Source organism: Amblyomma americanum, chromosome 2 (assembly GCF_052857255.1).
Source record: "Amblyomma americanum isolate KBUSLIRL-KWMA chromosome 2, ASM5285725v1, whole genome shotgun sequence".
NCBI classification, from domain to species: Eukaryota; Metazoa; Arthropoda; class Arachnida; order Ixodida; family Ixodidae; genus Amblyomma; species Amblyomma americanum.
Window position 1 is genome coordinate 85,843,581 of NC_135498.1, and position 72,089 is coordinate 85,915,669.

Sequence of the window (72,089 nt, forward strand, 5' to 3'; positions counted from 1 at the left end):
CTTCACGTCCAACGAGCTAAAAAAGAAAGGCAGGGCTGCAGCACTTTTTTGAGAGTGGTGGCGGGACGCTATGCGCCCCAATCTCGCCGCTACAGAATGAGTGAAGAGCAGCCAATGTGACTTCACTTGACACTGGCACATTTTTTGGGTGTTTCGATGCAAGTGCCGTGCGCCCTGCACGGTGCGCGTTAAGACACGCGGACACCAGGATCCCTGCTTCGTAGAGATTGTAGGCACTGAATCAAACGAGTGAATCACATGGAACTTATCACATGCTTTACCAGCCCGCGCGAGAAATGGGGCTTTCATTGGAGTCACTCCATGCACTATTGTAGTGCGCTGGCAACAGAGATAACAGGGCCGCTATGCGGCCGCGCTGCTGCTGTACCCGTGCATTTTTATAAAGGACTACAGGTAAGTTCTATTCTTTTACAAAGAATTCAAACGAATGAGCCATAACACTTTTATTAAGACATGTATTTCGCATGAAGTGTAACATACAAAGGGCATCACATTCTGAGGACATTACGTCTCTCCAGAGTAATACTGAGAGAAACGAAATAAAGTTGGGCTCGAAAACTGGCTTCACAGCAAAAAGCCCAGCAGAGGGTACATTGATAAGCGCGTCTGCATTATTCATAATGACTGCTGTGTTCAAAAAGTTCAATAGGTTTCCGTTTTATCATATACACTATTTTAAATACAAGTTCGGTGGTAGTCCGCGTTCATTGTTGATTGATCAATATAACATAGAACAGTGTGCGTACCGCCGCGGTGGCGCAGAGGTTATGGCGCACGGCGGCTGACCCGAAAGACGCGGATTCGATTCCCACCGCGGTGGTCAAATTTCAGTGCAGGCGAATTAATAGAGGACCGTGTTCTGTGCGATGTCAGTGCATATTAAAAAATCTGAGGTGGTCGAAATTTTTGGGGCCCTTCACTACAGCGTTGCTCATAGCCAGGGTCGCTTTGTGATGTTAAACCCCCCTAAACCAAACACAACAGCGTACCCATATTACTTGGCATTGTTATATTCAAATGCGGCGTTACCCACCCCACCTGTAGTACATTTCAGAGAAAACAAACAGTAGTACTTGTAAATAGATAAAAACAAAGCCAGCTACGGTCAGGCGCCGATATTCGAGCGTACAATGCGCGGATGTGCTGCTTCACTTTCAGTCTTCCAGGAAGGCTAGTTCCCATTCGGGAATTGGAGCCAGCATAACTGCAATGTAGGCTTCGTCAGATATGCAGCCGACGTCCACGGAGTCTCTATTTTCTCCCGGACGGAGCTCCGCTATGTCTTGACTTGACCCGCCATCGTTGTTCAGGTTCCTTCGCCGAGGATCGGAAGCATCGGCACAGTCCCCACACCAGAGGGTACGGCCTCCTCGTTGTCGCTGTGGCTCCGCTTTCCCTTGAAAGACTCGGGGGCCCGGATTGCAGCTGTCAAGGTAAATGGACGAGCAGTAAATACCAGAGAGCTCTTTGCTGCGCAACTGAACTACAGAAGTGTCTGATTGGTTAGAACAATGAAAAAATTAGACGTGGCCTACATCCTGCTGCTTTTTATTGGCGTCTCTCGTTCGCCTCGTTGTAACAAGAGATGGAGCATGAATGGAAATCTAGGGTGTGTAGCAGGCGACGCCAAAGTATACCACGTGCTTTCTGAAGTGAAATTACATCGCACAAATATGTGGCGTTTGACACGCCCCTTTGCGAATACAGTAACCCAAGAAGAGCGCCAAATGCGACAAGCTGTGATTAAGTTGCGTACGAGGATACTGGCAACAACTGCATGCGCAAGCGGCTTGGGCGAAACAGGGCTTTATCAACGTTGGGGCATGAAGAGCACAAACTACAGGCACGGCGACACAAGATCAGGAGAGAGAATTTGGGACCAGTCTGAACACATGATAATTCCGGTTATTCCACGCAACCGCTATCACATAAACAACACGGTTGCTTATGTGACGGTAGCACATTCCAAAATGAGCACATTTAGAAGGGGCAGGAATTGGTAAAAGAGCGTTCAAAAATCGTTTTGCTGAAAAAAGCTCGATTAAAATACCAATAGAGGGTGAGGGGCGCTGGATTGTCAGCGACAAAGCTGAATGATCTTCAACCCCCCCCCCCCCCGTCACAAAAAAAAAGATACAGCGCACGCGGAAGGAATGCCTGTATCCATGCTTTCATAATAAAGCTTAGCTGCGAGACAGAGCTCGTAATGTCTAACCTTCTACTTTGTCAATACGCACTTGTTTTCGTTTTCAAGATGTACTACGTCCGACTAGCTCAAAACACCATTCGTCTGCAAGGTCCGTTTACCCAGAAGAGCATATTTGTGTTAGCATTGTATATGCAATATTTTTTATGAATAAATCAGCGCTCTGTTTATGACTGCGTAGCCCTGGCCTTATGATTGTAATGCGGGGCATGCAATTTTAAGAGGGCTCACCAGCTACGAGGCAACTCAGATTTGAACTTTTTCTCTCGATAGATGGCAGCACTTAAGTACCACAAAAAGGAGGGAACTTCTATTTCCCCTCTAGGTCTGTAATTCCTACCGCGACAGTTCATTGACCCCGCCACGAAAGTATTAGTCCTTCGGCGAACAAAAAGTAGGGCTTAGAACTTTCTGTTTATATCCTGTCAAAGCTGGGAGACGGAAGCACAAAAGAATAACCGGTCTCAAGGGGTGGTTGTCATAGAATGGACTTCTTTCCAGTAACCCATAACACAGCTGCCAGAAGGAAAAGTACGTTTTCCGGATGGGTCCCCCCTAAACTCCCTAGCATATTTTCTGCAAAAACATATTTACAATGGTAGGGTGGGGTATACAGCCTGTAGTTAGAAGCGGTGCTGGTTTCGCCTAGCCAGAACAGATAAGTGTGAGTCATCTTCTGACACACCTTGGGAACATTTCCCCTTCGGCTCTCCGGCCAGCTATTCCGTATTCCGCGTATTCCTCCACTGCCACTCGCGATAAAAGCCAGGTGACCGTGTATGAGTGTGGACGCCGATTGGACGACGTGACCTCAGTGAAAATCTTTTAACGCTCTCATTTTTTGTGCTTTCCAGTGTTTAATTTGCATTGATTTTGTTGTTGTTGACCGTACGTTTTGTTTAAGCATCCGGCCGACGCTTCTTTGACAGAAGTAATGCCGCGAAACTGTTTTACTACTTGTTTGTTCGAGTTCAAAACCGCTGGCGCGCGGGAATATCACTGTTATGCGAGATGCGATCAGCGTTATCTGGAAGGATTGGAGCCAGGCGCAACTATTTCGACATTATTCTGGGTGGTTGCAGCTGTTTTTACCGCCTTATCTTGAAGGGTCCTCTTCGATGACCAACCAACACGTTTGTTGCTATCGGCGTCGCCAAATTCTTCAGTTTATTTATGGGTGATAGTAACTTCAGTAACTAAATTACAGCTGAAATACTTCATTTTATGTATCCTTCACTGCTTATAATTTCCCCACGGAACAAATCAGACTTCGGTAAAAGGATTAGATGTGTGGTTTGCAAAAGCACTGAGACCGTCCTGTTGCTATTACTAAAGCGGCTGTTTGGGCTTGTTGGTCAGTGAACATGGCCATCCGGTCGCCGCATTCTTGACCGAGTCCACATCCAACACACCATCACCTTTGAGGAACGGGTACGGGCGCCAGAACCCCGGAGACGCGCCCTCAGGGTCCAACCCCTTCCCCGCAACATGTCACACTCTGACCACAATGGCCGTCGCCAGGCGCGTGCGGAAGCACTGGAGCGACATTATGGTCGACAACAACACGCGTACTACGTGAACATTGCCGGTCCACACCGTGGGGGGTGGTTCACCGCAGCAGTGGTCCACGACAACACCACAGTGGCAGTACTCACTTTCCGCGCCTACAGCGCAACACACGCGGAGGAAATCGCGATTGCGCTCGCACTCTCTCTCCCACAAGTGGAACACATCATTACCGACTCGAAGGGGGCCTGTCGGAACTATGAGCTGGGTTGGACACCTCCTCTCGCCTGGCGCATCCTACAAAATTGCTGTCGGTCCAGCGACCCTCCAAACTGTAACCTCATCTGGCTCCCGGCCACCAGGGACTCCAGGGCAATGAGTTAGCCGATATGGCGGCCCGCGCGCTCTCTGCCCGGGCACTCACACTTGCTCAGGAAGCCTACTACGAGCCTACCCAATATCTAATTGCATTCAAAGACATCACTACATATTATAAGGACAGTCATCGTCGCTTTCCGGAACCCTGTAAGGGTCTCCGGAGATCAGCCGAACGGCTTCTTCTCAAAATTTTTACAAATACAATGCTGTGCCCGGCAGTATTGAAACACTTCAATTCAGAATTTGATGGTGGCTGCAGGCTGTGCGGAGCGACGTTCTCGGACGTTTTCAATATGGTCTGGGCCTGCCCTTCCAATTCCAACCCACTATTCCCAATCCTTCATCTCCCACCCTTCTAGGGAGACCTGGGAGGCGGCGCTGCTCAACTGCCATGACCTGCAGCCCCAACGGACCTTGGTCGCCAGGGCGCGAGCATCGCTATACGCCATTGGGGCTCTGGAAAAGTGCCTCCACCTAGATTTGTGAGGACCAGGGAAATAGGGCCTTGGCCCAAACACCTCCTTGTAAATAATAAATGTTTACCACCACCACCACCACCCGCGTTTTCACTTATTTCCTGTATTGTAATTTTTTTTCGGTATTTAATTCTGCCGTGCTAATTCCTTATCCTGAGTGTTTGAGGTCAACTCAGCCAGTCATACCAAGCCACCTGCTGCTGTTGGAGACACAGCCTTTCAAGCCCGCACGCGCTATCTTTACGTGCTACAAACCCACAGATTCTGTTCTTCGGAACCGGCCTTTTCCTTTTCACAATTTTGCAAGTCAATCGGTTATCAACTTATCAACCATACGGTTATCAACGGTTATCAGCCATAACGCCTGGACAAGATACTAACACTATTCCTACTTCACACCTTCCTACCCTTCCCAGGGCTTTCTTCCTCGGAACGATGACCCTATCGAAACCCCACCAATCATGAACGCTTTGCTCAGACGAAGACAAGTCCTCTGTAGAATCGTTGGCGAGCACCCTGAGGCTGTCCTCGCATGTTAACTTTGTGACTTACTCTGGACTGTATTTTGGTTAAAGGGCGCTTCATGGCTCTTGTTTGGGGTATATTTTCATACCTCACAAGTAGGGTTGTTTGTTCTGGATGAGTGTTTTCCCCGATACACTTAATGCGCGGCGCAGTTTTAACTCGAGTACTTATGAAGCCAATATTGGTAAAAAAGAAGTTCATGTCCGTAAATAGTCCTGCCGCATATCGTAAATTTGTCGCAGCTCTGACCGCCCTTACGTGGGTTGAGCCGCGTCGCACTTGGTGTAACCGAGAGAGACCATAAATATATCATTAAATAATAAATCGCCGCGACTGGGATTCGGACCCGCGGCACCGCGAACATGTCAACATCGCTGGTCACTGCTCAAGAGCAGTAGACTATCCCATTTTTTTCAACATTGTTTTTATTACAATGATGCGTTGTTTTATGTACATGAGCTATCTACAAATTCATTCATTCATTCATTCATTCATTCATTCATTCATTCATTCATTCATTCATTCATTCATTCATTCATTTATTGTACCCTTAAAGGCCCTTTTCGGGCATTACATAAGGGGGGAGGGGAACAGTTGAAATACAAAGTAAAGAGAATAACAATGTTAATAGGGTAAAATACAACACAATGCAAAAAGGGTCTGGAATACACTGTGAAATGTTAAAATGCAGTTCTAATCAATACATGGTGGCGGATAGGCTAAATAGGGAATAGTAACAAGAAAAAATAAATGGTAAAAATCAAAGCATGAGGTTGTTTTTTTCATTTGATGTAATGTTCGATTAGTGCGTCTCTAAATTTTCTAGCGTCACGTTTATTTACGAAGTGATCTGGTAACTAGTTCCAATTTCCTATTGCTGTAGGTAGAAATGATTTATTGAAGGCTATTTTAGAACCATGTAAACGCTGAACACTCAGGGAATTGAAGAGGCGACGCGATGTTCGGATGGGAGGTAGGAGTAATGAGTCACGGAGGTAAGGAAAGTTGTAATACAATTTATGAAGAAGGCAAAGTCGTGAGATTTTTCGACGGTTCTCAAGTGGTAGCAGATTGAGTGTTGATTTAGTCCTGGTGATGCTGTAGTATCTGTCATAATTTGAGGTTATGTAACGTGCTGCGCGGTTCTGAATAGCTTCTAGGGTGTTAATTAAGTACGCCTGATGAGGGTTCTATATAGAAGATGCATATTCAAGTTTACTACGAATGAAGGTTTCATATGCCAAATTACGGACAGAAGGAGGAGCCAAGTATAACGATCGTCTGATGAAGCCGAGTGATTTGGATGAATTTGCCGCTAATTTCAAGATGTGTTCGGACCAGGTTAAATTGCTGGAAATGATGACTCCGAGGTATCGGTAGGATTGCACGTTTGTTAATGTGTTTGAAAGCAATGAATAAGCGTAAGTGAGGCTAAAATGTTTGCGAGATACTTGCATGTATTGGCATTTTGAAATGTTTAGCGACATAAGCCACTCAGAGCACCATCGTTCAATTACGTTCAAGTCGTTCAGGAGTAATAATTGGTCCCTGTTAGTAGCAATACGGCGATAAAGAATGCAATCATCTGCAAAGAGGCGAATTGTGGAAGAAATACCAGAGGGAAGATCATTAATGAAGGTGAGGAAAAGAAGAGGGCCAAGGACCGAACCTTGTGGTACACCAGACAGCACTTTAGTAGGACCTGAACAATGGTTGTCTATTATCGTGTGCTGAGAACGATCTATTAGAAAACAGTGTATCCATGCAACAATTAGAGGGTCAATGGACAGACCGGAAAGTTTAGACATGAGACGATGGTGGGGTACGCGATCGAAAGCCTTAGAAAAATCTAAAAAAAATGATGTCAGTTTGGAATGAAGAGTCCAGATTTAAGTGAAGATCAGTAGTCAATTCAAAAAGCTAAGTTTCGCAGGAGAGACCGGAGCGGAAACCATGCGGTTTAGTGAAAAAGAAAGAGTTATGATCGAGATGCGATGCGACTTGTGTGTATATTATGTGTTCGAGAAGTTTACAGGCAATGCATGTCAAGGAAATGGGGCGATAATTGGATGGGTCTGATCGGTTACCAGCCTTAAACACCGGCACAACTTTACTTATTTTCCAATCTTTAAGTAGTTCACCCGTTGATATAGACTGTTCAAAGATTACTTTCAGGAATTGACTGGAAATGTCCTTGGTACTTTTAAGTAATTTCGCGGGTATTTCATCAGGCCCAGGTGCGCTCGATGTTTTAAGATTGTCAATTAATTTTGTAATACCATCTGTTGTAATGCAAACTGGGCGCATCTGAGAAAATTTTGAGTCTGGAAATGTTGGTATGTTCAAGGGAGGTTCGTGGGTGAAAACTGACGAAAAATATGAATTCATGACGTCTGAACGGTGTTCAGTGAGAACAGATGATCCATCTTGGTTGACCAAGGTGATGCTTTGGGAACGACTGGTGCTTGGTGTCAGTAAGGTCCAAAACTTCTTCGGGTTTGTGTGAATAATATTCATCAGGTCCTGGTGGAAGAACTTTTTTTTAGTGCTCCGTAACAAACCTATATAATGGTGAAGACATGCAAAGTATTTTTTCCATTTTGAAGGAAAATTCGAATTTTTTGCCTCACGATAAAGGCGTTTTTTTCTTTGTTATAGTCTTCTTAGCGCGCTAGTGTACCACGGTCTTCGAGCATCACCACGTATACGAATGAGGTGAACGTACGTGTCAACGAGTGATAATAGTTTGTTTTTATAAAGTAGCCAGTTATCATCCACTGTTCGACTACATGGCGATAATCGGAAGTGCGAAAAGAACTGGCTCAGCTCGATGTTGATCTTAGCGAAATCGGCTTTCTTGTAACTGCGGATGTATTTTATGGAAGGTTCACTGACGGGAATTGAAATCGAGAGATCGAAAAGCAACATTTTATGATCACTCAGGAAATCAACCCATGACAATGACTGGATGAGTTCGGGATCTGAGGCAAAGATAAATTCAAGAATATTTTTTCCATGGGTTGCTGTTTTAACTGTTTGGGTAAGGTTAAATGAGAGAGTCATATCAAGAAATTCGTTCGACTGTTGAGAAGGTGCATGCAGATGATTCCATTCAATGTCTGGGAAATTGAAATCTCCACAAACCACGTGTTCAGCGTTTGGAAAGAGGGAATGCAAGTTCAAAAGCACACTGTTAAGCTCGTCAATAAAAGAGCGATCACAATCAGGCGCGCGGTAGCAAGCAGTAATAATGACTGTAATTGACGGTAGGGATATTCGGACACACATTATTTCGTGACTGCAATTAAGTTTGACAGGAAATGAGGGTATACTAGATTTTATAAAAACAAGCACTCCACCTCCCCTGCGACCCTCCCTGTCAAGCCTATGAATGGTGAACACTTTGTCATCATGAAGTAGCTCGCGGTTTTCGATGTCGGAACTTAGCCATGATTCAGTAAAAATGGCAATGTCGGCGTTGTTATCATGCAAGAGGGATTCTATGCCTTCTCTTTTTGATAAATAACTGCGGAAGTTTGCGAGCATAACTGCCATGGTCTTAAAAGCAGGTTTTCTATTCCGACCTTTTGAATAAGGAGGACGAGGGGAAAGCGCAGGCGTAGCTGCTGGCGATAACCGCTATGTCTTGGTCTCTAATCAGACTTGGGAATCAGACTCGGCATCGTAGAAAAACTGCTTTTCGTTCTTGACAAGTTTATCGAAGCGGATCTTGTACTTTCCACCATGCTCCTGAGCAAAATTGTATAGCTTTTGACGGGCTAATCGGACACGTGCTGAGTAGTCTTCTCGAATTGAGTAGGCTGAATTTTTTAGCTTTGGGCTAGCGGACAAAATATTTGTCTTATCTTTAAAGTTAGCAAATGCGGCAATGATGGGGTGGTTCTTTCCGGGTTTGAAACGGGCAAGTCTGTGAGCGCGTTCAATCGCATTCTCACTGATAGTTATGTCTAGTTCCTTTGAGCAGACAGAGATTACATGCGACTCAGACCGTGTCCATGCTTCGTCACTGGCATCGGGAATTCCAAAGAACAGCAGGTTTGATCGGCGAGGACGGTTTTCCGCGTCATCGCATTTGTCGTTCAACCGTTTAACTTGCGCTGTCAGTTTTTGCACACAATCTGAGTCTACATTGCTTGACCTCTGATTTTCTGCTTTTTCCAATGCGTCTACCCGCAAAGAAAGGCTGCTCACAATGTTCTCGATGTTTGTCTGTGCTGAGCGGATAAGTGTAAGTTCTGAGAGTACGGAATTTTGTGCGACTTCGAATCGGGCTATTGCCTCAGCAATTGTTTCAAGTGAGACACCTGCGCCATTTTCGTCGGGTCCGGGATTGAGTTCCACATCACCAGACACGACAGGCCGTAAGTATACAGAACACGCATTGAGCGAGGACCAACATACATAACATAATAGACGACGGCAAAAATCACTCGTGTCTGGGGGGCACGACACCGCGAGAAAGAACGGATCACTAGTGCGTACGCACGCAGCGTGCGGAAAGTAACTGACCTGCATTGCAAAGGGCATGGTCATGACCGTATCCTCTGCGGCGTCATGCCCCAACTGATTCCAAGGTGTCGGTGGCTTTTCTAGTAGTCGAGTAACGCCTCCCGCGCAGATAGCGGGGTTAGGTTGCCAGACAGGTGGTTGGTAGAGTGCTGCAAATGGCGGGCGGGAAGTCGCCTCAGCTGCAGGATAATTCTCTGCCCGTAGGTTCCAAGCAGATCCGTTGCTGTGGTCAGCCGGGAAATCGCTGTCGCTGGCGTTGAAGACGAGCGTTACGCTCCACAGGATAGCCTGCATTGCAAAGGGCATGTTCATGACCGTATCCTCTGCGGCGTCATGCCCCCATAAATATTAAGAGAACAGTGGCAAATCAACACGCATAAGCAAGGAACCAAGTGTACAGAGTCAATTCGAAGCACGAAGCTCAGAAAACATAATACGACACACCTAAGCAGCAAAGATGTAAAAAAAAGGCAACGAACAACACAGCACGAAGAGTGAGTGCCGCTCCGGTTCACACTTGTTCTGGGCACACATTCCTTTTAGGTAGCCGAAGACGCGACTTTTAAAAGGCAAAACACTCTTGCGCTGGGAACTGCAGATCGTCGTGTTCTTCAAATAATTCTGATATCGTTCTAATATTCACATTCTCTAGCGCTGGCACAGCACATCACCATCTTCTTTAACTAATAAATCGAACCCTTCTCGAGACATGCCGACGACCCTGCAAAACAAGAAACTGGGCCTACATAGCGTGAGACACAGACAAAGGTGCTTTCGATTTCTGCATTAGAGAGAGTCGAATTCGCACTTCAATTTTTTTCTGCCCAATACGTGGCACTGAAGTGTGCTGGAAAAAAAGTTGAGAAGAAAGCCTACGTGTGACAAACGGTTGTTTTAAAACCTAACCAGTACGTGGAATGCATAAAGAGCGACATTTGGAACAGAGAAAAATGTCGAGCTTGTTAACAAGGCTGCACAACAGGTATATACTGCTACTGAAACCCGCAAAATTTTATTCTTCTACGCGCCACCATTTTTCGCTTCTTTTTTTCTAATATTGTCGCCTAGTGGTGACGGCAGTCGAAACAGTGAGAAAGGCAGTCAAAAGTTCATCTGAAAGAAAATTGTTTATTGGGCTGACCTGCGCCCACAACGGACTGAATCACTCGGCGGCTGCGAAAACAACAAGCGTGCTCGGCAGTCGTCAACAGAATGCCCGCCCATCTCGGCCGTGCTCAATTTAAAGCTGATAGCGAACTCAGGAGCTAAAGCGTGCAAAGTTACTAGAACATTCTGGAACAAGGTAGAATGGGTTCCAACTGGATGCGGCCAATCGAGATAAATGTGTTCCCGCCTTGCATACACAAACAAAGTGATAAAGCGGCGTGGCGGCAGCCTTTGAAGATTCGTGGAAATATCTAAGTTATTTGCTTCTAAACCGAATGTATTGCATCGTGCAGTCACGGCACGCAACGACAGAGCTGCCGCTGTGGATGCACAATGCGCTCGGCTGAGTCGATGTGGCATTCGTCATCGCCGGATGTTCTGTAGTGCGCATACACGAAAAGACGAGAATATTTATAAGAGCTACTAAAAGCGTCATTAGGTGGCAGCGAAACTAAAAGGCTGTAGTCCATTTGGTTCTGTTGCGAGATAAATTAGCCTTTCGTTTCTGAATGAATAAGAGGTAAGATAGAATACTCTTTTTGTTTCAATAATGGGTTAAAAGCAGACAAAACATGGGTCATTTTCTCCGAATACTATTTTGTCATGTATATTGCAATCTGAAATGAATGCCCTTTTGATGCACACACAGTTTGACTGATTCACCTGAAAACTGACATCTTTCTTGCCTTCTTTATTCTTATGCACGGTTTACCAGCATGCGAACAATTTTTCACCCCACCGTGTTTTGGATCTGTTTTTAGGTTGTATTGCAAAACGTCCGAGAGTGAAAATCGCCATTTAGAAATGGCACAGACGAACCGGGCGTCAAAAGCGGGAATGTCTGCAGTGTCCGATTGCAGTAGCTGTACAGATGGTCAAATTGCGTCATGGCAAACGTCAGCTCCCAAACGCCGCTTCGAGCGGGCGGGATTCGCTTCGTCTTCGTTGCACGGGAATGAGCGCGACGGCTTCACATAATTTCGCGGCGCAATATTTGCCGCCTTGCCTACTTTGCTACGGAAGTTTCTTTGGGTGATGCCGTTTAGGGGAGAACTTTACGACGAAGGCTTTAGATAAGCGGGAGTAGGAAGAAACCTCTTGATATAAGGAGGAGGTGGTGAACTATCTTAGTCTAAGGAGCTGTTTTAGGCACATCGGCCAATATGCACCGTGAGTGTGAATAGTCTGCGAAGAAAAATTAATGGTTATTTCTGTTTCTCGCCGGATACAAACCGATAGGCAGCAGCTTATCTGGCCACATCTTTTTCATCAACACAACTCTATGATCAAGATGTAATAACCTGCGTAGGTAACATTACTGGCCAATACACGTTTGGAGGAGATATTGCACTGCGTACATAGGACGAGGACAAGATGCAAAGGAGGCAATACAACATCATGTACAAAGAGTGATAAAACGTTTATTCAAGGTAGGTAAACTGCAGGCTCTAAAAGGAAAGAGGCAGTACGCACCGCAACCTTTGTCGGTCGCACAAGAACAAGCAATGCATACCACACTGCTCTCTCGAGAAAAAAGTACACAAGGGCAAACTAATTTAGACCATAAGGACGTAACATAGCTGGCAGCCAAAATGATCAACACGAAAACCACATATCAAACAAATAAGGGCTTCATGTAAGGAAAAGTAACAGAGATCCGTACATCGAAGAATGTAAATTAGCTGACAGCGTAGAAAGGTGTAACGTTTAGGGAATCAAACGCGCTGTGACAACGTGGATGACGGAGGGAAAAAATTACCAGCAAGAGTTAAGGCAAAGGTGAGAATATACAACAGTACTACGCAGATGACAGAACAGAAAACCACAATTAACCAGATTGAAAGTGAAGAACAGGGAGCTGAACTTGATATAACATGAAAGTTGGAAGCACGATCATAGGAAGGGAAACAAGAAACATTGAGAGCTTGGGAAAACATAAAACAGATTGTGAAAGATTTGAAGAATTTAGGTACAAAGAAAAAGCTGAGTACATGTAAAATGATCGTAACGTGTTATTTTTTAGCGGACTTAAAAGAAAGTCCCTTACGTTGTCGGATGGATTAGCATTGCAACGCAAATATCTAATTTCAGCTTTCAGTTGTCCTATAACATGGTGCCAGAGTCGGGAATTGGAGCGAGCAGCGGTGCAACAGAGACTTGGTCCAAGATCCAGCCCAAGTCGAAAGGTTCGGCCATTCCGCCCAGATGAAGGCGCTCCTCCGGGCTTGGATTAATCTCTCCAGCTTTCATAAGCGTAGGTGGGCGAGGACTGGCGTCGGCATCGCAGGTGCAGAGTCCCGAGGGGCCGGCCTCTTCTTTGTCCTCGTGACTGGGATTTGGCTTACGAAGCTTGGAAGCTCGGGGATCATCTATGAAGAGAAATGGGCAAAGGTTGAGAACAAAAGAACAACTCTCCGCATCAAATCAACTAAGAAACACTATATTTGCGTATAACGAAGTAAAAATGAGGCGAGGCCTATATCCTGAACCTGATTTCGGTGTCTGTCATTCTACTGATATCTACAACTTTTGCACGACGGTAATACAGGATGTTTACCAAGCAATGCCAATGAATAACGCGCTGTTGTTAAAGTGACACCAGAATGCGCATATTAGCTTGTAACCAAGGCCGCAGTGTGAGAACGGTAATCGATGAAGTGCGCCAAAAACAAGCGGAACAGGTTGCTTGGCGCATGGGAATCATGACAGCACTTGCTAGCGATTCCCATTTGTGCCAACAAGGCGCTATTAACCATTCGGAGCTAGAGCGAATCCAAAACGCAAACTCGACGACAGGACACTGGAATCACAGATAAGTGGCTACCTAACACCATGGTAATTGTGCTGACGGCAGGTTATCGATCTCGCAGAACAGAAATCCCGTCTAATGAACAAACGTCGATTAACATAAGGACAGACCAGTACTCCTTGGATGTCAGCGACAAGGTCCTATCAGCGAGAAGAGCTTAGTTTAAATTATTGTTTTCGCAATAAAATGTTGCTTCAATTTGCACTTAAGTGGTCATTGCGTTGTCGAAGTCCTACAACAGAAAATGGCCACCTAATAGGTCGCGGTATAAAACTGACAGCAGTGCTAAGCTGGCAGACGCGCAGTGTTCAACCGGTGGCAAGCCTTTCGGGTATAGACACAGGAGTGAAGAATTCTTCACTTAGAACTGAAGTGCACCAGTTACAGACGTTGCCACGCAAGAATATGAGAACTGGTATATTTTCACATATGAATTTCGATGAACCCAAGCTGATTGCTACGGCAAAAAAGAAACGACGAGCGGCATTTGCGACTAAAGTTGTTTTAAACTTAACGTAATTAGTGAGCGCAATGAACAAGATGGCGAGAACGATCAAAAACCGTATACCGAACCCTGTTCGATGAAAAGAACAGGTCAGCGACTCCGCCATGTCAGCGAGAATGTTGTGTTGACTATAAACTCTTAATCTGAATTAGCATTTTGTCTGAAACAAAATTTTCGATAATTTGCACTCGATATAATAGTGCTACTTTTTTCCCCTGCAACCGAAAACCCCGCTACGCAATGTAGCACTGCCAGAGTCGGACAGCAGCATTAAAACTTGAACATGCACAGAGAGCATAGCAACAGCTGAGCTTTACTGCAAGCCATGTATCCACACTGAGAACTGAACTCAAAATATTGATTGCCCGAAAAAGAAATCGCGACCAGCAAATCCGTATCCTAAGTGCTATTGCTGGAATAATACGAAAATACTAGTGCCACCAGGCACAAGTTTTGTGACCCATGAACTCAACCTCTTAATAAGCATCAACACAGAGCTACTTTACACATAGGTCTCTGAACACACCGTGACCGAATTTTAATAAATGTTAGAAATAAGATATTGGGGCCCTTGGGCTACGGTGTTATGCCTGCCATCAAGAGCTTAGAAGTCTATTACTTACCTTTAAATTCCTCTCGCAGTCCACTGGTAATCTTGCGGTTCTTGTTGGATCTGATGCGTTTTCTGGATTTCTTGTGAGTGCCTTTGCGACCGGCCTTTTCTTTGCCATCTCCTTCCTCTTCTGAATCGCTAGCGTTGACCAACGACCACTCTTGAAGGAGGCGCGACAGCATCAGGCGTTTCCAGATGCCGAGGTCTTTGGTGCTCATGTCAATCTCGAATATTTTCTCCCTGGCTTCGTTCAAAATACGTTTCACATTCATCTCCATGATGAAAGGCAGAGAAATGCTCTGTGAAATATCGCAACGAATACAACCTTTAGCAATTGCTACCTAGCTTCCTCGGCTTCAAAACCTGAACTGACACAAGTCTTGGGGATTTTCACCTGTATGGGAAAGGGTCGCTTTGATAAGAGTGGCTATTTCCGTTGAAAACCAACAGGCTCAACTTCACGGCTTCTCAAGAGTAAATTGCTGTAACGTCAATAGGCTTTGCCTTCAGTGCACAAAGGAGAACATGGGTTCCATGGCAGATCAGGGTGATAAGATGACAATTGCGTGCAGTTTCCCAGTGACCACTGGAAACAGATACCAGAGGTATTGAGGACAGCTAACTCTTCCTATGTTCCAGGAAGTGTAGGAATGGTGACCTCATTTTTAAGAGGTCATCCTTTATCCCAACAGTCTTTGTGTGCTCTTTTACAAAGAAAACGGCTTGCCCATGTTTTAAACCAGGGAAGTGGACGCCATTTCCTCTGCCTTCGAAGGTGCGATAAGAAATTCTCTTAGAAGCGAGTGGCACAGTCATTCTGGAGCTTCAGAGGCATTCGCACAGCTGTCATAATGGTGTCCGAGCGGCAACGGGGAAATCTAGATGGAGACAGGTTTTTTCATGTTTGCTGGCAGGAGTTCCGGAATTTTATTTTTGTCAGATTGGCAGAATATTGTAATCTTAGTCAAGCGTTCGACAGAATCCTGTCTGGCGGGGGAGGGGAGGGGAGCATAGTAGTTGAATAAAATGTACACTGGCCAAGAATTGTTTTAAAATATCGCCTTTCTGGACCCCTACGGGTCCCTTGTTCACAATGAAGATGGGCGGAATTGGCCGCTTTTTAATGCGCACTTGACCGCGCAGTGAATGGGGGTAGCTATTCGGGAGAATACCCTTCGTCCTGTTAATAACGTTATTCGTAGTCTATATATAAATAGATTCGAAAAGATGTGACGAAAAATGTTAAATTATATCTAACATTGTGGCGTTTTACATGTCAATTGTGTGCTTCATTTCTTGAACATGCTCTGCCAGTGGTAATCCGTTGTTTCTATCCCTCCTTCGTGTCTCTTATGCGTAACTAATACAAAGTCTCTTGGAAGAACAATACCTATGGCAATGAAGAATGCTCTGCCGATGCCCCAGTAAAATACGGCACGATAGCAGCAGCAGGCATTTTTGTCTCAGTATATTTAGCTTAGACAGATGCGATTGCCTTAAGACGACTCACCAGCTACAAGGGAACTCAGGGGCTAACGTTTTCTGTCGGTAGATGGCAGCAGTTAAGTAACACAAAAAGCAGGTAAGTGATATTTCTTCTCCAGGGGAATAAATTCCATCCGCGACACAAAAGTATTCTTTCCTCCGCGCAAAAAAAGTAGATCTACTTTGCCTTTAAAACAGCGCAACTTACTCTATAAACGTGGAAGGTATTCTTAGTGAATGGAAGAGAGCTTTTCCTGGTCTCCATTTTACATCTGAAACCCCAAACGGCTCTAATAATAATTGGTTTTTTGGGGAAAGGAAATGGCACAGTATCTGTCTCATATATCGTTGGACACCTGAACCGTGCCGTAAGGGAAGGGATAAAGGAGGGAGTGAAAGAAGAAAGGAAGAAGAGGTGCCGTAGTGGAGGGCTCCGGAATAATTTCGACCACCTGGGGATCTTTAACGTGCACTGACATCGCACAGCACACGGGCGCCTTAGCGTTTTTCCTCCATAAAAACGCAGCCGCCGCGGTCGGGTTCGAACCCGGGAACTCCGGATCAGTAGTCGAGCGCCCTAACCACTGAGCCACCGCGGCGGGGCCCAAACGGCTCTCAGATTAGATTCTTAGACCTGCTGGTGAGCTTCAGCGACAACCACACCTGCTGGGCTTACGAACTCAGGGAAAAAGCACCGCTGTTGGGATTTTATTCCGGTAATTCTAAAATTGTAAAACGAGGTGTTGCAACGTCTTGCCTGAAACTAGCTATAACAAATCATGCCCACACTCGATTATTTACAGCATTAATCAACAGGTTTCCCGACTGAGGGCTCGAGGCTATCCGGAATAATTACTTGGATTCATTGCTGAATGGTTGCTAAGGGAAGTTTTTGGGTCCCATAAGACTAAGAAACTGAGCTATGAAGGACGCCCCGTTGTGACGCCGTACATTCATAACATCTGCCACAGAATAAGGAAGACAGCTAACAAGTACGGAGTTGAAGTGGTTTTCTCAGCTCCCAATAAGCTCCTTTGAATGTGCAGAAAGGTTAACAAGAATGAAGGCTACTAAAAGAAACCTGGGTGCAACTTCAAAAACGAAATAACCTATGCAGAGTGTGAAGAAAACGTCATTTATAGCATTCCACTTAGCTATCAACGAACCTACGTAGGTCAAACGTGTAGGTGCCTGAACAAGGAGCTTAGAGAGCATGATAGATTATGCAACAAGTTGCAAAATCTGGCAATCCGGTATCACATTGCGCACACTGCAAATGCACCCCAATGCTAAAAATCTAAAAGGTAACAGGTCGGGCCACAAACAGACGGGAAGGCGAATATATCGAAGCTTACGCTATGCATGTTGCTCCAGATAAGCAATGCATCCGCTCCCCTTTGGTGATGCTAGAGAGAAGTGAACTAAAGTAAATCAAGCATAGTAATCTCCAGCTGATGTAAGGCACGTGTTCATCGTTTTTTAATTTAATTATCTTTTTCCCTTCAAATCACTCTTGTCAGCGCCGTGCGTTCTTCCTTCTTCTGTGTATGATATGACGTTATTAAGAGTATATAATCATGTTTCTTTTGAGAATAAAGAGTTTGTTAGAAAGCGATTCTTACTGTGTGTTCTTCTCTTTCCGTATTATGACAGCGCTCACTAATACATTCAAGAACGCATTTTCAACTAGCCCCAGTAGTAGCTCTTTTGACTCGAATTGCAAAGTGAGTCTTTCGCCGGTCAATTTCGCTGGGCGTTCCTTCATCTTTGTCCCGCATGACACGGCGCATGCGCACAGCTGTGTCAGCTGTTGCGCGCCGCAGGCAGCAACAGCTTCTCATCACGTGAGCAACCCACGTGACCAACGGCCGCGCCACGTGAACAGCCCGCATGACCAATGGCGCCGCCACGGAGCTCAAGTGGTGCCACGCTGAAGGGTCGAACAGGTAGCGTAGTGTAGCTATCGCTACAAAAAGAGAGGAATGGTGTCGGCTGATATTTCGATATTTAGTTAAGTTGCTTTGCGAGATGACATGAAAGACCGACATATGTAAAACCACAATTCTTCTAGATATTCACCTCTGATCTGCAAAAAAAAATGAAACGCAAAAAATAAAATCTGGACCAACATTTACTCTATTCACAAAACAAGTAAACGCTGCCACAAACCGCATTAAAATCGATTTGTATTTAGACACGCTATAGAATCTGAAAGTTTCGATGTCATTGCTAAATACAATGTCAGTGGTGAACTCTCTTAACAATCGTAGGCGCATGTCTGAAGCTTACGTACAAAACTCATGGCGCATCCACAGGCCCAAACCGGCCACCTGGTCCTAGCGAACGCTCGTGGTTATGCTGTATACGTCGTAAGAGATATCGCGCAACGGCAATGCAGCTCCATTAATATATAACCTCGCAAAGCATTAATGTAGTGTTTAATGCATGAAAGTGTGCATTTTACCCTGCATGCCTCTTAACTGCACATTTGCGGAATCATTGAAGCGTGTTCTGCCCAAGCAATACCAACACGGTACGCACTATATCAAGAAATAAGTCCTTGTTCTTTGGTGCAGTGAAGCGGTCTATACACTTTCGTCAGCGACTACACTTCGATACAACATAAGAACGCAGCGGCTTATGCCCGTGACAGGACCACCTTACAGACAATGGCGCCGGCCGTTGCTCATCACCCTGCAGCACAAGAATGCACGGAGTGGCGCCACAGTCAATAAAAAGGTTCAATTCCTTTCCATAGAAGGAAAGGATAACCCTCTTTCATAAACCACTCCTTCTTTTGTCACACTACCAGTGTCGGGAAAATCTGCCCGCGCCGTTTGGCTGGAAGGTGTCCTTTGACATGGAAAATCCACTGCGTTCTTGAGCTGTGCCTACCCTTTTCGGGGGTTCCATTCTTAAGGTTATACATTTTTTTCGGACCAGAAAACCATGAAACACGACAGCTGTTTTAACATTTAGGTTATTTGGGCAAGAAACATCAGTAGAAAATTCCCATACTTCTTATTACCTAACGCAAGAAAACTTTTAACTCAGTGTAGTCCGCACGCGTTGCTGCTTTGAAAAGAGTCGATGGTATATTTTTCTCCTAGAACTCAGCTAATGTCTCTATCCTATGCTAGTTCTCAGATATTAGCCACCAAAATACCACGATAATCCGCATAATATTTGTACTCATCTTTCTTGCACACAATCAACTTACACCACGTGTGCACCGGCACTTTCGAGCACCACGTAAATCAGTGGGATGTTTTAAACCTACAATTATTACAAAAATATTTTCCCTACCACTTTTCCACGAAGTGCACATGGTTAGCATGCCGTACTCTGCCAAATCTCGCCTATAAAGAACTTCCCGCAATGACAACAAACCGGTATCGCCGTCCGTAACAAATCAATGAAATGTGCACAACATTTGAATTCACGCTGCAGTTATAGTGTCTCTGCACCACTCTCGTCATGGTGAATGGCGTGCAAAATAGAAACCCTTGTTCACATTTTGTGGCCTAGGTGAGTGTATATAGGTACTGAATTCTTCAAGCGAACAGAATTTCGATCTTCATGACGTCGCAGGTTTCCTAGCGTATATATCGAAATATTCTGCAGGGGGCGCGAAAGAACATCGCAGAACAAGGCAGCGGGCTACAAAAAAGCGCACCAAAAGAGAGCAGTGAGAAAGCAGCAAAAGAAAAACTGCAGCATCGAGAAAAAACACCACAGGTAAAATGTAAAAGTTGCGCTGTGATGGGTGCATCGCTATGTTATGAAATTCTAAGCGCACACGCAGATTGTAACAACTAATAAACAGAAGGCTGGTTTCGATGTCGGCGTAAATGTGTCGTATACATTAGGAAAACTCGTCGCTGGTGCATTCAAATGTAATTACCAATCGTAGATGCAAGTTGTAGACGAAACTAATAGGTACTTTACACGTGGCGTCCCGGGCGCCATCTTTGGCTGGCGTAGTCAGCCAAGAAAAGCTCCTTTGTCCGGTGCCCTGGGTACTCTACTAATAATGGTGCTCTTGCGATTACCGGAGCTGTCTTGGCATTGAAGGCGCTGTCATCTGCAACGTTACGCGGTTTACTTTTGTTCGCTTCTCAAGCTATCTGAGAACTGGTCTTTATGCTGACCTCTTTTTCTTGTCTCTTTTCAACGTAAGCTCATGTAGCAGCATGCTGGAGTTCAAGAGAAGCTTGAGCGATTTGGTGAAACACCCGGCTGATTGATCGCCAGTTACGGGTATGTCGGCCTTCACAACACGCAGTTATCATGACGTCTTGGGAAATAAAACTTGAAACTTCAAAAAATTTTATAAATCTTTCATAGGTTCCTTGGAGCACTCAACAACCGTTAAAGAATGCCGGCCGCATTGCTCAACTTTGGAAAGTTGATTTATCGCAAGGTGCTCCAAAGCAAGCGATGTCTTTAACCCAGTGTCAAATGCTGCACCCCAAATGTGTCGTTGCGTTTGCCCCATCTGGAAAAGCCCCGAGTACGGAAGCCCCTGACGCGACGGCCTGGTTTCAGATGCCATCTATCGAACGCCTGAGGAGGGAGGTCATATATTTTGCAATTAATTTCAGTGTATTTATTTGCGAAAAAATGGCATCGAATAGTATTACAATAAAAATATTTCCTCCAGCATCTATGGGTTTGGCAGTTTTCCCAAGGTTCGCTGGTTGCCCTCTTGAGCAAGTTGTTGTTTTTCTTTCCTCTCGGCGCGTACAGTGAGTTGCACGCAAAACTGCTCTGCCACCTCCTTGAGGCCGATTTACTCGACGGACCGTTTGCCCATGGAACAACCCCGCTCGCGCTCGATGAGGCTTAAACTTGGCCCCCGTAGGGAGAAAGAGGGCAGCATGTCTAATCCGCCACTACTCCGTCCATCGTCTTTACATGGGGCTAAACGAATAAGGCGCATCCACTGTCAATCGCCATGCAAGTTTACCGACATTGTTGGCCACTAGGCGTCAACTAGGCGGATCACACGTGGGAGGTCATGTGGCGCCTGATACGCGGGCCAAAAATCCGTCGTGTGAATCGGTCTTCTGGGCATGCCGCTCAGGTGATGTGTTCTGGTATTTGTGTTTTCGTCTTCGTGGGAAGGAGGACACTCCTGCCGTATACCTCTCTTCGGTATTGTTCATCCAGCACTGTCCTTATGAGAGAGACCACTATGAGCGCAACGGGCCTTCCACCCACATAAAGGCTTAGGAAAAAAAACCTACAGAAGCAGCACATAATATCCTCAGCAGCGGCAATATGTGGCGTACAGAGCAGCGCTACCAAAAAGCCTCAACTATTTTGCATCTTTATAAAGACGAGCAGAACAATGCAAAAATAAATTTAACACTAATAAGAATTGGAGATCCACACAAATAAACCCTGAAAGAGAGGTACACTTTAAAACAGACGAAAATTATCAACACATCATTATAAAATGCTAGCTCGTGTCTCTCAATTTTTGACATGCAAAAAAATTCCTTTGAAGTTCTGATACTGTAGGCAGGCTCCCACTGTTTCTGGTGTGTGTGTGGTGTGTGTGCGCGTGCGTGCGTGCGGGTTTGTGTGTGTGCGTGCTTGCGCGCGTGCGCGCGCGCGTGTGTTTGTGCGTGCATCTTACCGGTGTAATGCTCTTTATGCGCTGTAAAAAGCAGTAGTAGTTGTTGTTGTTGTTGCTGTATTTGAAGCTTTAGCAGTACAGTGGTACTCGTAGTAGTAGTTTTATAGTAGTTGTAATAGTAGTAGTAGCGGTTGGTTAAAAATAATAATAACATCGAAGCACAAGATTATTGCTTGTCCCGGCATCTGAAAAACTATTGGAATCGCAAAAAGGGTTATTACGTGAAAATCGAGAAAGTAAATTAGAAAACTACAAATGCTGCAAACCAGTTTTGAGAATAGTTCGCGACTCGCTCACTATATTTGAATCGTCTGTACGTGCACATCACTTTGAATTTTCATGCAGTAACTCCTCTGCCGTAACGTCAGCCCAAAGGTTTTCATCAGATGTTAAGTGAAACAGTACATGAACCCTTCAAATCAAGCGTATCTATTAATCACTTCAGCTTAGTCTTGCCATAAATTTATTTTCATAGTGAGGCCGCTGAATTTTATTAGGTGTGTTTTTTTACGGCATCTGTAGAACTAAAGGAAGATTTCCAGATAATGTTGTTTGCTACCTGTGAGGAAAGCTGTCTATGTGTGCCGATAAGGTCTGATACTAATGTGCTTAAAAATTCTTAGCGTACAGTAATCGACAAAAGTTCGCGGGAAGCAGATTTGCGGAGAAAATTTCTGCGTTGCCTCGCCTTCCGGTAAATCAGATGGCTTTCTTCAAGCAGAGGGAACGTGACTGACTCGTCACGCTTCTATGCATTTCGTTCTTCTGCTGTGCCTAAGAGCCGCGTAATATAAATATTTTTTTCGGTGGATACGCATCCCGCAAACTTTTTTTCATGACTATACCTCTGTTGCAATGGCTGAAATGAGAGATGTGTTGTACAATTACTTGAAAGTTGATATCCTGACGTATACAAGTGTTTGAAACGTCTGGCGTCGTTTTTTGGGCGCTTAAAGTATTAAATAAAATTAAAAGAGACACAGATGTTGAGAAATAGTTCCTGTAAGTTGAAGCTAAACAGACCAATTAAAACTCCCGGGATGGCCGGTTTGCTGGGTCACGGCCCTTTTGCAGAGGCTACTGCTCGCCTCCGGCCGTGGCCAGTTTGTGCGCATGTGCAAAGCGCGGGTTGCGCGAGGCGCAATCTTCGCGATGGCAGAAGTGGTCCCCTTAAGCAAAACAGAGGAACGAAGTATTGGGTCTTGATGCTAAGACGCTTACGCCGTGCCTCTGGTTCGGCCCCGCTGACACGGGACACGACATTCGCGCCACAGATGTTACGAATGTAAGGGTAACATTCTCACAGAAACTAAGTACAAGCATGACTTTAGAACTGAAATGCATTAGTGAAGAAATACGATGGGTTTCACAGAGTTTAGTTCATATGCTTCAGAACTCAGCGAGTGGGCTATGTCCCTTCGTAGACCTTGCCCCATACTTTACACGGCTCTCCAATCAGCTAAATTTATTGGCCGTGCAGGACCATTTCTCGAAGCGAAACGCTACACTACGCCAGTTTTTCGAGCCATCAGCGGGGCTGCATGTTGGACCTTAAATGTAGCTCCTGTCTCACATATTTCAGAGGACATCGGAAAAGCGCCCGTAAGGGTGGGAAAATGAAATATACAATGGTTTTAAGTGAAGCAAATTACGCCTGTCTCTCATATATCTCGTGGAACACCCGAATCGCGTCGCAAGGGAACGAAATTTAAAAAAGTTGGTTTTAAGCACAGGAAATTACGCCTGTCTCACATACCTCAGTGGATACCCGAACCGTCGTAGGCGAAGCAAAATGTAAGTTGGTTTTATACAAAACGAAATGACGCTTTCCTCACATTGCTTCAATTGCTTCCCCCAAAAAACTAATTTTATATTCAATTTCGCTTTATAAAATTATCTGCACAGTTTGCACGTCGTTTGGAACCAGATTTGGTTTCATAGGTGCGCACACAAAGAGGAATAATACAGTTGTAAATAGCACTGAAGCTATATTATATATATTTACTGTATTCTCTGAGCGCCTTTATTGCTGTTTGGAAGAAATCAATAAGTCTAACAGATAGAAATATGCCTACTACAGTGTATCTGTCGGTGTGGCTACCTATGGAAACCGCCAGTCGCTTTACCACAAACGCACGCAGAAGATCCACATTTTCGCTTTCGACCAGTGTTAGCCAGAAATACACCAGCAGCAATTTGTTTATGCGCTACGTATACTGTCTTACCCAGATGTACAAAATTTTCCATTGTAATACCATAAAATAAAAATAATGCGTATGTACATCGCTTGAAACAAAAACCGACAACTGCAACATGCAAGTGCGTGGCTTCATTTCACATTGCTGATAGCACTTTGCGAATTTCAAGCACATAATTAAAAACCGAAATTACGTCTAGGTACTCGTGATGCACGACATTTTCAGTAACTTGAGAACAAAACACAGCATAAATAAGGATCCTGAACAGAGCGAGATAGACATTAATAAAAAGAAAAAAAAAGAGAAATTATGAATAATACCTTAAAACTTCTCACTTCTGATATAGGTCCTTTCGTTCAAATTTTGTTTTTTCCGGTTTGTTTTCATTTCCTATCATACATCTTTTATTTATCTTGTATATTGTGGGCGCAAAGATTTTCAACATTCTTGGCTTCTTTCTTTTGCTAATGTTTATCTATCCACGCGTAAGAACGGTTTCACTTTACAGCAATGTTATCTTGCTTGGCGCTTAGTGGATTGTTACTATTTTTTACCCCACTTTACATGCTTCTAAATTCTAAAGAGCATTTAATAGGTAGCTTATTAAAGGAAAGTACGCTCGGTTCTCACTCTCTTAGAAACCGGCGCGAACGCAAAAGTACTCGTGTTTTCTGTGACCCCACTTAACCGCAACCCGGCCATCTCAACAGAAATTTTGACGTCCGTATTATTATGTATTCAATGATTTTTCTGTAGCATAGAATGATGTGGCTGCTCGAGTTTAAGAATTGCTGCTGTGTTGCAGTGAAAACCTCACAGGTTACGGTAGCCAACACTCACGGAAACCCAGCAGCATAGGGGTTGTTTCTTTTTCATTTTTTTGCTGGCGTACTGTGGTAATAACTTATATATAATTGATTACAAAGCAGAAGAAAGAAACAACCATATGCTGCCAGTTCGAAAGTTACTAACCTATTAACACCACCGATATAAAATATATATATATATATATATATATATATATATATATATATATATATATATATATATATATATATATATATATATATATATATATATATATATATATATATATATATATATATATCCCCGCTACCAGGGTCCTAGCTGCTGATGGCGTGCACCTAAGTTTTGGGGGAGTTTCGTTGCTCGCCTGGAATGTCTTCAACGTTATCCTCAGTGCTCGCCGGAAATACTTGGCCCCATGGCAAGATTACCTACCATCAGAGAAGATTCACCGATTCACCATGGAGCACAGCACCCGAATAGCTGCCGGCTATTTTGAGGTCACAAGCAAAACCTATGAAGAAGCCGGGGCACCCTCAACAGCGGATTTCCCGACCATTGCGGAAGCTGAACAGATAATTAAAAATAAACGGACAGCTGGGTTGCAGAACCGCCGTCAGAAGTGTCACCCGAAAAACACGTCAAGAATTTCAAGTGATGCCGGATGCACGAGCGAAAATACGACCACTTACCAAGCACTTCTACCCACGAATCACAAAGATCACCGCACTGCACCATGTCTGCAAGCGCCACCGAACCATCAAGAGTTCCGGCACCAGACAATACCACCAGGAACCAATACTCAGCACCAAACCACCCGACACCCGCTGTGGTGGGCGATACGTCACCGGTTGCCACTCTGACAAGCCCAGAATCACGGAGGATTCCCATATCAACAGCAACAGAACCAACTCCGGGCTCCCAACAAGCTTCCGTCACCCTGCAGAACTTCGGTCACGAGGTCGCCACGCCGAAACAAAGGTATGACCTCAGACGACGCTGTGGCTCAGCCCAACGGCTGAAGTTAAAGCAAAACTGACAGGCCGACCAGGCTCACGCGCCCACCATTTCTCCTTCTGATAATGTCACACGCTCTAGGAATTTTTTAAAATTAAGAAAAATTACTGACAAGCTAATCAGGCACGAGCTCCACATAAAATCTCTTCAAATATATCTTAAATCACAAACTGTACCGAAGGGACTTCTCGTATCCCTATCGCCATCCATGAGTAACCTTTCAGAATCCCATCGAGAAGCATGGAGCAAAGAACTACTTAAGGCTTCTTTAAACCTCCTGAAAACAACAATTGAGCACTTTAGACAGATGTTAGCATCAATAATACTCGAGGAGATGCGGGCGCGTCACAGCATGATACTCTCAGCATCCGAGACAGATGAGCTTGAGGTCTTTCAGTTGAGCAAAATGAAGCAAATTTGGACGAAGAAACTTAAAAAATTCTCTCGTGATGGCATTGTTGTTGAGGCAGGTATGGAGCGCACAATGGTATTGCAACTGGCAACGCACATATCCCCACCCGACAATAACAACGAAACGATAAACGAACATACAACCACATTAGACCAAACACCTGGAGAGCCACACCTTCCGGAAAATATAATCAACCTGTCAAGCTCACAACTCACTCCCGATGAAAAGTCCCTTTTATCACGCGGCCTAAAATTCTGCCCGAATAATGGGCAGTATAATGAATACCAATTACTCAGGGATCTGGATAACTTTTCCCGAACACTTAGACTACGGGAATACTTTTTCGACAAACCAAGCTAAAATAATGCTTGGTGCCCGAAATCTAAGGAACAGTGGACACCCAAAATTGGCAGAGATAAATATCTAGACCTATGTATTAAAGCGGTACAGAAGGACTTATTGCAGGCCTTCGGGACACGAAAATCTGGCCCACCCAACCTCACAAAAAACTCGGGAAAAGAACCGACATCGTCATTAAGCCCGCCGACAAGGGTGGAGGTATAGTTATTTTGGACAAAAATGATTATATTCAGGAGGCCAACCGCCAACTCAACGACTCAAAATTCTATAAGAAACTGTCATCAGACCCCATCTCTGGACACCAGAGGATCATAGCAAAAACTCTGAATAAACTAACCGATGAAGGTGAATTACCATGGCGAATAAGTAAGGCGCTGACGCCAAAAAATGCCTCCACGGGGCACTTTTATATGCTTCCGAAAATACACAAACAGAACCATCTGGGGCGACCTATTGTTTCTGGCGTCAGCACACTGACAGAACCGATCTCCGATTACATCGATTCCCTCATCAAGCATATACCTCCGAAACATCCATCTTACATACGAGATACTAGCCACTTCCTGAGAGAATTATGCGATGTCCCCTTCCCTCATGGCGCTTTCCTAGTTACCATGGACGTAGTGTCACTTTACACTAATATCCCCCATGACGACGGAATACAGGCCATGGTCGGAGCCTATAAAGAACACAGAATCCTAGACTCTCCCAGTCCAAGTGCCATCGAAACGCTTGCAAATTTGGTCCTTAAACTTAACACTTTCGAATTCAATAACTCATATTATCCTCAAACGAGTGGTACGGTTATGGGCACAAAAATGGCACCAAATTACGCCAACATATTTATGAACAAAATTGAATCAGACTTCCTTTCCTCATATCCAACCAAACCGGCTTTTTACAAACGTTTTCTTGATGACATATTCATAATTTGGGCAGAGACAGAGGAAAAACTAATTCAGTTTATCACCTCTTTCAGCAACTTACATCTAAATATCTCTTTCACACACACGTACTCAACTAATAGCATTAACTTCCTTGATGTGCTTGTTCGTGTTGACAGGGGTGCATTAATCACTAGCGTTTATAAAAAACCCACAGACAGACAACAGTATCTTCATTTCAACAGTTGCCACCCACGCCATTGCAAAACTTCAATTCCGTACTCACAGGCTATCCGATTCAAACGCATTTGCTCTCGAGCAGAAGATTGTCAAAAAAATGCTAAACACATGGGCGAAATTCTAAAGAAACAGCGCTACCCGCCTTCAATCATCGACGATGCCATTAAAAGGGCGGAAGTTACTAACCGTAATCACATCCCTGCGGAATCCCCGCCAACACCGCATCGCTCTAATCTAGTACTGACATTCACAGACAACCTTCCGAATATTAACAAAATCCTTCAAAAACACTTAAATATCATAGAACAAAGTGAGCGGCTCTCAAAAATTTTTCCATTGGTCCCCCAGGTAACATACAGAAGGCCAACAAATTTACAAAATCACTTTGTGCACTCAACGGTTAATAAACCGAGGCCGGTGGGCTGCACACCTTGCGGAAAGAGCAGATGCCAAGTTTGCAAACACATGCAAACCACAGCACTGACTAAAAGTACCCATTCAGATTTCGAACATGTTATCCGAGAGGACTTAAACTGCGATTCCAGTAAAGTTGTTTACATGCTCGAGTGTGGCGAATGTCAGATGCAGTACATCGGCCAAACAGACAATTCCTTCCGATTAAGATTTATTAACCACCGCTCACATACTCAATTTCTCCCTGGCCTCCCACTATCGAGACACCTCCGCGAAAAAGGCCACGAGTTTGACAAACTTAAAGTAACGATATTTCAGAGTAGCTTTAAAAACACCCAGGAGCGCGAACAACGCGAATCATACTTTATTTTCAAATTTAACACAGTGAAAAAGGGCATCAACGAATACCATGGCACCCTATCGTCTCTTTCGATGGCAGAAACCAAAGAAAATTTCAACCCTAGTAGACAAAGTACCACCACTGACCGAGTCGTCTGAGGTCATACCCCTGTTGCATGTCAGTTTCGGCTTGTTTCCGTCTGCCGTTCAACTCATTCTTTGGTCCCGCGAGGGCCATATGTCCCCTTCTCTTTCTTCTTTTTTTGTCATTATATATTTTTATACATTTTTTTATTTTTTTGAAATTTCGCTGTGCTATATCTCTTGTTTTTTTGCCTTCCTGTCAACAAGCCTTTCCATCTGGTCCTCCTATGGGAAGCTCATCTGGTTTTAGCGGCTCGCGTGTCACCATGTGGAGCCACTTTGGGCGGTCTCAACCTGTTCCGCCTCGTCCGGGCCATCTTTCGGAGCCGCTCGGGGCCGCACATACGCGGACAGAGGCATACCGAAACCCACAATTGGCGGACGCATCCCTTTTGACTCATTGTGTAAATAATGTATATAGTATATTTATTTTGCATTTATAGTGTTCACTTTTAATGTTTTTATGCAGTGTATATCTATTTTATGTAGAGTACCATTTACCTCCCCCCATGTCTTTCTTCTGTCCCCTCACCTCTTTTATTTCATTTCTCCCACCTGCCTGCTATCCTTTCTTTCCGCTGCCCCAGCTCAGGTGCCGCCGCACGTGATGGCAAATGCCGGGGCTAGCAAAAATCTTTTACCTTCCTTTTATGTTATTTTAAATAAACCACTACTACTACTACTACGCATCCCTTCTTTTGTTAAGCCCCACCACGTTTCTTCTTTGCTTTCCCCTTTTTCTCTGCTTTTGCTTCTCTCTCTCTCTTTTTCTTTTTTCTTGTCGCAGTAGCCGCGTGCGCACCCAGCTCGGCCTCCCTCTTTCGCTTCGTGTGTGCGTGTGTGTGTGTGTGCAGTGAGTTCACGAGTACGCGACGCGCCACCTTTGCTTCCCTAATATGCCATCGGTGTCAGTTGTGTTCTGTTCTCCCGGCCGCCCCCTCCCCCTTATTTCTTTTCTTTACTTTTATTTATTTCTTTTCTTTTTAATCCTTCTGTGTGTCAAGTCCCGTGCTATAAGAACACGCGCCCATGCATTGCATGGTCACTCTTGAAAAAGATCGGTCCTCCGATCGAAACGTCGAGTCAAATAAAAATGTTTCCTTAAATGAAGCGTATACTTCGATGTATAGAGAGAGAGAGAGAGAGAGAGAGAGAGAGAGAGAGAGAGAGATTTGAACGCACCGCGGTCGAAACGTTGATAAATAAAAGTGTCTTTGTAGAAGTGCCCACTTCTCTTAAATCTTTATTCTGCGGAGCCAACGCGACCTACGTTCGTAATATATATATATATATATATATATATATATATATATATATATATATATATATATATATATATATATATATATATATATATATATATATATATATATAACAAATCGCAAAATGCTAAAAACACCCAGAACACTCCTCACTTTCGCTGACTGTTGGCTTTCGTTATGTCACAAGGCGCCCGTGTTTTCTCTTCCCTTTTCTGCTCAATATCAAACAAGGGCCAAAAATCTGTCAGTCTCTATGTCATAAATTGCATAACAGGGCTGTCGCACAGCTACCGCCGTCGCCTTTTCATCATGTTTGACGTGACACTCACGGTAATACAGAACATACTACGTCCACCGCTATGGACGACCTGGTGAACGCTCTCAAGGTTCGGTTATACTGCACTTAAATGCCCATACAATCAGAAGATTGGGCAGCCGTCGCCGTTGCTTAGTTGGTAGAGCACCGGACGCAGAATTGTGAGTTCGGGGTTCGGGTCCCATTTTAGGGTACGGTTGTATTTTCTTGTATTCTCGAAAAAAGACCAAGAAAAAATAGAAAAACACCACGGGGCTCATTTGCTTCGGTGTCTGTTGACGTCTATGATGCATCTCATAAGGTGCAAGTCAGCTCAATGACAACCTTACATATAGCATGTGATCACTGACCATAGCGGCGATAAGAGAAGTTAATGATTGGTTGATTTCTTGTATTTAAAAGTTGAGTCTCACATTAAAGTAAAATATTTCTGTATTTATTTTCCTCGCCTGGGATAAGTCAATCTAGCGCCACCGCATCCTATAAAACTGTGCGCCCTTCAACCATAACGGCTGCTCAGTGCTGCAAGCAGAGGTGACTAAACCAAAGCGCGGCAATTATGCATATAGTCTCATCAACTCTTCAAAAGTTATTACCTACAGCGCCTTATTATTGCATCTCTGGGATCAAGGACAAGGGGATCTTTTATATAATGTATCGAACAATATTTTCTAAGCTGCTAGGGAATAGAACGTCGCAGCAGTTTTCAATTAGCCCGATTCAAACCGCCAATACATGTTACCGTTACTCGTGGGCTCTTACTGCAATCGCACCCAAGAACGGGCAATGCACAGAGCATTATTTCAGAAATGATGCTGATCAAACGGCCATACAGCTTTATTGAAAGATGTATTTCGAGTTGCTCAACATCATACAAACAAGTGATCACTTCGCTAAGCGTATCCCATTTCTTCAGAGATTTATTGACAGCTGCCGAGAAAAAAAGCTAGCATTTCGTAAGATATCTCTGCAATGAAAAAATGTGATTGAGGAGTATATTCAACAATGCTTGTCCTTTTTGACACCAGTTACATAGAAGAGCTTATTGCTAGACTAAATAAACTGATCCAGCGCGTCGAAAATCATTTGAATTCAATCATGCATTACCTGAGTGCCTTGGTCAGTTTTCAATTAATGCGCCATTCAGGATTGGAGAAATGCGGAACATTGGTTTCCAGCAGCACATCGCAGGTTTTATTGTAGAGCCACTCCCAGGATACTGGTTCTTCATTTTCGGCGGGACGATGTTTTTGTGTTTTTCCTCTTGGTTTGTGTCCGTCAATCCACCTCCTCTTAGAAGTAACTTGGTCAGGAGGGGAGACCATGCCGCCTTTCCCCATTCCCTAGGGGCCCGCCTCTATGTTGTCGCCATAGTTTGGGTTTCCTTTGCAGTGCTTGGGGGCCCGGGTTTCATCAGTCAAAAAGAGTAGTGAAACTCTATGAATCAAATAGCGGCTTGCTGAACTATTGAACTAGACATCTTAGACTTTGTTTAGCAATCATAGATGATTAGAAAATTTGTTGGCAGGTCGCTTATTTTCTGTGTCCCACGTTTGCCCGGCAATGACAAGTGTTTAGCAACGCTGTCATGTGGCATCCAGCAAGCGACCCCATTGCATATGACTCGTTCCCAGTCGTGAGACAGGATTGTAGATTTTACTGCTTTATCTTGACTGCATGGCATGTAGAGTAACCGCGAAAAGTGGCCAAGTTGACTCGTTGCGGAAAATAAGCACAAGCAAATCTTTGCACATTTGGCAATCAGCTCCCGCGCGGTAAGGAAAGTTCCCCTGAGAGAGTGTTGAACTCAGGCAAGATAGACCTGGGTTAAACGCTACATTTCGTTACTTGGTGCCTGGTAACGTTTAAAAGAACATTCATATTAACTTGATAATTTTGTGTTCTGTGCTGGAACCCGCCCCATATCATCCACAGCTTTGCTCAAGGTTGGTGGGTTTAAATCCTTGTAAGCACCAAAAAGAAAAAAAACCATAGCAAGCTGTGTATTGAGAAAAGACACGAAAAGCGCGGAATTCAGCGCGAAACGTTTTTGAGAACTCTGCAGATCAATCAACCTGGCATACATGACTAATGAAAGCGCTTAGTTGTTACAATTGGCTGTTGGTATTATGCAAAGTTTAAGAATGTTACGCCTCTGATAATTCAGAGAGAATTATTTTGGCACCAGTCCACAACTTGGAAAAGCTCCTCATTGTGATGTTCAGGGGTAAGTGAAGTGGACGACGTTTTTTTCTTATTACCTGCTCCAAAACTCTCTCCGTGTTCTGCCACTCACTGGGTTGGTATCAAAGTAAGAAACAAAATAACTAATCTCAGGTAACGCTCCGAGAACGCAAAGCAATCTGTGGGGGCGGGAGGGGACAAACTTAAAGAGAAAGGACTGCGGTGAAGGCATGAAATTAAAAAAAAACATTACGTAGGCTGGTACCACGCAGTACGCAGCACTAGAACTGCGTAGTGGGTTAAAGGTAAGCACCGCAACGGTGGCCTAGTGGTTTATAATCTGCCTTGCATGCGGTAAGTGCGGGTTCGATCTCCAGTGCCGCCGGGGACACACCGGCGATATAATGGGTACAATTTTTCTTTGGTCTAGTGCTCGGCTTATTCAGGGTGGAATGCTTGTAAAATGGGTCAGTGACCCCAACTTGAGCAAACAAACATATTTTATGCCATGGCGTTCTTTGGCCACGGATGCCCTTGCACAAGAAAAGTTCCCTGCCATCATCATCATCATAAATGATAGGAGTGGCGGGTTTGGATTGAGTGCAGTCTCGATGGTTATAATAAATAGGCGCGCAAAGGTCCATGCAGCTAACTTCCTTTGTATTCATTGCAAGGGCCAATAATATGGTGTTTTCTTCATAGAATCTCCATGTGCCCCAAATATGGGCCAAACCCTGACTTTAGGACTTCAATTCGACTGATGATTAAGAATTGATGAGCGCGATGCCGCTACGGTTGGAGATATGTGGGCAGCATTTATTTGGATATCTGTGGATAAAAATGCAACGGTTACGATGTGCAAATTTATATAACGTTCTTTCACACTCCCCCTCATACAATCGTCTGGCACCTGGACAGAAAAGAGTATCGCATGTATGAGGCATGCAGGCGGTTCGCGTGACGATTTCGATCTCAGCACGCAACTTTGCATCGCATAAATAAATTTCAGGCCCCGTAAAATTTTTCGTCGAAGGGGTTTCCTACTAAACTTATTAGCTTGGCCCCCTATCACACCTAGCAGATTAAAACCGGCAGGGATTGAAGACGCGAAGCCATACTTCTTTTGGGATATTACATTCGCCGAGGATGCTTAACGAGACGTGAAGCAAGCCTGACAAGCAAACGCCTTGGTCTGTATAGTTTTCACGGAGGGTATGCGCATTGATTGTGAGGCGATGTTTCAGTTCACACCTAATGCCCCTCTCACATAGGGACATCGAAGGCCCTCCAATAGTCTATAGACTAAAAGGACATTGAGAGCTGCTTCATGGACAATGACCATCGAGTCAAAAGTCTGTCGATCCAACGCTGGAGCGGAGAGCCCTATTGAAATTTTGATTGCCTTCTTACGCAGCCTAGAGCTGCTAGTGTCGCTTCGAGTGGCGCGAACGGGCATTTTCGTGCACGATACGTTCAAGGTGCAAAAGTGTGAGTAAAAATTATTATCCCAATTTTTAATTCAAATTAAAATATTAGTCATTACAACAGTACAAAATTTAGGGGGGCACTTTGCTGACCTAAAGTGCGGTGAGGCGAAAGCCTTTATCGCGGTGATGCTCTTTCTGTCACTGATGTGTGGTTAAGATGTTGATTATGTAAACAATTGTTTGTGACGCTTGAAGGCTGGATACACGGGAGGGCATTCGGGAGCCATCCGTCTGATTCGACGTCTTTCCGCAAACACTGTCCAGCAATCTTGACACGGAGAACTACATATGCGTTGGCAGGAAGTAGCGTAGTCGTCTGCACGCTCGGCTGTGCAGAGGAAGGTTATAATAATTGGTTTTGGGGGAAAGGAAATGGCGCAGTATCTGTCTCATATATCGTTGGACACCTGAACCGCGCCGTAAGGGAAGGGATAAAGGAGACAGTGAAAGAAGAAAGGAAGAAGGAGGTGCCGTAGTGGAGGGCTCCGGAATAATTTCGATACCTGGGGATCTTTAACGTGCACTGACATTGGTGGAACGAATTTAAGCGTTCTCAAAGATTTTTTCTTATCGAACTCGAGAGCGTAAGGGACGAACGGACGGTATGACGGCACTTCCGTTGTCGTGAATTCCGGTTGGCGATGTAACGGACGGACAGGATCTCGACCGGGAGCACGAGCCATTAAATGCTGTCGCCTTCAAAAATGCATGGGTCCGGTTTGAAGCGCATTAAATGTATCGTGTCCATGGCAAAAAAAGGAAACGCAAGCGGGATCACTGCTGCCAGATGTCACCACATCGCGCACTGTAGCGTGCGCTCCCAGACACCCTTAGATCGTGGGGGGGTAGCGGTCTCGGTCAAAAAGGAGATGCCCTCGACTCAGCGTGGCAAGCTCAGCCGGAGACCAGCTACCAAGTGACAAGGCGGTTGGTCGTTTGATGCTCAGCGTTCGCTGGTCGTAAGCCAGAGAATAGGTCGGAGCCAAAGTTGCACAATCAAAACAAAGTTTATACAGCGAAGAGACGGTACAGAGCATTTCACAATAACTCCTACCAGAAGATACAAAGTGATTTACAAATACAATGCAACTCGTGCAATGTAACAATCTAGAGTGAACAGTCAACAGAATCTTTGCACCTAAACTGCACCAACACTGAGAGAGACAATCAAACAAAACAGTTTGTTCACCGGGCGCTGCGACAGTCCGACGACCTGAAGAGCACGACGGGGCCGATCCGCAGACCGGCGCACGTAGCCTCGCTGGTCCATGGCGGTGCGAGTGTTGTTCTCCCGGGAGTCGAGCGAGCGCATTTCTCGGAAGCTTAAACGGCGGCTCGGGCTAACAGACAGCGGCTGAAGCCCCTCATTTATGGGCGCAGTCCGCGTCTGTTTGTTCTTCGCGCCAAGGCAGGCGCGCACATACACGCAGTATGAACTGCACAAGCTCCTTCTTCTCGCTCCGGGCACGCGACCCCGTTGGTCGAGCGCAGAAACCGCCTTCAAAAATATTCTTGGTCCTCCTTGCGATGCTAAGACGCCAGCGCGAGAGCGAAAGGGAGAGGGTATCACGTTACCGCGGTCAAGGTCAGGCCCTCTCCGTCGACGATGACTAGAAACGTGACAAGAAACTACTCAGACATTCTAGAGAAATCGACGCCGAGCGTGGCCATGCTTGCTTTGGCGCCGCGCAGCGAGCTGAGTGGAAAGGGCAACACCACACGCAATGTTACGCGCTCTCCGGGAATCCTTCCCGCGTTTTTTTTTTACCGCGCACGCGGGTGCGATTGCTTACGCGCAGCGCCGGTTTTTTCGAATATGCGCCGAATTTTGTCACACTGCCCCTTCCTTTAAGAATATTGTGCAACAATATTCACCAAACACAAAATTCGTGCGCACATGCTTGCGCTCACAAACTCCATGGCGAATGCCAAAATACGCACACCTAGCCAATAACACTTGGCAACTTCAAAATGCTCCTAAATATATGTGGCAACTAGGTAAAATATTAGCACAACATTACACAACATTTCGCTGATACGTCCGCGTTCGACATACATGGGCTGTGAGCAAGACTATTTCTCTCTAGGTTTCTGTAGAATTTTTGTTTCTCTTCCGCACACGACTCTGGTCTTTTCTCCCGTCGCGAGTTCTGCTCTACTTTCCCCATTTACTGAGGCTTCTCTTCCTTACGCGATTTTTGCTCTGCTTCCAACTCGTACTTCTCTGTGTGTTTCTGTTTCGGACTTCGAGCCCTACCTCCTTTCCTGTGGCTAGCGCGTCTGTTGCGAACAGTTTTTACGCCAGTTCGCTCATGACAGAGTCGTTTCTCGTTGTTTCCTTCTCGGTGTGCGTTCTTGTGTTTGCGCTTGCGCCTCCAGAGTGAATCCTTGCTAAACGCTGGGCTCGTTCGTGTGAACTTTTTTCTCACTTTGTTGCGATGTTCGTGCAGCTTGGTTGCAACTGACACAGCGGTTTTCAGCTTGGTTCTGTTTCTTCCCAGTTTCTTCCTGAATTTTCTCCATGGCTTCTGCTGTTCGGGTTCACCCGCTTCAGTGGTGTCCGACCGGGTTCCTTTTCTTTTTACATTCTTCTCTATTTTTCTACGGGACACGTTCGGTTCATTTCCCCTTGCATCATCCGAGAGGGGTTCTCGCGATGAAGCCACTGGTTCAGCTCCTTTTACTTCTTTGAGCACTGAACTTTCTTCCTGAGTTCTTCTGAGGTCGTCGTTTTCAGTGCACTCGTGCATCATTCCTCGCACTGCACTTTCACCTTTCTCATAGGCAAAGTTTTCAAGACCCTCCTCACTGGGAAACGCCTCCTCGCTGCTTCAGTGTTCACTCGGAACAGATTCCGGTTATTCACTGAGGGTGTTCTCCTCAGCTGCAAGTGCGTCGGAGCTTTCGCACTCTTTGACATTTGTCCACTCTTTCTCACAGTCACTACTGCAACTATCAGGCGTGTAGCACTTTGTCCTCTCGGTGAAGCTCCTGCTTCCTTCTTCAACTTCAGGCGCATTCCTTAAAGTCCCCTCTGACCGAGGTGTCAAGTTGGCCTGCTGCTCCCTGCCTACTTCCTCTGTGTCCGCTGAACTCTCAGTTCCTTCAGGAGGTGACACTCCGGCCTGATCCTCACTCTCTTCAATCTCACTTGTAGGAACCAGCTGTACCACAACCACACTCTCACTAGTGGAACTAGTTACAATCTCTTCCGTGGTTGCCGACAAATTATACTCCTTAGTCTTCCACCGGGCCTCTCCGGAAATAAGCTCCACCGATTCCATGACGCTGTTCAAACGCCGATTTTCAGCAAGCCTCTTAGCAAGGATTGAATACTCTCTTTGAAATTCTTTTTCTGTTTCTTCTCGTTGCCTTTGTCTCTCTTTCTCTGCGGAATCTCTAGCGCGCTGTCTTTCTCTCTCTCTTTCCTCTTCAGCCCTCTCTCTTTAGCCTCGTCCACCCATTTTCGCAATTCGGTTCCCGCCGTCCCGATCTGGATGCCAATCTCAACTATCTCCTTCAAGCTCATGTTTGGAGAACGGACTCCTGAAGACAAAGAGTACCTCGACACTGTAAACCTCAATAACCGCTTCAGCGCGGCACCTCACAATATTGCTCTGCTGCTAAACACTCGTTTACGACCCCTTCGTAAACTCCCTCCGACTCTTTATCCGTTATCTGCGCTTACAAAGCACCAAACGTCCTGTCGCGGACGCCAGATTATGTCACCACTTCGCGCACTTTTGCGTGCACTCCCAGACACCCTTAGAGCGTGTGAGGGTAGCGGTCTCGGCCACAAAGGAGATGCCCTCGACTCACCGTGGCACGTTCAGCCGGAGACCAGCTACCAAGTGACAAGGAGGTTGGTCGTTTGATGCCCAGCGTTCACTGGTCGTAAGCCAGAGAATAGGTCGGAGCCAATGTTGCACAATCAAAACAAAGTTTATACAGCGAAGAGACGGTACAGAGCATTTCACAATAACTCCTACCAGAAGATACAAAGTGTTTTACAAATACAATGCAACTCGTGCAAAGTAACAATCTAGAGTGAACAGACCAACCGAATCTTTTCACCTAAACTGCACCAACACTGAGAGAGACAATCAAACAAAACACAATTTGTTCACCGAGCACTGCGACAGTCCGACGACCTGAAGAGCACGACGGGGCCGATCCGCAGACCGGCGCACGTAGCCTCGCTGGTCCATGGCGGTGCGAGTGGTGTTCTCCCGGGAGTCGAGCGAGCACGCTTCTCGGAAGCTTAAACGGCGGCTCGGGCTAACAGACAGCGGTTGAAGCCCCTCATTGATAGGCGCAGTCCGCGTCTGTTTGTTCGCGCCAAGGCAGGCGCGCACATACACGCAGTATGAACTGCACAAGCTCCTTCTTCTCGCGCCGGGCACGCGACCCCATTGGTCGAGCGCGGAAACCGCCTTTAAAAAAATTCTGGGTCCTCCTTGCGATGCGAAGATGCCGGTGCGAGAGCAAAAGGGAGAGGGTATCACTTTAGCGCGGTCAAGATCACGCCCTCTCCGTCGACGATGACTAGAAACCACTCAGGCATTCTAGAGAAATCGACGCCACGCGTGGCCATGTTCCCTTTGGCGCCGTGTCGGCGACCTGAGTGGGAAGGGCAGCAGCACACGCAAAGTTAAGCGCTCTCCGGGGATCCTCTCCCGTTCTTTTTTTTGTTTTGTTTTATTTTACCGCACACGGGCGCGATTGCTTACGCGCAGCGCCGTTTTTTTTCGATTATGCGCCGAATTTTGTGACAGCAGAACACTAATATACTTCTGCAGAAAAAACGTACAACTGGCAGGATATTTCCAGAGAATGCAACTGGACTAACTACCTGTTGCGTTCCCTGGAATTGCCGCGAATCTTGCAGTGTTTGTGCATTCTTCAGAGTCGTCGGCACGCCACTTTATCGCTTTGTTTGCGATGCAAGACGCAACCTGATTTGTATCGATTGATAGCGTCCGGGCAGAGCTGATTATATGTTGTTCCAGAATGTTCTTGTAGCTTTGCGCGCTTTATCTCGAAATTTCTTGATCAGCTTTAAGTTGAGCACGGCCGACAGCGGCGGGCACTTGCGGCGGGCATTGCTGCATCGCCAATAGGCTCTATACCTTCAGGGCACAAAAAAGAACATGGGCTCCATGGCAGATCAGGGAGATAAGACAATTGTGTGCATTTTCCCAGTGATCACTGGAACCAGATACTGGAGGTATTGAAGAAAGCTCACCCTTCCTATGTTCCGGCAAGTGTAGGAATTTTTACGCCATTTTTGAGACCACTACCTTTATCCCAACAGTCTTTTTGTGCTCTTATACAATGGAAAGGGCTTGCCCATGTTGGAAACCAGTGAGGTGGAGGAGGTTTCCGCTACCCTCGAAGGTGCGATAAGAAATTTTCTTAGAATGGAGCGGCAAAATAATTCTGGAGCTTCCGAGCCATTCGCATATCCATCATAATAGTGCCCAGTGGCCACGGGGGAAAAATGGCGCTGGACGAGAGGAGGGCTGCCACACACCAAGAATGCTCAAGGTGCGGTAGTACGAAACATAATGACGCATGTTGATCCTGGTCTAACGCTCGTTGTTATCGCTGTGGACAACGGGGTCACCTCGCAAGGAAATGTAGAAGCCGCGGAGCTCGAGAACAAGGCACGGCGAGGACGACGCAAACTAACGCCCTCTTGGGGACGGAAACCTCAGCAGACCAGGAACACGAAGCCGCCCACATTTGGACTTTGGTATCACAACGAACAGGCTGTCTGGAACCGCCGATCCGCCGAACATTTGCTTGGGACGGCGTGCAGCTAAGCATGGAAGTCGATACCGGGTCGCCCGTTTCCGTCATTCCGCGTCAACTGTACGATAAGCATCGCGGGCAATGGCCGAAGCTAAGCCGTCCAGCCTGAAATTATCCTCCTACACAGGACGCCTTCCAGTATTTGGGCAGCTTGAGCTCCAGGTTTGTCATAAAGAGGCGACAGTAAAGTGTGCACTGACCGTGTTGGGCTGTGCGGGACAGAGCCTCTGCGGTCGCGATTTAATCAAGCAGCCGAACAGCGCAGCTGTTCCGGTGGTCCGTTTTGTCAAGGACTCAGCGTCAAGAAGCAAGCGAATCCAGCGTGAACAGCATATTCCATGACTACCACGACGTGTCCTCCGAGGAACTGGGACAAATCAAGGGTCCTCCAGCCAGCCTGCACATGAAGGAAGGCGCCGTACCCAAGTTCTGTAAGGTCAGACCCATTCCATACGCGCTACGCGAGCGAATGTCACTTGAACTGGACCGTTTAGTATCTCTGGGCGTACTGTCACCGGTGGCACACTCTGAATGGGCAACGCCCATAGTCACAGTGCTTAAGACGGCGCAGTAAGGATCTGCGGTGATTTCAAGGCCACAGTAAATTCAGTGTGTGCAACTGAGCAATACCCATTGTCACTCACTGAGGATATGTTTGCCCAACTACACGATGGGGACTATTTCAGCACTCTGGATTTACGGGATGCATATAGCCAAGTGGCGCTAGATGATGATGCTAAGAAACTTTGTGTCATTATTACGCCAAAAGGGCTATTTTGCTACAACAGGCTTCCTTCCGGGATAGCCTCTGCGCCCGCGATATTCGGAAGAAAAATGGATGAGATTTTGGCTGGCCTTCCAGGAGCGCAGGCTTATCTGGACGATGTGCTCATTTCCGAAAGAGCGAGTGACGACGGTGAGGCTGAAAAACGTCTTGGAGCGCTTCCGAGAGCGTGGAGTAAAGCTAAGGTTCGATAAGTGCAAGTTGCGCAGCCCAGAAGTAACTTATCTAGGACATCGCATCGATCGCGATGGGCTTCATCCGACAGAGAAAAACCTTGACGCTATCATGCCGGCACCCAGCCCATGTAATGTCGGCGAGCTACGTTCGTTTTTGGGTATGGTTACTTTTTACGCGAGGTTTCTGCCGAACATGTCCACCACACTTGCTTCATTGCATCAACTGCTTCAAAAGAATGCACGCTGGCAAAGGAAACAGCCTCAAGAGCTCGCATTTGATCGTGTCAAGCAAAACCTTAAAACAGCCAAGGATCTCGTACATTTCGACCCTTCGATGGAATTTAAACTTGAAGGTGACGCGTCTCCGTACGGTGAGGGAGCTGTTTTGTTTCACAAGACTGGTAACGATCACAGGCCCATCGAGTTCCGCTCGCGAACATTAACGCAGGCGGAGCGCAAATATTCACAGCTCGAGCGAGAGGCACTGGCACTGGTATTCGGCGTCACGAAATTCCGTGACTACCTTCTAGGTCGGAAATCTACCCTGGTGACTGACCATCAGCCATTGCTGGGCCTGCTGAGATCAGACAAGCAGACGCCCACAATGGCCGCCACACGGATACAACGTTGGGCGCTCCACCTGGGGGCCTACCGGTACCGGCTGCAGTACGCACCAGGACGACTGATGCTGAACGCTGACGCCCTGAGCCGACTTCCGCAGCGTTCTCCGGAAGCTGACGACGACGGTGAGCCGCCCGAATATGTGCTGTCGCTGAACTAGCTGAATTATGGCGCTGTGACATCGCGTGAGCTGAAGGCATTAACGTCTTCTGACCCTGTCCTGGTCGAGGTCAAACGGTACATACTACATGGGTGGCCCAGGAACGCAAACGGAATGACCCGGGCCGTACTGCCGTTTTTTGACCATAACCTCGAACTATCGATAGCACATGAGCTGGTGTACTGGGGTAATATGGTCATAATACCGACCGAAGCTAGAGAGCGAGCGCTGAATCTTCTACATGAAACGCACCAGGGTTCACCGGCAAGAAAATCTGTCGCACGTTCTTTGTTCTGGTGGCCAGGCCTCGACAGAAATATCGAAGAGCTGTCTGCTCAGTGCCAGAACTGTGTGCAAAATCTGCCGATGCCAGCCGCGGCCACCTCCGTTAGCTGGCCTGAAACAGGCGAAACGTGGTCCCGTATTCACATTGACTACGCGGGCCCGATCTGCGGAAAAATGATACTCGTAGTAGTCGACGCACATACCAAATGGCTCGAAGCAATAACTTTTGTCGCACGCTTCAACGCAGACTACCATTAACTGTCTGCGTGACATTTTCAGCAGGTTTGGAATACCCCGCACGATCATTTCTGACAACAGAACCCATGGCCTATGGGAAAAATACACTCTACTGGGCATGTTGGAACCCAACACCCGACATGATGGTGGATTATGGTGATGGGCAATGGTGTGTACCCACCATATTGTTGGGTAGTGAGTGCCCAACATAGTGCTGGGTACTGTTGGGTGTAGGGTAATACACTGTTGACTGCCCAGCATAGTGTCGGGTGCTTGTGTGTGGCGGGTAACATGTCGGGCACAGTTGGATGTCCAGCATAGTACCAGGTACTGGTAGGTGCAAGGCATTGTGGTGGTCATTGCCGAGTGCCTAGCATAGTACAATGTAGAATGCCGTGCATTGCTCAGGTGCAGCTATTATGGCAGGCATAAACAGAATATGGAGTGGTGGCCATAATGAGCAAGCTGGGTCACAGCATGACTGGCGTACGCATGGTACTACTGCTTTATACTGTGGCTCGGCATTCTCGACATCAGAAATTTGATGAAACAGCATATGGAATGGCACTGAATAAAATATTACAGGTACCAGACATAATTATAATGAGAGACGCTGTCTAAACTCTATATGATGCATTACACTAAGATTAAGGAGCACATTCACTGCATAATAAACAATAAACTGATGCGCTGCAACCTGCAGAGCATAAATTATGGTGATGTAAAAGGAAAAATATGGCTGTCTCCTTGGCCTGTTCGCAAACAGAGAAAAACAACCTGCTACCATCACAGGTTTATTTGTATGCAGAGCTTGTACGGCACAGCCACTGGCTTACATAGAGCTGCTCAACGATACTTGTGCCCTCATGCACAGCAACGCTCCTGGGAAAACATGGTGTGGAAAGGTCATCGATGTCTTGCCCAAGTCTGTAAAAAAGAAATGAGGATGATCACCTACAGGAATGGCAGCAGTACAAAAGTATTAATTTCTTGCCACGTTATGAATCCTTCGGGCTGCAATTCAGTAAACTACCACGAGAAGTCATTCCCTCATACAGCCTCTGCAGTTAAGATGGGCCTGTACTAATTAAGGATGCACTGAGTACTCTAATTTTTTTCCATGCAAAAACTGAGTCACGGACTTTGTGGCACTTTCTGTCTACTACATTAATCGCATTTATTGCAGACAACCGAATTTAGAAATGGGACATTTTTCCCACTACTCAGTTTCCAGTTTCCATTTGTGAGGTCAAGACCAAAAAAGACTCCGTGATGACTGTTTTGAAGTGAATGGTGGTGCAGCGTACCTTCAAGCATATGCTCACAATAACTGCCATGAGAGCACCAGTTTGCTTGTGAAAACGACCACTGGTAGTGGTACCTGCATTTTATTACACACTAGCTTCAAAACCTCTTTTCAGTGAAAGTAGGTTCTTTCAAATAAGAACGCAGGAATTTATCAATACAGACCATCATCATCATCAGCAGCCTGACTATGCCCACTGCTAGGCAAAGGCCTCCCCAATGTCCCTCCAATTAACCCTGTCCTTTGCCAGCTGCACCCACAGTATGCCTGCAAACTTCTTAATTTCATCCCTCCACCTAACTTTCGGCCGCCCCCTGCTACACTTGCCTGCTCTTCGAATCCGCTCCGTTGCTCTACCAACATTTATTTATTGATTTCTTTATGTTACCCTTAAATGCCCTCTACAGGAGCAGCTGGGATACCTTTTAATATTACATTAAACAGGAAAGAATAATAAACAAAATAAGCATAGCCAAAGGCAAGCAGGCCGCTACTCATAGCCATTTGTACCTAGCACAAACGATGAATATATGAATACACTTCTCATCCAACCATTCGTAGTTCATCGAAATACAAAACTATGATTTCAATTCAGTTTTCAAATGGAACACTTGTCACAAAAAAAATTTCCCTGAAAAGAGGTAGATATTCAAACAATAAACAGGATAGCAAACTGAAAATATGTGGTTACCTTTAAAATCCTTCAGACCCGAGAAAAGAATCTTTTGGCTGCAGTGCATATTTAAGTCTAAGCGTAACTCTAGTACTGTACACAGAATATAAAAAATTTGATCAGGAAATCATTTATTTCTGCATTAATTACTATATAAGTATTCTACTTACACACTATATAAAGCATTCAACCATTAGCTCCTTAGCTTAAGCAAAGGTATACACCAGTTAAGACGGTGAAATGAACTAGCTGGTAAGAATTCATACTCAAGTAATACAGTGCAAAAAAACACTAACACCGAGAGAACGTAAACCCAGTCCTGACTCGCAGTTTAACACACAACAGAAACTTATTTACAACCTCAAGATATGCAGTGTGGGAAGGTGCGCAATCCAAAAAGGCCGCAACAGGACACATGTTCGCCGTCACTGCCGCGCCAAAAATGCAGATTCCTTATATTAGTGAATGTAGAGACTGTTGATGCAATCACCTCGATTTCACCTGATATGAAAGCCTTCTGACACTTCCCACATTAACTGATCCCAGTGAAGGAATATGAAAGAATAAAAATCTTGGTCCTATGCAACAAAATTTTTCTTTCATCCTTTCAACTGCGCCGTTCACACAAGGCACAGTGCGCTGAAAGATATGAGCCTGTCAGGGTAACTAGATAAAAAATTCTCTTCCTGCTGCCCGCTGACACCACGGCATCTGACTGATATAATATTGAAGACAAAACATTAGCACCTATGGCACCAACAATGGCAGATAGCCTGTCTTGTGCCTGACACCAAACTCAAGCGGTATGCAATCTTCCTTGGTGCGAGAAACCACACATACTTTTACCTCTAACTCACATTGCCAAGGCCTTGAGATAGCTTATCAAGGTAGTATGACAGCAACCTTGCGCCCTACCGGCCTATCCTGAGCTGGTGTTTTCACTTGGCCTTGTATCAAACCTGCGCACACATATACAACCAGATCTTGTGAATAGCTGGTTATTGCTAATATTTTAGACTGAATGGCAATACCATATGATGGTGGCAAAATCTACTGAGCATTGACTTGAAGTACAAGACATCTCTTCACCAACTTCAAATATGTCAACAAGAAACTCAGGATAGGCACTTTTGTCCTTGATTAGTAAGCCTAGCAAGCACGCCATGCTTTCCAATCCATAAGAGAGCATCAAGGAACTGCAGTCTCTTCGTCTGGCACTTTAACACTGAACTCCAATCCCATGCTTTCCTTTTTGAAGGCCTTAAAAACATGAAGTAGTTGTAACTACACACTTGTAAGGCAAGGCCTTGCAAACTGCGCTAAATGTTTTGGTCCACACACACAAAGAAAATATTACTCAGGATAGCAGCCACACCTAAGCCTGCCCAAACTTCTTTCTTCCACACATAAAGGCCCTTCTGTTCCTTCACAAACATAGAATCAAGCTGAAATTGCAAAACCTTGGAGACTGCACCAACAAAAATACCACAGTTGTGGTCAGAAGAGCTTTTGCACAAAGAAAAAGAAAGAAATGAGCTTGCATGCATTCAAGAGTTGTTCCTATCGTGAGTGATATTTCCCTTGCTTGTGTAGACCAAAACATTGAGCGCAGTTTTAAAGGCTTCGCCTTGCAGGTGTTTAGGTACAGACACTTACTTCATGTTTGGAAGTTCTGCCAGCCAGCCTAGAGCCATAGTTGCAATGCTGCGGGATATCAGTGAGCAAGGCTGGGTATTAGATTTCAGTGCTGAAGCACCACATGAAGGGATTCTGTAGTTCCTTAATGTATGGCCTTTGTCAAAAATCACAGCCTAGGCAGTTTGCTTCCAAGCTGCATAACGAGGGCCCTTGTAGCAACCTGGGAAGCCCTAGACTTCAGTGGTGTGAGGATGAGAGCTCCTCTTACCTTCATGAGGTTTAGAAACCTGGTGATAGGTAATGAGACACACACCATGGCTGAGAAGCAAACTTCTTGGGCTTTAAATATTTTGACAAAGGGTGCATGTATGCAGGTGAGACCAAAACACATCTGCTGGGTATATCACCCAAGGTCAAACAAAAAGCAAACTTGTTTTGAGCTTCACACCAGCATATTCAAAGGCGGTAAAGAGGGGTATTGTAGTCTCTTGTTTGAAGTCAGGGCCCATGAGGCCTTGCCAATATCAGACTGCCTCTAGCTTTGGCCTTCAGCATTTTTGGTCTCTTTATAATAAAGCTGGCAAGCTCACACCTGTTACCGCATTGTGCCACGTTTGGACAGCAGAGGGAAAAGGATGAAAGTAAAAAAACACAGTAAGCCTTTGTTCCATAGTGTTAAGATTTTAATCTGTCATCTGGACGAGTAACGTGGGAAGTGTGGACAATGTTTCATATAAGCAGAGGTGGACATGACTGCATCAGCTTTGCCTCTGTGTACTTGTGTGATAAAGGAATCTGCATGTCTGACTTGGTAATGTCAGTGTACACATGTCCAGCTGTGGCCTTTTGGTTTGCATGCATGTTTTTTCCACAGCCTGTTTTTTGGCACAATGATTTCTACAAAAAAGCACAATTCTGAAATGTTGTAGGGAGGAGAAAACATCAACATGACATCATATTTTGTCACCATGTATTCTAGAATCTTGCCAATACTCTCCTAAGGGGCAGAAACATGGAGGGTAATGAAAAGTGTTCAGCGTAAGATTAGGACAATGCAGTGAGCTATGGAAAGAAAAATAATAGGTGTAACATTTAAGAGACCTGAAGCAGGCAGAACGGTGAGGGAACAAATGCGGGTTATTGACATGCTACCGAAATCAAGAGGAAGAAATGGGCTTGGGCAGGGCATGTAATGTGAAACCAAGATAACTGCTTATCCTTAATGTTAACGGAGTGGATTCCAAGGGAAGGCAAGCATAGCAGGGGGTTCCAGAAAGTTAGGTGGGCAGATGAGAATAAGAAGTTTTCTGGGATACGGTGGCCACAGCTAGCAAAGGAAATATATGGGAGAGGCCTTTACCCTGCGGTGGGCATAGTCAGGCTGATTCAAGTTATGAGAGAATTTGCATATTTATGGTTGTATATGCACTTTGATCCAGTTCTCTGTTCAGTTTTTCTCACACTGTTGGTCACACAGTAAAACTGCTTTTACACCGTTTCTACCAATGCTCGCAAAAGTGGCAAAGGGAAGAATCCTGTTTTCTGTCTCGACTTGTATTTTACTCAGCTCTGCCTTTAGAGGGTATGAGCTTACGACAGTCGTTTAACCAGATAAGACTGCGAAAAATAAATCGCCATGACTTCTTTCAATATTCTAGAAATATGAGCTCAACATATGGTCCTGTTTAAAGGAGCACTAAAGAGGATTCTGAGCTCACCTTTTTATGATGGGAACTCGATCTACATGCAGCAAGCTTTCTTAGAGATTTTGAATTGTCCTGTGGAGCTGATTTTCATATTACATCGGATGAAACATCCTGTTTCCCACCTTTTTTGTTTCTTTAATTGACCAAGAGTAGGAGTCAGCCAATTTGAGGAGTGCCTTACAGTCAGTCACATGGTGGCTTGCCACTTGCCATCAGCAGTGTGATACGTATCAATACGGGAAATGATTTGTGAAAACAGACAGTCCACGGAGATTTTTATTTCTGTGGGCCTAATTGTCAGCTATGCTGTCTGCAACAGAAACTATTCGTAGAAATCTGAAAGCAAAGAAAAAGCAAGGGCCACCTGTGACTGGCTGAAGGCACTCCCCACGCTAGTTGACTCCTCCTACTCTCAGAGGTCAGCTGAAAAAAATGGTGAGAGCTAGGACATCTAATCCAATTTAACAGAGAAATTGGCTGCACAAGACAATAATTCGAAGTTTCCAAGAATGCTCGGAGCATGTAGATAGAGTTTTCATGGTAAAAATATGAGCACAGAATCCTCCTTACTACACCTTTAAAGAACTGCATTGCATCTGAACATTTCAGACACTTTCCTTGCTGCACTTCCAAAGCACAGTGAATGTGAATAAATACTGAGACTTCAGGAACAATCAAGCAAAGTTGGCATCATTTAATTTAACAAACCATAAAACCAGTAAAAGATCATTTACATATCTCACCACTGTTAAAATCTGGACATTACATAAGGCAATTGCTAGCTCTTTTGTGAATGTTGCTATAGTCGGATACATACCAAGAGAGAAGCAGCAGATACCATTCAAAGGAGGCCCTCCAGCCGATGACGTCGAACGATTTTCCTTACGCCATGGTTAATTTGCTTTCGTCTGGCTCCCCCTACGACGCCACCCTAGCAGGACTGAGAGGATTAAGCACATTTTGAGAATAAGTCCTCGCCATTGGCTGGGTGCAATCATTTGAGGGGCATTTGCCGCTTTGTTTTTGAATTTCACCTAACTATATAAAAATTTCACGAAAGTTGTTACACCCGACCAAAAATCAAAACGTCAATCTTGCACAACAACAGGCTTTGAAATCTCACCATTTTTTTACATTCACTATGCACCACTTTGGAAATTCCACAAGACGAGTGTCTCAGGGGTTTAGATTCAAGCTAGTCACTCGAATGCGACGTGTTACACTGATATGCCTAGAATAGCGACAGAAAGGGCGCATATTTATTTTCCGCATCCTTAACCTGTTGCACGGGTAAAGAACCTTCCTCCTGTAATTCTGCTGTCGTCAGCACCTAACAACTTCAGACAGAGCCGAATAACAAAACAGTCGAGAGCCTTCAAAAAGCAGGCTTCCCTTACCGCCTTTGCAGGCAGTGGCAAAAACAGAGCTGAAGCAGTGGTAAAAAGTTCCCAACAATGTAAAAGAGGCTGAACATATAACTAGATCAAGTATGTGGCAGTACCAAAAATAGTACACAAAATTTCTCTTATCCTCCAAAAAAGTGGTGGCAAAATATGTTGAGCTAGTGTTTTCTTCAGCACCCCCTCCACCCATATACTTATTAAAGGTCAAGTTAAATGTTTTTAATTCTGTCACTCCTCTTGCATTTTAGTTGAGGTTGTGATTACTTAAGGTGGAGATGCACATTTGTCATTGCTTGCCAATTGACAGGCTTAAGTGTTCAACCATCTTCGAATTCCTTAAAACCATCACAGTTTATTACATTACTAAGGCAAATCTTATCCCAGCTTGTTTTTACGAAAAATAATTTCTATGCCAAAGCCGCCATCTCAAGTTTCGAAACACGTGTAACAATAAATGAATAATAAACTCGAAAAAAGGTACAAAACTGTGATTTTTCAATTTTTGATGTAATATTATGTTCTCACAGTAATCATTACAACTATTTTCTGAGTTGCCTGGCAGACAAAGAAGCCACAAAAATGTTTCAGCGATTAGAAACCGTAAGCAGTCAGAAAAAAATTTCTTAATTTAAGTAAAGTAGCTTTTTGTGCCATATGAAGGTGTGAATTCATTGTGAGGTGATACTAGTAAAAATATGAAAGGTAGTAAGCTGCACATTACCATTGAATGCAATTTATTCTGGAGAGTGATTGAAGTAATTTTTGTATTAGGCGATAAAACAGTGTTGAAAGCTGAGCACCGATGCCAAACCTCAACGTTGCTCTGTGCCTGCTCTTTACTGCAGTGCTCACTAGAGCTGGTTGCAAACCAAATATAAGCAGTGCTGCAAGGTGCTCCAAATGGATGTTCCTATGTTTGTGGGTTGAAATGCCTGGTGGCATGTTCATCCATGTTTTAACACTTGAAACAATTGGGTCACTGATTACAATGTAATTCCAGCATGAACAGTTGAAGCACCACTGGCTGTTTCACACGTAGAGAGAAACGGAGTGTGACACCGCCACGCTTTGAGAACCGCTGCTGCCAAGAGCCGGCTAGAACGGGCGCATATTTATTGTGCATGTACCTCTGCCATCAATTCTCCCCAGCTGTCGGCAACTGTGCTTTGCGAAGCACAGCAGCCATCCACTTCCAGTTTTCCCTTAAGTGGGAAAGAGCCTGCACATGAAGACGATGTGACGAAACACTACTGTTCTTTCCAAGGTGCTCTTTTAAACCACTTAGTGAGTTCAATTTGTTTCTCTTGAATGACATCAAGGAAGCAGAAGACAGCACCATCATTTCATAGTGCTTCTTGCTTCTGCGCAATGAGGAGCGTGGCTGCAGTGGTCTTTGGTCCGCATCTCCAGTTACCACGAGGGTTGACTTGATGCTTCTGCTAAGTGGCCATTTAATTTTTATTTTTTGTAACCGTGCCCTTGAGTAGACCTCTGTACTCCAGAAGCTGAAAGCATTCAAGCCCAGCACACCACCTGCAGCACTGCTTAAACCTACACTTGCAGCTGGCTCCAGCATGCACTGTACTGAAGAGCAGGCCGGGAGAAATACCACAGTAGGGCATTGATGCTTTTTAGAACAAAAATTACTCGAATTAAACTTGTGATAATAAATGCAACTGAATAGTATTGTGTAGCTTACTACCTTTCTTATGCTTACCAGGACCACATCACTATGCAACTGACAGCTGAATATGCCGCAGAAAGCAACTTTTTTCCAATTTAGAATTTTTTCTGGCACGACTTAGGTTTTCTCATCGCTGAAACATTTTATAGGCTGCTTTGCCATTCATACAACTTCTGTGAGACCATAAAATTAGGTAAGTAATTTCAAAAACGGATAGCTTTCCACCTTTTTCAGTTTAAAAATAACGAAATATGAAACAAATTAATTTCAAATTTTTGTAAGTGATAGCATAATGTCTAGTCTAAAAAAATTGATAGTCATGCGTTCTTTATTAAGCCAAATGAAAAGTGATAGTGCATGCATGTGGTACTTCAGATATCTTTAGTGCATTCACCTTTCCACTGTGCAGAAAACCTATAAGATCATGCACCTGCATAGTGCTTCACATGTTTATGATGTGCACGAGTGCATGTCTGTGCGAGCACATGCTAAAAATAAAAAAACACTTTGCAATTTCATAATGCCCGCTGCCAGCCCAAAGTAGCTGATTCGATGGCTGAATTGAGAAAGAAGCTGCTTCACCACCTGCATAGCAAGCATACACACCATGAATGTAGTTCTGAGCTTTGCGGTTCTGATCTTGCTGTGTACAATGGCTGTACACAGCCAGAGTGCACAGAATGCCCAGCGAAAGCTTCAGCACTGATGTTTGCAGCTAACCTTTCTTTCAATTATCGCTTTTGCGCTGTTTTAACTACGAGACCCTTCGCACTGTCGGCTATGCTCGCCATGCTGCCTTCTTCGCATTTCGATGGTAATGGCCCCATATGGCAATATAGCATTCCTCCAGAAAGCTTACGAGTACACCACTCGCTATCACGGCTCAAATCTACAATGGGCGTTACGTGTTTCTCGCTTTTCTTACACGTATATCTGTAAGTGTTGTTTTCTGGTTAAGAGGACATAAGTGCTTTCATGTGATCCTACCTTACCAGTCTAGCCTGACTTAGTACTTCCCTTTAGTGCCCCTCTAAGATGGGGCCACAGCAAAATTTTTTTTGGCAAAAACAAGCTTGGATAATGATTCTTCTAGTAAAAGAATAAACTATATGCATTTTTTAAAGGAAATCGAAGATGCTCGAACAAAATCTGGGTAAGATGGCTTGGAATGACCCAATTTCAAGTTTATAAATTAAAATACACCATTGCAAAGTTATTCAGTCTTGTCACATTTCAGCTGCACAAAAAACATTCACTGACATCTCATCAACCGGTGTCTGCTGAAATTGCTATTTTTGTGTTGTGTACCCAGATATCTCATCCAATCCACTAGATACATCATGATACTTATGTGAGCACACTTATCAGTTGTGTCATAGGCAGCACCTTTCCCACGGAATGATGTATGAAGTCTTCAGCATACTTTTCTGTGAATACATCACAGTGAAGGGATAAGGAAAGGCAGCTGCTCTACAACACATAAATGCATAAATGATCATGGACCACAGGTCTTTTCTCCTCCAACTGCACCAATAACCCAAAGTGTCATTAAAAACTTTAGGTGCTCATTTAATGACACGAGAAAGTTTTACTGGCTGAAATCAAATAGTTATGGTATTAGTGTGGCCACACCTGGATGTGCAGGTAAAGCAGTCAGACCCCATGACACGGCACAGCTGTGCAACAAGCCGGCAGTGATATTCTTGCTCTCTGCAGTAAGAAAATGAGAAAAGAACATCATCATAAAAATCAGAAGCATTCAAAGCAAATAAAAAAACTATAGACAATATACCACATGCAAAATGGTTTTGGGGCGGTTGGTTCAGCATTTCCCGAAACAGTGCTCAAAGAGACAGACAGAAGGATGAGAAGCACTATACACATTGCACTGAATTAACAGAATTTTATTCATTAAGCATTACAATATACACAGTGCAGAAAAAAGAGCCAACAATCAGTCCCGTCACAAGCTCCATCATTATTCTCATCTTTCCCCTTCCAGAAATACCCTTTGTTTCACTAGAAGCGATAGCAATGCACTGCTCACGCATGTCTCTTTATAATCAAAGATTATATGCAATACACTGATAGTTGACTGAAACCGAGATGAAAAAGCACAGGAAATTATTGAGCGTAAAACAATGTTTGATTATAAAGACACATGCATAAGTAGCACCTCCCTATCACTACTAGCAGAAGAGGCATTTTTGGAAGAGGGAAAATGAGGGTAACGATGGAACGTGACAGGACTGATTGTTGACTGTTTTATCTTCATTGAACATATACAAAATGCTTCATGAATAAAATTTATTTGCCAGTTCAACATAGCATGTGTGTCATCATTCAGTCGACATCTTCCAGCATTGCTCAGAATAATATATACCAAAGGTGAAGTACATCCAGCACATGAGGTTTTCCTCTTGGGTTGGCCCATACAAAAACTGCAGCTTTTTTTTGCTTTTCATTAAAACATTCAACACACTGACTGCTCTCACTACGCCAGGTAGCCTGCAGACTGTCTTTAACCTTTTATAAGGTGCAATCTGCACGCATGTCTCACCATGGCCGGTCTCGAGGGGAACGTGTGCTCTATTTCTTATGGCCTGTGCAAAGGGGTCTGTTTCTGCCTCTTGGCACATCGCGGTGGGGTCGCCACTGCCCCACCGCTGCATCCGCCATTCACGCGGGAGAAGGTGCGTTCGCTCCCAGTTTGGTCCACGTCATTCGTAACCATCAGGCCTGTATGTTTCATCCTTTGCACTGTATGCAAATACTGTGAATCAGACCCCTTTCCTTTGTTTTGCCATGTGAGAAATCTGAAACGAATTAATGTTTGTGCATGCTTGCCTTCAGTCCGAATGTGCATGATAGCATGTATTCTTCAAGCACAAATGTCAACCGTTCTATACTTTACATTTCACAAAAAGTCAAGACTCTCAGCATTTGTAGTTCATCTTCTGGCAGGTCTGCATCAGTGTGCAGAATGATGTGCCATGTGGAGCATTAGCATGACAATTTTCAAAGTGTAAAGAATTATGCAGCATTAATATAGCTCCTGAAATTTAAAGCACAGCTGCTTTAGCTTTGCAAAACAGTGGCATTAGCAAGAATTTATGCCACACCCAAGCAAAGTGCATCATATAATTCGTGAATGGAATAGGCACTGAAAAACCCCAACACTGGCCACAGGAGCGCCGTGCGATGAAAGCACGTTGCACACACGTAACGTCCAAGAGGCATAGATCTGCTCCTCTTGGAAAGGCATTTTGATGTTTGCCGGTGTCTCACGACCTTCCATTTCCCCAGATGGCAATGCATAAATTATTTGTTGAAAATAACTGCCAGCACGAGCTAACTGCCAACAAGCCAAAGTTCGGAACTGCACTTTGAATAAAATCGGCCTTCGCTAGCAAACAGACTTATCTCAGAGGCAATGATAGCCAGCGTGCCACAGTGTATTCTCCTGCCTTTGTAAAGCCTCCTCATCCCTTTTGATAAACCTCCCAAGAACATGAACTTTCCTCATATCATTAAGGATACGAAGATACACCAAAAAAGATTATTCTTCTCAACCTAGCGTAGGTAAATTAAAGCACACTGCAATGTTTTATGCTAGTTTGCATAGCTTAAGATGTAAGGAGCTGAAAATTAAGGTTTCTGATGCTGACATGTTAATAAGTTCCTGAATTTAAAAAAAAATAGAGGGCAGTGAACAATCAATTGCACGCACAACTGACCATAATCTCAGCCCTTCTTTTATAAAAATGTTTAAATGAAATATTTTATTGGTAGCTTCTTCAGGGTATGCTGCAAGTTAAATGTATACGTCGACAGCAAAATAGGCCGCTCTTTATTATTGCTTAAACAACTCATCGGACATAATTTCTGAAATTGCAATACTCAGTACGCGCCACTATCTGTGCCAGCACACACAACTTGTACTGTTGCTTTCTGGTGACGTTAGGCAGACAAGAATGCCTACAAGCAAACTTGCGCTTAACCCGAAATCTGTTCATTGGGAAAACTCATGTCCTCAAACATCTAGCAGTTCGGCGGCAGCAATAACACCAACATTACAGTTTTTCCTGATACTTCCTAACACATTAGTCATTAGTATTCCTTCGAGGTATTGATACAGGTCTCTCGTTTAAGAAAGTTGTGAGGTATATGGGGGTAAAATAATTCAGGACACGTGAAAAGTGATATCAGAGTAATGAAGTATTATATACATTGCCCCGCAATATTTATTTGACAGTCAAATGTTAGTGTATGTGAGTCTGACTATGCTCTACAAGTATCGTCTCAAGCCAGCAGCCAATAATGGCGGTACAGGATTTACCACTCGCACGTTGCGGACACTTTTGCCCTCGATGGTACATTTTTATGAGGTGAGCTCAAAACTCACCGAGTTTTCCTTCTCTTCCCCTTAGCATTAAGCATCATTTAATCATGGACCATGAGACGTGCAAAAAATCATCAGAGTACTTCCTTCTGGATGAGGAATGAGTGATTCCTGCTTTTAAATATTTTCACCAAGCATATTTTGTGATGAATCTGTGCACATGTGGGCTGCACTGAAGACGTACCGGCCCAGCATCGTTTTTTTTAATTTCGGTGTTGCACTCACCATGAACCAGTGGCCGACAGCGCGAACCAAGTGAATGAAACCCACCACCGAAGGTGCAGGCAGGGAGCACGCGTTCGGGTCTTCACGCCTCTAGCAACAGCAGACGGAGTAACTTCTGGAGAAAAACTCTCATTGCTTCTGCGGTGATTGTAAAGGCCGCAGGAAAGAGTGAAGCAGTCCCCTTGACACCAGCTTGGCCTGATATGCATACAAATGGCAAAAGTGCATTCAGAATGGTTCTGAAAATCCAATGACATCTATTTCAAGCCGTTTTGACCACACGTTTTGTATAATGGTGAACACATTTGCACCAATGACTTCGTTTCTTTAAAAAGACCTCAAATGCGATGCCTATGTTTTATCTACCTATAAGAACACTTGTAATATATTTGAAGATTGCTTCGAGGCAGTTTACTGATGGAAAAGGCTGAAACGGTCAACAATTTTTCCAAATTTATTTCCCCACCAGTGTGGGCCACATCAAACTGAACACCTGTAACCCTTATTGCCGTACTTCATGTCTACCCCTCATGTAATAATACCCTGTAATAGGGCCTTTGAGTATGAATATATAAATAAACAAGTAAATACCCATGCTTGTAAATACACGCAGGACACCAGTGGGACCATTACCAAAAGAGAAAAACATTCTGGGTGGTTTGTTTTATTGTTAGGTAGTATTGAGCACGTAAAATATGTTATGTAATGTATCATATTCGTTTGCTGGCACTTGAAGCAAAAGGAACGCGAATCCCCGAATCCTACAAAGGGTTCAACATTTTTCACATACTGTAATGGCTGAAATGCAATTCATTTAAACCAGCATGATTATCCAATGTGTACTGAAATACAAAAGCTTATTTAAATCCTGTCCTGAAACAAGCCATAAAATAACACTTTGTCGGAATTCACGCGCTGCTTTTCATTCCATACAACTCACAAAGTTTACTTTTACGGGGAGGCAAGATCCGTGTTGTAGGCTCCAAAGTAAATGCAGACGAGCCGCATGCGACGAGCCACAATCCACCTGCGAACACTCGTTATTAGAAAGCATAGTGATATAAAAAATGAAAGAATGTGTCAGAACATTGATTCCCCTCAGTTATGAATAGAGAAAAAGAGAAAACTAGGATATTTAACGCAATCAGCTCCCCTAAAATTGCAGTCTGTCAACACAAGTACTTCTGTTATCATGACAACTGCCAAAACCTGTTAAAGCACCAAGTAAACCCCAGAAAAATAAAGGCAGCACACACAAAATGCGAGTATGTGTGAAAGGATTCAGCAGGCATTAATTACGCATTGTAGCACGCAACAGACGTGACGCCCTTTATATTCCAACCAAAATTTACAGGAGGAAAAAGACGCAGAAACACAAAAAGCTTGACAAATGAGTGTTCAATTTTTAACAGTGATTAGCAAATGGTAGACAGACGCGCTGAAGCTTCTCCACATACTAAAAGCCTGTAAAGAGAAGCTCATTCATGTATATTATGGCATTCCTTTTGTGAAAAGAACCACACAGGAGAACTGAATGGACATGCTCCGAATTATAATGCATCTTTTCAGCTAATGATAAGGATTGCAAGCGAATAACTCTCCGAGTTGCACAATCGCAGCATTTGAAAGCTGGCCTGCAAGTACTCTCGTTGCCGCTTACTTTTGCACTAACTGAGAAATTTTAAATTGTGCTAAATAGGCGCACTAAAGTTTCCGTTCAACGGATTCGCTACAAGCATGCAGCATATATTATAATCGGCGACAGGTTTCTGTGGCTGCGAAGCAGAAAATACGAGTGCGAAACGCCGGCTCTCACAAGCGCGCTAAACGCACGCGCTCACGAAGCAACGACGCAAGCTTGTGAGCCGGCGGTGATAGCTCGTAGTTTCCGCTGCATAGTCACTCCTTCAGAGGCAACTTCACAGAAAGCTGCATCCGAGTCTATAGAGAATATTCTTGCCTTGAAAACTCCGTTCGTGACGAAGTCAACGGCACCGAACCATTGGCGCAGACATCGGCACAAGACCTGCTACACAATGAGCACATTCTAACACATAAGAAGCACATTAACAACGTCCATACACTGCGATTTCAAAACTGAGACTGCACCGTCTTCTTTGCGACGACATAGAACAAAGGGGACACTGATGGGAAGAAGCTTCGTCGGCTGCCACTGACCCTGTTTGCCACGTACGGCGCGTTTACAGCGGTACGCGAACCTACACTCTTCTGTGGTTACATACGTGCACGAGCCACACTACAATGCAGGATGGTACTGCACAAAACACTGAAAACCCGTCCTCGTTACACCCGCGCATATAGCGGCGCACGCCATAATAGACTCGGAATTTAACACGACAAACCACCGCTATGGGTTCCTGCATGCCCAGTATCGTTTGTTCTGTGCCCACCTAACCTCCCAACATTTTCTGCTCCCAGCATCAAATGTGTCCACATGGCCACCATCGTGTCCGACATACCCAGTTAGCTTCCCAACAAATGTCCGGCATTGCCAGCACGTTCCAGTATGAAAGTCTTTCTTCCCGGCATGCCCGGTACTTTCGCGACCATGTCCATTATGAATGCCAGCATAAATCATGCTGGTGTTTCCGGATAGTGGCGGAAAACGCATGATTAGACCGGCGACGACGCCCGTCTTAAAAGTACAGGCGCATCAGAAGGAAACTCTGCTGGACGAGAGGAGGGCTGCCGCACATCAAGAATGCTCAAGGCGCGGTAGTACGAAACATAATGACGCATGTCGCCCCTGGTCTAACGCTTGTTGTTATCGCTGTGGACAACGGGGTCACCTCGCAAGGAAATGTAGAAGCCGCGGAGCTCGAGAACGAAGCACGGCGAGGACGGCGCAATCTAACGCCCTCTTGGGGACGGAAACCTCAGCAGACCAGGAACACGAAGCCGCCCACATTTGGACTTTGGTATCACAACGAACAGGCTGTCTGGAACCGCCGATCCGCTGAACATTTGCTTGGGACGGCGTGCAGCTAAGCATGGAAGTCGATTCCGGGTCGCCCGTTTCTTTCATTCCACGTCAACTGTACTATAAGCATCGCGGGCAATGGCCGAAGCTAAAACCGTCCAGCCTGAATTTATCCTCCTACACAGGACGCCTTCCAGTATTTGGGCAGCTTGAGCTCCAGGTTTGTCATAAAGCGGCGACAGTAAAGTGTGCACTGACCATGTTGACCTGTGTGGAACCAAGCCTCTGCGGTCGCGATTTAATCAAGCAGCCGAACAGCGCAGCTGTTCCGGTGGTGCGTTTTGTCAAGGACTCAGCGTCAAGAAGCAAGCGAATCCAGCGTGAACAGCATATTCCATGACTACCCCGACGTGTCCTCCGAGAAACTGGGACTAATCAAGGGTCCTCCAGCCAGCCTGCACATGAACGAAGGCGCCGTACCCAAGTTCTGTAAGGCCAGACCCATTCCATACGCGCTACGCGAGCGAGTGTCACTTGAACTGGACCGTTTAGTATCTCTGGGCGTACTGTCGTCGGTGGCACACTCAGAATGGGCAACGCCCATAGTCACAGTGCTTAAGAAAGACGGCGCAGTAAGGATCTGCGGCGATTTCAAGGCCACAGTAAATTCAGCGTGTGCAACTGAGCAATACCCATTGTCAACCACTGAGGATACGTTTGCCCAACTACACGATGGGGACTATTTCAGCACTCTGGATTTACGGGATGCATACAGCCAAGTGGCGCTAGATGATGACGCTAAGAAACTTTGTGTCATTATTACGCCAAAAGGGCTATTTTGCTACAACAGGCTTCCTTTCGCGATAGCCTCTGCGCCCGCGATATTCCAAAAAAAAATGGATGAGGTTTTGGCTGGCCTTCCAGGAGCGCAGGCTTATCTGGACGATGTGCTCATTTCCGAAAGAGCGAGTGACGACGGTGAGGCTGAAAAACGTCTTGGAGCGCTTCCGAGAGCGTGGGGTAAAGCTAAGGTTCGATAAGTGCAAGTTGCGCAGCCCAGAAGTAACTTATCTAGGACATCGCATCGATCGCGATGGGCTTCATCCGACAGAGAAAAACCTTGACGCTATCATGCCGGCACCCGGCCCATGTAATGTCGGCGAGCTACGTTCGTTTTTGGGTATGGTTACTTTTTACACGAGGTTTCTGCCGAACATGTTAACCACACTTACTCCTTTGAATCAACTGCTTGAAAAGAATGCACCCTGGCAATGGAAACAACCTCAAGAGCTCGCATTTGATTGTGTCAAGCAAAACCTTAAAACAGCCAATGTTCTCGTACATTTCGACCCTTCGAAGGAATTTAAACTTGAATGTGACGCGTCTCCGTACGGTGTGGGAGCTGTTTTGTTTCACAAGACTGGTAACAATCACAGGCCCACCGGGTTCCGCTCGCGAACATTAACGCAGGCGGAGCGCAAATATTCACAGCTCGAGCGAGAGGCACTGGCACTGGTATTCGGCGTCACGAAATTCCGTGACTACCTTCTAGGTCGGAAATCTACCCTGGTGACTGACCATCAGCCATTGCTGGGCCTGCTGAGATCAGACAAGCAGACGCCCACAATGGCCGCCACACGGATACAACGTTGGGCGCTCCACCTGGGGGCCTACCGGTACCGGCTGCAGTACGCACCAGGACGACTGATGCTGAACGCTGACGCCCTGAGCCGACTTCCGCAGCGTTCTCCGGAAGCTGACGACGACGGTGAGCCGCCCGAATATGTGCTGTCGCTGAACTAGCTGAATTATGGCGCTGTGACATCGCGTGAGCTGAAGGCATTAACGTCTTCTGACCCTGTCCTGGTCGAGGTCAAACGGTACATACTACATGGGTGGCCCAGGAACGCAAACGGAATGACCCGGGCCGTACTGCCGTTTTTTGACCATAAGCTCGAACTATCGATAGCACATGAACTGGTGTACTTGGGTAATAGGGTCATAATACCGACCTAAGTTAGAGAGCGAGCGCTGAATCCTCTACATGAAACGCACCAGGGTTCACCGGCAATGAAATCTGTCGCACGTTCTTTGTTCTGGTGGCCAGGCCTCGACAGAAATATCGAAGAGCTGTCTGCTCAGTGACAGAACTGTGTGCAAAATCTCCCGATGCCAGCAGCGGCCACCTCCGTTAATTGGCCTGAAACAGGCGGAACGTGGTCCCGTATTCACATTGACTACGCGGGTCCGATCTGCGGAAAAATGATACTCGTAGTAATCGACGCACATACGAAATGGCTCGAAGCAATACCTTTTGTCGCACGCTTCAACCGAGACTACCATTAACTGTCTGCGTGACATTTTCAGCAGGTTTGGAATACCCCGCACGATCGTTCCTGACAACGGAACCCAGTTCACCAGTCAAGGCTTCGCGTCGTTCTTGCCAAACAACGTTTTGCACCTTCGATGTGCTCCATACCATCCCCAGTCTAATGGTGCGGCGGAAAGAGCAGTGCGAACTATAAAAGATGGTCTTCTAAAAAAGAGGGAAGGAAACCCTGGAAGAAAACCTGGTACGGTTGCTTTTTAGCTATCGGAGGACTCCGCGAAAATCGGGTAAATCAAATCCCCAGCAGAGCTGCTTTTGGGCTATGAAACACGCTCACGCTTGGACACATGCTTTCCTCCAGCACTTCTAGGACTAAAAGAGAACAACGATGACTGGCTGCTACTACCTGGAAGTTAGGTGTTTGCCCGCAATTACGGTGCGGGGAGCAAGTGGACGCCCGGCCATGTGAAGACGACGTCTGGAGCGAGAATAGTGACAGTGGAAACATCAGACGGAGTCGTCCAGCGGCACGTAGACCAGGTCCTCCCGCGACCAGAAGCACCAGGGGATAACCCGGCAGTAACTACAACCATCAATAATTACGGAGTGCGAAGCAGAAGTAGGCGGTAGGACAGTTTGAAAGGATACCGGGAAGCTATCTCAGGTAACGAAAGATCTGATTAAGAAGCGCCAAAACATGAGGGCATCTAACCCTACCGATAGAATAGAACTAACGGAGCTATCAAAGTTGATAAATAAGCGCAAGGTAGCCGACATAAGGAAGTTTAATATGGAGAGAACCGAGCATGCTATAAAGAATGAAGGTGGCCTAAAAACAGTGAAGAGGAAACTAGGCATAGGTAAGAACCAGATGTATGCATTAAGAGACAAACAGGGCAATGTCATTAGCAATATGGATAAGATAGTTAACGTAGCCGAAGAGTTCTACACAGACCTGTACAGTAGCCAATGTAATCAGAGCGTTAATGAGAAAGACAGCAGTGCACAGCAATGCGTCATCCCGCCAGTAACGAAAGATGAAGTAAACAAAGCCTTAGAAGCAATGAAAAGGGGAAAAGCAGCTGGGGAGGATCAGGTAACACCAGATCTGTTGAAGGATGGAGGGGACATCGTGCTACAAAAACTAGCCACCCTGTATACGCAATGCCTTATGACCTCGACTGTACCAGGAGCTTGGAAGAATGCAAACATTATCTTAATTCATAAGAAGGGAGACGCCAAGGACTTGAAAAATTACAGGCCGATCAGCTTACTATCCGTTGCCTACAAAGTATTTACTAAGGTAATCGCAAATAGAGTCAGGGCAACGTTAGACTTTAATCAACCAAATGATCAGGCAGGCTTTCGAAAAGGATACTCCACAATAGATCATATTCACACTATCAATCAGGTGATAGAGAAATGCGCAGAATATAACCAACCTCTCTATATAGCTTTCATTGATTACGAGAAAGCAATCGACTCAGTGGAAACCTCAGCAGTCATACAGGCATTGCGTAATCAGGGGGGTAGAAGAGCATTATGTCAAAATACTGGAAAATGTATGTAGCAACTGCACAGCTACTATAGTCCTCCATAAAGTCAGCAATAATATTCCAATAAGAAAGGGCGTCAGGCAAGGAGACATGATCTCGCCAATGCTGTTCACCGCATGTTTACAGGAGGTATTTCGAGGTCTGAATTGGGAACAGTTGGGAATAAGAATAAATGGAGAATACCTAAATAATCTGCGATTTGCTGATGAGATTGCCTTGCTGAGTCACTCAGGAGGTGAACTGCAAATCAAGATCAATGAGTTAGACAGGCAGAGCAGATCGATGGGTCTAAAAATTAACATGCAGAAAACCAAGGTAATGTTCAACAGCCTAGCAAGGGAACAGCAGTTCACAATTGGCAGCGAGAGCCTAGAAATTGTGACGGAATACGTCTACTTAGGGCAGGTAGTGACAGCTGATCCGGATCACGAGAGGGAGATAACTAGAAGGATAAGAATGGGGTGGAGCGCATACGGCGAACTCTCGCAGATCATGAGTGGCAGTTTACCAATTTCCCTCAAGAGGAAAGTGTACAACAGCATAATCTTACCGGTACTCACCTACGGGGCAGAAACGTGGAGGCTAACGAAAAGAGTTCAGCTTAAGTTAAGGACAAAGCAGCGAGCCATGGAAAGAAAAATGATAGGTGTAACGTTAACAGATCGGAAGCGGGCAGAGTGGGTGAGGGGACAAATACTGGTTAATGACATCCTACTAGAAATCAAGAGAAATAAATGGGCTTGGGCCGGGCATGTAATGCGAATGCAAGATAACCGCTGGTCCTTAAGGGTAAGGGAGTGGATTCCAAGAGAAAGTAAGCGGAGCAGGGGGCGGCAGAAGGTTAGGTGGCCGGATGAGATTAAGAAGTTTGCAGGCAAAGGTCGGATGCAGCTGACAAAGGATAGTGTTAATTGGAGAGACATGGGAGAGGCCTTTGCCCTGCAGTGGGTGTAGTAAGGCTGATGATGATGATGAACTACAACCAACACACATTGCAGTGAGCCAGACCAAGCAACACAACTACAACGTACAGAAACGGAGAAACCGGATGACGGCATGACTGCTCGGCGCACCCCAAATGGCACCGGTTCCCCAGATATTCCGGTGGCCCCGTTTAATACAGGTGTCGCACAACAAACTCTGAGACGCTCAACGAGGGAACGCAAGCCAGTACAACGCTTTCACTTCTGAGGGGGAAGGAATGTTGCAACTTGATGTGTTTTCGAAGTGCGCGTGCGCGCACCTTTTATCGCCTAATCTGGCGATCCTTCAGAACTTCGGACTATCACGACTAACACGTGCTCCTTCCTATCTTCATGCCACTAGGCTACTTACAAATACGCCCTACACCTATGAATAAACATTCATTTTTGGTTCTACTGACCGCGCTGCTGCTTCCCTGGTCCGGCGTTACTGCGAGCACGCTATGGCTATGCTACACTAACCTTGCTTGCACATCTGGTCTCATGCACAGGACCGCATTACCGAAAATCAGGCTAGGAACCATGACCCGTTTCCAGATCCCTCTTACCCCTTCATACCTATTGTAATTCCACAGTGCCCTATTTTTCATGACAGCTGCGTTCCAACTAGCTTTATTCTTTACATATTTTTCATGCTCTGTCAGATACTCAGCACCATTATTTATCCACACCCCAAGATACTTGTACTCATCAACTACTTCTAGCGTAAACTTCTGTATTCTATGCTCGCCGACCTCTTCATGAAATATCATAACTGCAGATTTTTACTTACTAAACTTGAAACCTGATCTATCTCCCTCTGTACCGCATGTCTATCAACTTCTGTGAATCTTCCTTGTTGTCAGCCATTAGAACTATATCATTGACGTATATTTGTCCCGGTAATGACTGTTTAATCAATTCTCTTAGCTTGAAAAAAGAAAGGTTGAAGCCTAGTCCGCTCCTCTCTAGCTTGGTCTCCAACCCTTGCAGGTACAACATGAACAACAAAGAAGACAGAGGACATCCTTGCCTAAGCCCCCGCTGTATCTCTACAGGCTCTGATACATTGTTTCTCATGTTATAAGCACTTTGGCATCTTTATGTATATCTTTTAAAAGATTAATTACTCCATCTTCCACATCCAATGTGCACCGTATGTCCCACAGATACTCTTGAATAACGTTGTCGTAGGCTCCCTTAATATCCAGAAATGGTAGCCATAGGGGACTGTGTTCCTTTTCAGCAGTCTCTATACACTGCGTCAATGAAAACAGATTGTCCTCCAACCTCCTACCCGCCGCGGTGGCTCAGTGGTTAGGGCGCTCGACTACTGATCCGGAGTTCCCGGGTTGGAACCCGACCGCGGCGGCTGCGTTTTTATGGAGGAAAAGCGCTAAGGCGCCCGTTTGCTGTGCGACGGCAGTGCACGTTAAAGATCCCCAGGTGGTCGAAATTATTCCGGAGCCCTTCACTACGGCACCTATTACTTCCTTTCTTCTTTAACTCCCTCCTTAATCCCTTTCCTTACGGCGCGGTTCAGGTGTCCAACGATATATGAGACAGATACTGCGCCATTTCCTTTCCCCCAAAAAACCAATTATTATTATTATCCAACCTCCTTTGTTTCCGGAACCCATTTTGTAGCTCCCCTGGCACCTCATCCTCCTCCACCCAAGCCTGCAATCTGTCCTTTATAATCTGAATCACAACCCTCTACACCACAGATGTCACTGTTATTGGACGGTAGTTACTTACGTCAGCTTTGTCCCTCTTTCCCTTATATATCATGTTCATTCTACTTAATCGCCATTCATCGGGGACTTTCCCATCCAATATCATTACATGCACTACCTGTATTATTGTTTTCTTGAATTTTGGTCCTAGCTTCGTTAATAACATACTCGGAATACCATCTGGTCTTGTTGACGTGCCACTAGGAACCTTCTTCCCTGCCCTTTCGCACTGTCTTTGCTCAAGTAAAGCTATTGCAGTAACCGGTCTATCCTCTATCGATAAATTATGTGCAACATTTCTTCTTTAAATTTTTCTGTCATTCTTGTTCCTATGTGTTTTATCGCTTCATCTCCTTCTAGTCGAATACACTGATCTGAAACAATAAACCTTTGTTCTAGCCTAGTCTTATTACTCATTCCATTTAGATGCTTCCAGAATTTTTTGGGCTGCTTTTCTATTATTTATTTACTTTTGACATCCATTGGGTACACTTTCTTCTAATTTTCTCATTAACCAAATAGGATGCTTCCCTTCTACACTTAATGAAGGTATCCTATTTTCTGTCTACTTCAACTTTTGGTTCCCCCCAATTATTGAAATATCTGTTTTCCCTTTACGCTTCCTGACGTTTCTCTATCGCCCTCTTGACCTCCTCATCCCACCAACTTTTTGGTTTGCGTCTTTTCCCTTTTAGCTTCACTCGCACCTTAGCTAGCTCAAGATCCAGTAATCGAGTTAATTTGGTATAAATCCAATCTGTTTCACTATCCTCAAAAATTGCTTTCTCAATTTGTTTGGCTGCTGCTTCCAAGTGCTTTTCTGAGTAAAAATTCCCCTCTGATTTTTCATCTCGCTTCAGTCCTACTTTGGTTTCTCTTCTGAAACTCAACTTGATATACTTGTGGTCACTACCTAGACTTCTGGAACCATGTTATTCTTTGCTCATTACCCCTAATCTATTATACAGCATCTGTGACATTAGTGCATAATCTACTGTCGAGCGCAGACTCCCTGCCTCCCATGTTATGAGCCCTTCACTCTTCTCGGTACAGTTGCATAAAACTAAATCATGCCTGTCATACATGTCCTGCAGCATGCTTTATGTCGAATCTATGTACCCATCCAGGTCTTCTATATGTGCTTTCATGTCGCCTAATATGATTATTTCACCCTGTTCTCCTAGCTCATCAATGGCGCTTCCAATACATCCTAACAGTTTCCTGTTTTCCTCTTTGGCGTTATCTCCTGTCCAAAAGTACACAAAGCCAAGGAGTATTTGCTGCCCTGACACTTTTCCATTAAGCCATAAATGTTCCTTGCATCCCAGTTTAACGGTTTGAAAAAAATCTTACTTTTTTGAATGAATGCCAGAATTCCACCCCCCTTTCTGCTGCCCTCTGGTCTATTGCAATATTCCCATGCGTAGTCTGGGTTACAGGGTAGTTGCTCAATGTCTCTAAAATGCGTTTCCACTGCACCATATACCATTAATTCCTTCTGCCTTAACTGTTCTTCTATCTCCTCCCATTTGTCTATTCCTGCCTCCTTTCATGTTAATGAAACAAATATCTGAATTAACTTAGCCCTGGCGCTTGTGTCTATTTCTTCTCAAATGGTTCTATTGTCCCTTTCATCTTAGTTCTTCCTTTTCTGCACTGGCTCCCTGAGAGCTCTGGGCCCCCCTAAAAACGCTGTTGCCTGGCGACCTATCCTACTACCCACCCTCTCGCCAGTGGCACCACCGTTGTGAATGTCATCCTGTGCAAAAGGATGGGGCCTGGCCTTGTACACTTCCCTGTTAACTTCCATTGCCCCGTATCGTATTCGTCGACTCATTAATCTGATTACACGGTTAGCCTCAACGATCCTCTTTTCCGTTTCACAAGCCTGCCTCTGGACCTCTGGGATTGTGCATATGGTCGCATGCACACTACCAGAGGCGTCTCTAAGCCTACGCATCCCCACTTCTAACTGCTTCTCGAGATTCTGGCTCCTCCCCTTCAGCACATCGTTGAGACCAGCATGGATAACGACAAGGTGTTCGCCATCCATGCTGCCCCCACCACCTCCTGGGTTTGGCCATTCCATCTACCATGCACTTCCCTGACTGGGCCTCCACCTGCACCCGCCTGTCCGCCTTCACTGCCGTCAAAACGCCTCCCTCAACCCTCGCTACGTTCGAGTCACCGACTACCAGAACCCTGCTCCGCTCTAACCGTTCGATCCTGACGGCGACTGATGCCCTCCGGATCTCACTACCTGCCTCTCCCGCCGCCGTACGCTACTGTCGCGAGTTTTTACATCTTTCTCTTCCCCACTCACACCCTGCTGCGCTACTGCACAGTAGGATCGACAACCCTCATTCCCCACCTGACACTGCTCCGAACCGGGGTGCCCTGCCGGCCGCGACCAGAGCGCTTCCACCTGCTCTTCTAGCTGGGCCCGCTTTTCCCGCTCCTCCCTCAGCTCGCCCACAATTCGCTCCAACTGGTCGGCATTAGCCTCCTCCCACTTAAGCGACTCGCCGACTTGAGTTTCTAACTTAATCCGTTTCCCTCATTCCACCTTCAGGTCCACTTCGAGTTCCTTAATCGTAGCTGCCCATTCCCGTTTCATCATCTGAGCGGTCTCCTCAAAACGCTTACATATCCTGCACGCGAAGCTAGCCCCATCTGCCTCGGCTAAGCTCCTGAACTTGGTCTCGTCTAAATAGCACCAACGGTCGAACTCCCGGCACTGCACTAACTCCACGTCCCCGTCACCTTGCCTTTCTAGCTTGCCGACCCATCGTCCGGCCGTCCACACAACGTAAAAGCCCGCCAAAATTCCTACACAAAAACCTTCGGCACTACGCAACGTAAAAGCCCGCCAAAATTCCTATGCAAAACCTTCGGCACTACGCAACGTAAAAGCCCGCCAAGATTCGTACAGAAAAAACCTCCGGCACTGCGCAACGTAAGAGCCCGCTAAAATTCCTACACAAAAATCTTCGGCACTACGCAACGTAAAAGCCCTCCAAAATTCCTACACAAAAAACCTTCGGCACTGCGCGACTTGAAAGCCCGCCAAAATTCCTGCAGAAAAAACCTTCGGCACTACGCAACGTAAAAGCCCGCCAAAATTCCTACACGAAAAACCTTGAGCACTACGCAACGTAAAAGCCTGCCAAAATTCCTACACAACAACCTTCGGCACAAACACATCCGCTAGCCTTCCTACCCTTAACTCGGTTTAAAACTACCGCCCTACAGCATGTACAAACGCGAACACCAAAAAGCACTTAGCTTCAGACGTAGTCGCTGGAGTTCCGAAAAAAAGCGACCTCCTCCGATGGCGTCACGCGCCAAAAAAAAGCGCAGATACGAGCGCCATCTGCCGGGCCAGCGCCATGCAACGCGAAGGGGAAGTTGGGGGGGGGGGGGGGGTTCAGTGCCCACTGGATGGTTTTACGACTGCACGCCAAGCTCGGATGCTGTAAACGCATGGTACTCGCTTAATTCCGGCATCTGCAATTTACACGCTCATAATTACTCATTGAAAAACAAACATTTTGACAGATTTGCTTGCCTAGTTGGGTTTGAAGACTTTTAATAAACTCGGCACATCGTGTTCGCACCCATGCTCTGAACAGAAGAGGGGAGACCGCAAGGTGCGAAGCGTAAAATGTTCTGCATTTCTGGCCACCTGGCGAGACTGCAACCCCAACAACACTTTACGAACGGGGTATGATGGCTGCTGCATAAATTTTGAGCCAAGCATATTCTTCTTGGAAAAATTGAAGAGCGCAGTCAGGTACGATAAGTGATGTTATTGAAGGATATCAGCTGACGCATATGTGATATGCTTCACTTTCTGCTGTGTCACCGGATCTGTTTGGTTTATCTGTTTTTGGAGTTTAAATTGCAAATAAAAAAATGTTCGTGTCACTTTGCAATAGCTGATGTGACGGTAATTTTTAACAACAACGTTGGCTATTTCTTTGTCTCCTTATTGTCTTGGCCTTGATGCAGGGTTGGTTATTTTTGGGCAACAACTTTTGTATATTTTGGCTATGCCACTGCGCTCTATCTGGCAACACTACACTGAAACGAATACAATCCCGGGAACCGCGTATGAGTGTGGAGGCCGCTTGGACACCGCGGACTCAGTCGAAATCTTTTTGTGCTCTCATTTACTGCGCTCTCAATGTTTAATTTGCTTTGTCTGTGCTTTTTATTACCTTAATTTTCTTTCAAGCATCCGGTGAATGCTTTTTTGATAGAGAAGTTTTTGTCCACTCTCAAAACCGTTGGAGCGCTGTGTATCACTCTGCTACACGAGATAAAGGATCGTTGTGTCGAAGGATGGCAGCTACCTGCTACTATTTCTATATTATTCTGGATTGTAGCAGTTGGTATTAGCGCCTTGTCTCGAATGTTTCTCTTCTTCGATGACCGCCAAGCCCGTTTATTCCTATCGCCGAGTCCGAACTCTTCAGTTCATTTATTTTCGCTAGTCAGCCCGATACCGAGTTTCTTTTAGTTCCACGTTAATCTGTGGTCTGTTTTTCATGCCACTTTAACAACCTTGTAGCAATATTTAACTAAACTGCAGCCGAAGTATTTACTTTCATGTCTCCGTTACTGCTAATAATTTCACAACTAAACAAGACAAAGTTGGGTAAAAGAGGTGCCGATTGCAGAAGCACTGGGATCTTCCTTTTGCCACTCATGGTGACTTTGAACGCAAATTTCGCCACTGCACAATCGAATTTCTGCTGTTTTGGACACAGTTGCCATTAATGGTTTATTTCTCGAAAATAATAAAAATTGCTATCTACATAGAAGAAATATGCGTGCTCATCCTGGTTTCCGCGACAGCCACGTGTACTCTTTTCTATCTAAAAACGGCAGTACACCTCAAAGGAGACCATCCAACCAATGTCTTCGACCCACTGGCATGACGTCAAGGGTTTGAAGGCAAAAATTCTAAACCTACTCTGCTTTGCGGTAATGTCTCATTATGCGCATTGCTGCGCAATGTTATTTCTGTATCACTTAGGATTTATATAGCGCCCCTTCGGAGGGCTTTTGTGATTGAAATATGCGACTTTTGGCAGCGTGGTGCAGGAGGCGCGACAATGTTTGACGCATACCGAGGCAGCTCTAATCATTAGAAGAAAGACGGCTGGGGAACGCTTGAGATTTGGGAAACTTTTTCACAAGTAAACCTAGATGATTTTGCCAGGCAGGCCATGCCCCTTTGACATCGCATTGTTTATAGCACGGAGATTTCAATTCTATAGCAGGGGCTGAGATTCCTACAAGCTTCCTTCATGCCGAGAGAGTGCAGCCAGGCCTTATCCGCGTACAGTTGCCAGTACCAGCCCTGATTACAACGTGAACATTTTGGCAGAGATATGCCTGGTCGGGAGGAGAATTAGAGAGCAAATATTGACCCTACACCAAATATTCGATCAGAGAACTGACATTTCGATAGCGGTCCGAGCCATTCTGGGTTCACTAGTCTTGGGCCAAAGGCGCGCTTTATATATCACCTGCGAGCGAACGTCCGAGGTTCGTCGCTCTACAAATCAAGTATGCAGTTACGAATGTCCCAGTTGGCTTCTACTGGTTCTCACGACGTTGTAGCGCAGCAAAGGCACAGCACGAAAAGCTGGAAGACGACCCTTTCTCTCTCTGCTGAGGTCACTGGCAAGTATCTCAAAGTGAATCAAGGTGACTCGGCAAGTCTGTCATATAAAGTGGGTTTACCCCTATCTCATGACAATCGGTCTATACAAATAGCCCTCTTTACACGAACCCGATAGTATTGGGTCGAGTCCTGGGTCGAGCTGAGCAAGGTCAACCCACTTGAGGACGGCATGAACTTGATTTTAGGGGGTCGAGACCTGTTAGAGTGCCTCGATGCGCGCGCCATCGGGGCAGCGGGCCCATTGAGGCACCCTTATTGCAGTGACCGAAGGATTGAGCTGCTCATTGTGTGCGAGAAGTGGCAGCCTTCAAGGATAAGGGACGCCACTGTTGATTCGAAGGAGTCACAGCGAAAGGGAAAAAGAAGCTCGCATTTATCCTCTCACCTACCAGAGTCTTCGACTCGGCAGCGTTTATAGCACATCGGTGCTAGGTGGAGTTGAGTCAGCCTACTCGTTGGGGAGTAGGTTGAAACCGGCCCTGTTGGGTTCATGTAAACGCTGCAGTTGGCTGCAGGGCCCCGTCTGAGTTGTATTTGCCACTGTATTCTTCACGTGCTGTCACCTGAGTCATTGCACCCCTGTGTTGTGGAAGAAACAATGCTGTTCTTCTGCATCATCTTGAATAGGAACCCATTATTCTTTGAGTCACCTGTGCTTTGATGCAAACAATACCTTATCATGTAGCGGCCAGAGGACGGGGGTGTTGGGGGGACCCTCTGGGTGTGGCCTTGGGTACCATTTCCTTTTTGTTGGCTGTGGAGAACCTTGACAACCAGATGAAATCGCACCGCAAGGTCAAGCAAAAGAAAAGCAGAAATACCTAAAAAATGCAGCCTAAGCAACTAAAGAGCAAAGAAAGCAGTCAAGTCTGTCAAAGATCTGAGAAAAACCTGCGTCCAAGAACTTAAAAAAAAAGGATGACGGTAGAGTATAGTAGCGACATAATATTCTGACGGCAGCTGGAGCCACGAAGCATGCTTTATTTGGCGTGAATTGTCGTTGCATACGATTGATGTACAACTTTCAGAGCCTGTAAAATGCAAATCCTAGATTCGATGTTGACGAAAATTGGGTTTTACAGTCAAGAAAGGAAATGGCAGTGGTTTAGCCCTGGTTAAACCTAGAATCACGCGATAGCTACATCTGGCCGATTGGAATTCGATCAGGCGAGTTGGAAAGTGAGTCTTTCACCGCTCTGTTTCGCTGGGCGTTCCGCCTTCATCTTTGTCCCATTTGATGCGGCGGACGCGGACCGCTGTGTCAGCTATTGCCCACCGCGCCGCAGGCAGCAGCAGCTGCTCCGCACCACGCGAGCGACCCACTTGACCAACTGCCGAACCACGTGATCACCCCCGTGACCAACGGCGTCGCCACTGAGCTCAAGTGGTGCCACGCTGAAGGGCCGATGACGTAGCGTAGTGTAGCTATTGCTGCAAAAGGGGTGGAAAGGTCGCAGACAATATTTCTATATTTAGTTAGGTTGTTTTGCGAGATAAAATGAAAGACCGACATATATGAAACCATAAATATTGTTCACAGTTACCTCTGATCTGTAAAAAATATGACTCAAAAAATAAATCTGGCCGCAACAATAACTCTATTCCGTAATGAAGAAAAGGCTGCCACAAACCGCATCAAAATCGAACTGTATTTACACACGCTATAGCATCTGAAAGTTTTGATGTCATTCCTGCATAAAGTTTCAGCTGTGAACTCTCTTAACAATCGTAGGTGCATGTCTGAAGCTTACGTACAAAACCCATAGCGCATCCACAGGCCCAAACCGGCCACCTGGTCCTAGCTAACGCTCGTGGTTATGCTGTATG

The 72,089-nt window shown here is 45.4% G+C and overlaps 1 long non-coding RNA gene and 1 pseudogene across 1 annotated transcript; one reads left to right on the top strand and one right to left on the bottom strand.

Annotated features, from left to right (window-relative positions):
• Nucleotides 1-42,832: 42,832 nt before the first annotated feature.
• Nucleotides 42,833-55,222, bottom strand: LOC144118761 (uncharacterized). Its single transcript, XR_013312134.1, has 3 exons — nt 55,044-55,222; nt 52,049-52,126; nt 42,833-42,933 (listed from the first exon to the last, which is right to left on the bottom strand). It is a non-coding gene; the product is annotated as an uncharacterized LOC144118761 (long non-coding RNA).
• A 4,388-nt stretch (nt 55,223-59,610) lies between these two features.
• LOC144118762 (uncharacterized) lies at nt 59,611-63,060 on the top strand (annotated as a pseudogene).
• Nucleotides 63,061-72,089: the final 9,029 nt, after the last annotated feature.